Here is a 69,963-nt window from a genome sequence, read left to right on the forward strand (position 1 = left end):
TCAGTGGAGAGAAGAGAAGCCTTTGGGGACACCTGGGGACAGCCTTTCCACACCTACCAGGAGATCACCAGGAAGAGGCAGCCAGGCTCTCCTTCCCTGTTGTGAATGATGGGAGGGTGAGGGCCAATGGACTTACTTGAAACACCTGAGGAAAAGCTCTTTACCCATGAAGAGGGTCAAGCCCTGAGGCAGGTTGCCCAGAGAGGTTGTGCTCTGTCAGGCCTTGGAAGATTTCAAGCCTCACACAAATAAAACTCTGAGCCACCTGGTGTGACTTGATAGCTGACCTTGCTGGGAGCAGCAGGTTGGCTCTTGTGCAGCATGAGGGACTGCCCATTTCCTTCCACCACAGGGCTTCCCTGAACCATGCTAGGGAAAGCACTCAGCTTCCCCATGACCATGGAGGTGAGCAAACCTAAGTTTGGTCAGATTATCTTTTTTGTCTTGCGCATGTCACCACTGCTTACCTGGAGAGCTGCTTGGCAGGTACCTCCAAACAGCCTCGATCATGTCCTTTGCTTCATCTTCTCTTTTCTTTTCCCCTCTTTTCCCCCATCAGAGCTCTGCCCTTTGGTCATCCTTATCTCCTCGCATGCAAACAGCCCACCTGTGTTTGCTCTTCCCACACTGGTCTTGCCTTTGCTTGCTCTGTAGCTCTTTCTGAGATGGGCAGCATGGAAAATTCTACATTGGAAAGTGACTCCATTAAACTAATACCTCATTTTACCATTTGTAGTGCTCTGCAACTCATGCTGTTACCTTGTGAGAGACACCACAATCAGACTAATTCAATTGCACAAACAGCTGACAAAACAGTGACTCAGTCCATGAGGACCTGGAGGATCTCTGGGATTCAGCCAACAGAAACCTCCTGAATTTACAAGGAGAAGCCACCAGTCCTGTACTGGGGGGAGAAGAATAACCCTGTACCTCAGGGCAGGCTGGTACCCGACTGGCTGAGCAGGGACCCAAAGCAGAAGAGCCTGGGCCCAACGAGGGATGCCATATGAGCCAGTAGCACGTGCTCACCAGAAGAAAGATCAGCTGCGTTAGGAATGATGTGGCCACCCAGACAGTGGGAGTTATCGTCCTCATCGAGTGAGCACCGTTGTGGCCACATTTGGAGTAGTGTGTCCCTCTGTGGGGTTTCCTGCTCTAGGCAATTTGGGAGGAACTGGAGAGTGCCCAGAAGAGCTCTGCAGAGATGGGGGTCGGGGTCTAGTGCCCTCCTTAGGGGTGCTGAGGCAGCTGGGTGTTTGTCTGGTGGGTTTAGACTGGACAGGAGAGAAAGAAATGCCACTCCAAGGGCAGTGCTGTGATACAAGAGGGAGCCTGGGCCAGCCCAAGGCTTTGTGTTTCAAGGAACAGCCAGGGATGGCGGAGAGGAATCAGTAAAGGCAGTGAGATACTCAGGTGAGAACAAGAGGATGGAGTGTCCACAGCCTTCAGGGAAACAGGGCCAGGAGTACACACCATAGGACAGCCTTGGGTGGAGGTGGTCGAGGGAGCTGGCAATGCCGAAAGCCCCCAACAGAGCTGACGTCCTCCTCCCCTTGGCTGTGGCTGTTGCCTGTGCCAGCCAGGGCCTTCCAGTAGGAACTTCATCATTACAGCACGAGGGCCTCATGGACTCCTCTTCCCTACCCAGGAGCCTGGCTAGTTTCAAACCGTGTTTTTGCACTTGCTCAGGGATCTTCCTGGGGCAGTGTGATGGAGGGATGTTCCTTGACCACACTGCCCCAGGAAAAGCCCCGAGCAACGTGTCAGGGAAAATCGCATTCTCTGGGAATGCGTTGTGTATGTGACACATTGCCCCAAGCAATGTGTGAGGCACCAAATGGCATTCTCTGTGATGCCGACTGGGGTGTCTGTCAGGCACCCACCCTGAATGGGAATTGCTTTCCTGGTGATCCTGTGATTTTCTTGCCAGCCCTCGCATCTCATGTAGCTCTGTGGGCCTGGATTTGAACCTTACATTGAGCAGCTGCCTTGAATTCTGTACCACAATGTGGGGATGAACACGAGACACCTGCCAATACAGTCAGTGAAGGTCTAGTGAATCCAACACCTGGAGGAGAGGAAGAAAGAGACGGAGCTCTCCCTGTGGCATACGACTCCATTCCATCCTATGAATATCGCTATAGGCTGACCTGAACATAACGAGTAGGGACAGGTTCAGTTGCCCTTAATTTGGGAGCAGCTGTCCTTTCAGTTGGCCAAAGGAAATTCCCAAGAGCCTCCAAGAAGATGCCCCAGATGTTGGCCTGTCTCTACATCAGCCTGCACATATCTTCAGTCTGTCTCTATTACCGGCACACATCTTTGACCACCTCTGGCACCTCAGATGTCACCAGACAACTGCATCTGAACAGCTCACTCCTGGCCTCCAGCTCCATTAATTACCATGGGAGCTGAGAGCAGGAGCTCACATGCAGGTGCCTATTGTGTGTCCACCTGAAGGGGGGCAGGAGGAATCCCACCTGCTGTGGGTCTGTGGTGTGCATGGGAGGGAGCTGAGTGCCCTTCCAGCCCCAGCACTCCAAACCCAGGATGAGATGCCTTGTCGGGCTCAGCTGCATCCCTTCCCTCAGCAGGGGTAAAGGAGATCCCTGCCTGTCCCTGTCTGGCTGTCCTGTCTAAAGATGGGCCAAGAAAAGTTGATATTTAGGCGTGACTCTGTCTCTCAGCAGGGAAATGACAGTGCTGGGAAGAAGTGTCTCTCCCCAGCTGCGGGAGGGAACCTCAGTGATTGCTCCAGCCTGTTTCACAGCAGGTTCCCCTGGAGCCCCAGGGACCCCTGGGGGGAGCCCCGAGGGGCAGAGAAAGTGCCGCCTTGGGCTGCTCCTCTGCTGCTGAGCTGGGCCGGGCTCCTGGGATGGAGGGAGCTCACGGCAAGCGGGCAGCGCTGAGGAGAGACAGCTCTGCCCAGGAGCAGCTCCTCTGCAGAGCGCAGCAGGGCTGAGGGCACTGCCTGCAGGCACCGAGGGGAGAGGATCAAGGCAGAGAGAGGTTAAAGGCAGTCTGGGGTGGGAGGACAGAGGCGAGCTCACTGGAGGAGAAATCTTCACAGCCCTTGACACGGTAAGTCTCTGGGTGTGGGGCAATTTAGGTACAGTTCACGGACAGATCTCCTAATGCTGGTACATCCCACAAACTCTGAGAGCTTTCAGGAAGAACTGCCACAGGTGCTCCAGTGTAGAGAGGGAGGAGGTGCCCCAGAGCAGGGCTTCCCTGCTGCACCATCAGAGGGACAGGGCATGAGGGCTGCCTTCTGCCAGGGACGGCTGCAGGGTGTGAAGGTGGGTGTGCAGCCAGGGGTGCCCAGGGCTGTCCTTCCGAGCAGGGTCCCTGCACCCCCGGGGCTGGGTGCTGGGGCAGGGACTCTGCCGCCTGCCAGGGTCAGCACTCAGCCTGCCCGGGGAGCTCCCCACGGCGCTGTGGGGAGAAGCTGGGGGTGGAAGGAGAGACCAGTGCAATGGCAGGGTGCTTCTGCTGTTGAGAGGGTGCTGTGTGGGTCAGGGCTGCTCACAGCTCCACATCACTGCAGGATCTTCCCAGGAGACTTTTCAGGAAGCACAGCAAGGCAGGGGCTGCCTGAAAGGGAAGGATCCTGGTCTTTCACTCTTCTCCTCTGGGTTGTCTGGGTGGGCGATGGCACATAGAAATTAATCTCTCATTTCCGGAGGAGGCACTGAAATTCCAAGTCTGTTCCTCTTAGAGGTGAATAAAGCGGGGAGTATTGGAAATCACCATGCCGTGGTTACAGACAGCATCAGTGTCACTTTTCCAGCCTCGCCAGGGCTGGTCTGATGTTCCCCTCAGAGCCTGCACACCCAGAGATGCCCCTGGGCAGTGTCCTGCTGCAGGGAGGGCTCTGCAGGGCAGAGCTGAGCAGGCAGCAGGTGGGATGGGCTCTGTGAGCACTGCCAGGGAGGAGACACTGGGGACAGAGAACCAGCTCCTGGCAGGGACAGCTGCAGGCAGCAGAGACAGGGACGGGGTTGGGAGGACACTGCAAACAAGCACAGGGGGAGGGTGCGCTCAGGCAGCTCTCTTTCTGTGTTTCCCTGCAGATGTCTGCTGGGCACTGTCTGCGGGGCAATGAGCTGACTCTCTCTGTAGAACCTCCCATGTGAGGGACCCCCGAGTCTCTGCTTTGCCCGTCCTGCAGGGCTTGCAAGCTGCCCCCCAGAAAGGCGCAGCTCTGCTGTGGGATCCTCGGGAGTGCGGAGCCTTTCCTTGGGGGTCGGCACTCTCCTCGCAGAGGCAGTTGCTTCTCTCTGGGAGGGGTCGTGTCCTGCCCTCTCCATCACACCTCCACCTCTGGGCTGGGCTGGAGAAGAGTTTTCAGAGCTGTCCTTTGAAACAGGACTCCTCTGGTCTCATCAGAGTTCAGGTTTAGCATTTTTTTTTAAAAGAGTTATTTGTTTGTGAAGTCGTCTTCAAGGCAGCACAAGTGAAAGGACAAGGTGGATGGGAAAAGAACTGATAGACACTGCAGCTCTCCTGACTCTGCATTAAGTTACAAATAGCTGAGACCTTTTGCCTGTCCCATCTCAAGACTCTTCACATTTTCAGTCATAAAAAAGAGGATTTCTACCCCTAAAAAAAACACCCGCCAGATGTGATGTTGTAAAAAAAAAAACATAGACAATATTGTCAAAAAGACATGCTAAGCCCCTCTTCCTCAGGCCACGTTCCTCTCAGTCATGAGTGCAGATATTGAACTTTTCCATGAAAGGTGGATTACATCTGACATCCACTGTGATCATCGGAGCTGTCACAAATGAGCTCCCATGTACCCACTGCAGCAGAGCAAAGCTGACTCCTCAGCAGCAGAAGGGCAGAGCTCCTGCTCCTCACAGCACACTCAGCCAGCACAAACTGGAGAATGGAAATGCATTCCAGCTGGGGGGGGTTGCTATGAAAAATGGAGTGGCTTTTCTCAGAGAAATCTGTCCTAATTTTTTCCTGTCTTTTCCTTCTTTGGATAGAGCCCCAGACCAAGAAACAGCAAATGTCCAACAGCAGCTCCATCACCCAGTTCCTCCTCCTGGCATTCGCAGACACGCGGGAGCTGCAGCTCTTGCACTTCTGCCTCTTCCTGGGCATCTACCTGGCTGCCCTCCTGGGTAATGGCCTCATCATCGCTGCCATAGTCTGCAACCACCACCTCCACAGCCCCATGTACTTCTTCCTCCTCAACCTCTCCCTCTTTGACCTGGGCTCCATCTCCACCACTGTCCCCAAAGCCATGGCCAATTCATTCTGGGACACCAGGGCCATTTCCTACTTGGGATGTGCTGCTCAGATGTTTTTCTTTCTGTTCTTGATTGTAGGGGAGTATTGTCTTCTCACTATCATGGCCTACGACCGCTACGTTGCCATCTGCAAACCCCTGCACTATGGGACCCTCCTGGGCAGCAGAGCTTGTGTCCACATGGCAGCAGCTGCCTGGGGCAGTGGGTTGCTCTACGCTGTGCTGCACACAGCCAATACATTTTCACTACCACTCTGCCAAGGCAATGCCTTGGACCAGTTCTTCTGTGAAATCCCACAGATCCTCAAGCTCTCCTGCTCAGACGCCTACCTCAGGGAGGTTGGGCTTATTGTGGTTAGTGCTTGTTTCAGTTTTGGGTGTTTTGTTTTCATTGTGCTGTCCTATGTGCAGATCTTGAGGGCCGTGCTGAGGATCCCCTCTGAGCAGGGACGGCACAAAGCCTTTTCCACGTGCCTCCCTCACCTGGCCGTTGCCTCCCTGTTCCTCAGCACCATCATGTTTTCCTACCTGAAGCCCCCCTCCATCTCCTCCCCATCCCTGGACCTTGTGATGGCAGTTCTGTACTCGGTGATGCCTCCAGCAGTGAACCCCCTCATCTACAGCATGAGGAACCAGGAGCTGAAGGAGGCCCTATGGAAACCGATCCAATGGACATTTCTCCATCAACAATAACCTGCCTCCCCTTCTCTGCGGAGTGCCCAGAGATTCTCTTAGCCCAGGACTGTGCTTTTTGTTTCTCTGATTATCATACCTGGTAGTAATTGCTGGGGTTCATACCACTGCTCTTGCGGCTTGTTCCTGTTGTGTCTGACCCTTTCACCAATGTGTTGAACACTGTGTCACGTCTGGCCTCTCTAATAGCATCTCTGAAATAAAAGGCAGTCTCCTGAGTGCAGTGCCTGACGGCTGAGCTTTCCTTGTAAAGCTCCGGCCAACAACACTCCAAAGGAATTGGACTTTTCAAAGTTTTCTCCTTCTGTTCTCACTGTGTTTGGGGCCATAATCTCAAGTCACACCTGGGACACTAAGAACTTGTCTGAAAACCACCTTCCTGGTGTCCAGAGGCAGTGGAGATGGTGCGTGAGCTCCCAGTCCCCTTCCTCCGGCTGCCAGAGGTATGACAGGGCTGATAGCAGCTGTCAGTGCCTCTGGAAAGGAATGTGGAGGGCTCAGGAGAGGACAGGCACTCTCCATGTGCCCTGGGGTGGGCTGTGAATGGGGACTCAGAAGGTGAAACCCCCTCAGAGGTGCTGGGGAGCAGGGCTGGCAGGGAGCAGAGCGGGGCACTTTTCCATGTCTGCCCACACACCCCAGCCCTGGGGAGGGGCCTTTCTTGCGTGGCCAGCTCCGTCCTCATGCTGGGCTCAGGGTACTGGGGCATGGCCAGCTCTGCCCAGCCTCTCACCTGGGCCAGACCCCCGGATCCCACAGCAGGGCTGTCTGCTGATGGCCCCATGGGACACAACGGAGGTTGTGCAGGGGAGGCAGTGGTGGGGGGCTGCACATAGGGGGCTGCTGGGGGAGCAGGCACAGAGGGCTGCTGTGTGGACTGTGTCGGGGGAGTGTTTCCCTGTCCTTTGATGCTCTCTGGTCCATGCAGCGCCTGCACTGTGGGGCTCTGGGACCATGTGGGGACCACTCAGCTGCAAAGGTCTCATCTTCTTGTCCCACAGTCCCCAGCTCGGTGTCAGCCGACGGGCACTGCCACGGGGCCTCTGTGCTGGGTGTAGGGTGTCTCCTCGTGCCCTGCTCTGAGCCCATGCAGGCACCTGCAGTGCATGTCTTTGCTTGTAGCTGACCACCATGGCCCGCCTGCATGCTCCCAGGACATCCTGACCAGGCTGTCCTTGGAGATGGGTTGTGATGGTGGCTGAGGTGAGCAGCTCTGGTGCAGGCATGATCTGCAGAGCAGCACTCTAGCACCATGTACAGGGGCTTTCCTGAACCAGGGACACCTCAGGGGAGTGGAGAGACCCATCAGGAGCCAGCAGCTAACGTGACAGCAGCCAACGAGTCCTGGGTAGGGCCAGGAGCAAAGGTGGCCAAGCCCCCACACGTATAAAATAAAACCCTAGGGAGTGCCACGAGCAGGGCGGACAAATGGGGTGTGGTGCATCAGAAAGGGCATGGCACGGCACTTTGCGGGGCAGTTCACGTGGAAGGGCGTGCAGGAAGGGCGCTGTAACTCCACTGGCTTGACCAGGGAGATATGGTATCTACCCAGCAGAATGCCATGGCCTCTCTAAACTCTGCATCCACTGTGACTGTCGAGTCTTTGCAGACAGAGCTCCACTGGGAACATGCTGGAAACACACCCTACCTTTCCTGGAACAAGCCTGTCAGGCAGACCGGACACATCATATGGAGGATTCCCTATCCTCTCTCCACCTGACTGAACGCGGTCACTCAAGGGATAGGGGGAAACGGTGACAGGTTCCTGCCTGGCACAACAGACGCATCTCCTCCATCACTACCCCACCTTCCCAGGTGTCCTTGCACAACAGGTACGAGAATCTGCAAGTGGAACCCAACAATGATGAGGATGATGGTTCATCTAGGTTGGAGGTGTCCCCAAGGTTAAGTCAGACTACTCCCTGCGTCAAAACCACTTCCATAAAGAGAAAAAGATGGGCCACTGTCATAGGAGACTCTCTCCTGAGGGGAACAGAAGGCCCAACAGGCAGACTGGACCCACTTCTTAGGGAAGTCTGCTGCCTCCCTAGGGTCTGCGTTAAAGATGTGATGAGAAAACTTCCTACCCTGGTACAGCCCTCACATTATTATCCATTCTTGCTTTTTCATGTCAGCAGCGATGAATCACAGAATCACAGAATCATTAAGGTTGGAAAAGACCTGTAAGATCACCAGGTCCAACCACCACCCCAACACCACCATGCCCACTAAACCATGTCCCGCAGTGCCACGTCCACAGGTTCCTTGAACCCCTCCAGTGCTGGTGACTCCACCACGTCCCTGGGCAGCCTGTTCCAATAAGTTGCAATAAGAAGTCCAAGGGCAATCAAGAGAGAATTCAGGGCCTTGGGACGACTGGTTAAGGGATCAGGAGCACAAGTAGTGCTCTCCTCTGTCCTTCCAGTTGCAGGAAATGATGAAGGAAGAAACAGGAAGAGCCAGCGGATCAATACCTGGCTCTGAGCCTGGTGTCACCAGCAGGATTTGGGGATTTTTGATCATCCGTCGGTCTACACAACACCAGGCCTGCTGTCAACAGATGGGGTACACCTGTCCCAGAAGAGGAAAAGAATCTTTGCCGAGGAGCTAGCAGGGCTCCTTGAAAGAGCCTTAAATTGGATTTGAAGGGGGAAAGGGATAAAACCAGGCTCACTAGAGATAAACCTGGGGGTGGCACACCAATGTTGGAGGGACGCTGTGCTAGCGAGGTCCTTCAGTCTGCTCCACGATGTGCTGAGTACAATGGAGCACATTTGAAGTGTGTTTATACTAATGCGTGCAGCATGCAGAATAAACAAGAGGAACTAGAAGCTTTGGCCCAGTACAGCCAAGGCTGCCCCCAGCCTCCATGTCCCTCACCAGTCCCTCTTTGTTTGTCAGTACTAGGTCCAGTAGAACACCTCTCCTTGTTGGCTCCTCCACCACCTGAGCCAAAAAGTTATCATCAATACACTGGGGGAACCTCCTGGACTGTACATGCCTGGCTGTGAAGCATTCCCAGCAGGTATCAGGGTGAGTGAAATCCCCCATGAGAACAGAGACCTGTGATGGTGAGATGACTCTCAGCTCTCTGTAGAAGGCCTCATCATTTTCCCCACCCTGATCAGGTGGCCTGTAATCAACACCCACAACAGCATCTCTCATGTCAGCCTGCCCCTTAATCCTTACCCACAAGCTCTCAACTCGCTCTTCATCCACCCCCAGGGAGAGCTCGATACATTCCAGTTGCTCTCTCACATAAAGAGCAACTCCACCACCTCCCCTTGCTGGCCTATCTTTCCTAAAAAGAACACAGCCATCCATGACAGCGTTCCAGTCATGTGAGCTATCCCACCATGTCTCAGTCATTGCAATGAGATCATGGCCCTGCGACCGCACACAGATCTCCAATTCTTCCTGTTTATTCCCCGTGCTGCTCGTTCTGGGCGTCACCTCAAAGCACATGGAGGAAAAGAAGGTTATCAGAAGTAGTCAACATGGATTCACCAAGCAAAGTCATGTCTGACCAATCTGATAGCCTCCTACGATGACATGTCTGGATGGATAGATGCAGGGAGGGCAGCGGACATTGTCTGCCTTGGCTTCAGCAAGGCTTTCGACACCGTCTCCCACATCATCCTCAGAGGCAAGCGTAGGAAGTGTGATGGAATGTACAGTGGGGTGGATTTGAAACTGGCTGATAGATAGAGCTCTGAGGGTTGTGATTAGTGGCCCAGAGTCTAGTTAGAGTTCTGTCACAAGTGGTGTTCCTCAGGGGTCAGTACTGGGTCCAGTCCTGTTCAATATATTCAGCAATGACCTGGATGAAGGGATAGAGTGTGCCCTCAGCAAGTTTGCTGATGACACAAAACTGGGAGGAGTGGCGGACACAGAGGAAGGTTGAGCTGCCATTCAGCGTGACCTGGACAGGCTGGAGAGTTGGGCAGAGAGGAACAAGATGAAATTCAGCAAAGGCAAGTGTAGGGCACTGCACCGGGGGCGGAATAACCCCCTGCATCAGCACAGGTTGGGGGCTGAGCTGCTGGAGAGCAGCTCTGTGGAAAGGGACCTGGGAGTCCTGGGGGACAACAGGATGACCACGAGCCACCAATGTGCCCTTGTAGCCAAGAAGGCCAATGGTATCCTGGGCTGCATCCAGAAAAGTGTGGCTAGGAGGCCGAGGGAGGTTATCCTCCCCCTCTACTCTGCCCTGCTGAGGCGCATCTGGAGTGCTGTGTCCAGTTCTGGGCTCCCCGGTTCAAGAAGGACAGGGAGCTGCTGGAGAGAGGACAGCAAAGGGCTACGAAGATGATTAGGGGAGTGGAACAGCTTTCTTAGGAGGAAAGGCTGAGGGACTTGGGTCTTTCTAGACTGGAGAAGAGAAGACTGAGGGGCGATCATATTAATGCTTAGAAATAGTTAAGGGGTGGGTGCCAGGAGGATGGGGCCAGTCTTTTTTCAGTGGTGCCCAGTGACAGGACAAGAGGTAATGGGCACAAACATGGTCATAGGAAGTTCCATCTTAACATGAGGAGGAACTTCTTTCCTTTGAGGGTGTCAGAGCACTGGAACAAGCTGCCCAGAGAGGTTTTGGAGTCTCCTTCTCTGGAGATATTCAAAACTCACATGGAAGCATTCCTGTGCAACCTGCTGTAGGTGAACCTCCTCTCGTGGGGGGGGTTGGACTAGATGATCTCCAGAGGTCCCTTGCAACCCCTCTCATTCTGTGATTCTGTGATTTTCTTGGTGGCTCCTTATCCCCTTCTGCAAGAGGGTGGGGAAAACTCTAGTCAGGTCCATGTTGAAGCTGTTTCCCTGTTGGAGGCAGTGAATGGATTTCTTTTGTCCCTGTCCACCAAATGCAGTATTGGCTGTGAGTGAGGCTGTTGCAGTGGTCAGGAGGGTATTTTTGCCCTCACAGAGATGGCCGTGCCTCCTTTCCATGCAGGACTCAACTTGCTTATCCCCAGCAGAAGGTTTCTTTAGCAGCACTGTGCCCGCTTTCTCCCAGCTCTGAGCTCCTGGGCCCCTTGGGGAGGCAGGAGGAGGGCAGGGCCTGTGGGAACCGGAGTCAGAGGCCAGTAGAGGACAGAGGCCAGCAAGAGGTCACTTCTTCCTGAGACCCCGTACGCAGTGTGGTGTTGTGTATATGTGTTCTGAGCGGTGCTGAGGAGGGGGGATAATGCCCGCTGTGCTGTGTGTGCATCTGTAATGGTGTTGGTATCTGCATGGGGGTGTGTAATGCTATGGATAGCTGCAACGGGATCAGTATCTGCAATGGCCTCTGCATCTGCAGTGGGAAAGAATCTGCCAGGGCATCTGCAAAGGTATCTGCATCTGGAATGCTGTGTGTGCAACTGTCCTGTCAGCTACAGCTCTCCAATGCAGCCATCACTGCGGATGGAGATACCATTATGGATAACATTGCCAATGCTGGTGCAGATGCCACTGCAGATGGAAATACACTTTCAGATGCAATTGCTGATGGAGATGCTATTGAGGATGCAGGTGCCATTGCAGATACCATGGCAGATGCAGACACCATTGGAGATGCAGGTGCCTTTGAAGATTCCTTTGAAGGTACTGGCATCGATGCCACTGGAGATGCCATGGCAGATGCAGATACCATTACAGACACCACCGGAGACGCAGGTGCTGTGTCAGACACCATTGCAGCTGCAGATACCACAGCAGATGGCATTGAAGATGCAAGTCCAGTTTCCGATGCAACTACCGATGGAGACGCCCTTGAAGATGCTGATGCCATTGCAGATACTACATGGCCAGAAATTTAGCGAGCTTCCGCTTATGAGGCAAAGACACTTGCTAAAGTGGACACACATCTTGTTGACTCCACACAGCTATAGAAGATATCACAGTTCAGGGTGTGCACGTACAGCCTACCCTCCCTGCTTCCTAGGAAAAAACCCTTTGAGATCGACCCCTTGCTGAAGCCTTGACCATGGGCAGACACTCGGCTGTGCCTGGTAATCCCCTGCTGCTCCCCTGCCAGGTCCCGGGGCTTCCCCTTACTGGAGGGGTCATGAGTAGATTCAGCTACTGCAATTGAATGGTCATGATTTTACTGATACTTTTTGTCTGTGTCTTCTTGAAAGTGGATCTGCAAATCCGGTTCCTATTTCACGTAATGAAGACTTCCGATGGGATTTTGAGGAAAGGACCGATGGCAGGGAAAGGGAGGACTCAAGTGTGTTTGGGGATGAAATAGGGCTAAAAATAGCTAGTCATGATGAAGGAGGTTGCTGGTAAGTACACTTGTCCAGCCATACCCTGGAACTGATGGCCCCAGCCTGTCCTGCCTTCGTATAAAACTCCATTTCACTACTTCCTGGGGTGAGGGGGATCTCTGCTCGTTGTGTGGAGGTATGAGTCCTCCCACACCAGAGGGGGGACCACAAGTCATAGGAGCTCATGTGCCTGGGGGGCAGCCAAAAGGAGAGACCCAACTGCATGCATATCATGTGGATGTGCGTGTCAGTGTGTGTAACTGCTAGCCCACATCAGGCTGGAGTAGCCAGTGAGTAGGATAAGGGGCCTGGGAGCCAGGTACCAGAGAGACGTTAAGTCTGGACCGCATGCCAGAGAGCGCCGAGGCTCTGGGAGTTGACTCCTGGAGGGAGCAGGTGGTCCAAAGCATCGCCTGGAGAAACTGTGGGGTCTTGGGGCTATGGTACTGGTAAGGCCATAGGTCTGGACCAGGAGGGGAAGTGGTCCTTTACATGCCCCGGCAAGTACCTCAGATACAGCTCTCGAGGGGGCACTGGCTGCTTATGGTCAGACCCCGGAGCTCTGCCTGAAAACCTGGGAACTGCTCTCAATACTTTAAAAAAAGAAAGAAAAAAAACCCAGCACCTTTTTACCAGCTGCAATGTTTCAGTACTTTCAATAAAATGTCACTGTATTTTCTATCCTGCCAAAATGGGACTTTTGAGACTGTGTATTAATTGCAGGAGAAGAAATCCTGATCTTGCCCTGTGCTTGCATTGCCAGTACTCTGTCTGTCATGCTGCGTATTTAATCTCCCTAACCTTCCAGGTGTTTCTGCCTGTCCTGATCAAACTCCCCACGTCGGAAGTCATCTCTTCAGAAAACGATCTGGACATACGCACTTTCCACTGTTCTCCAGGGTTTTCCGCCTCTTACTCTTTGATCATTCAGATCCCTCTCACATATCACCCTGCTTTGAGCTCCAGGGAGGTAAAGCGTCATTGTCTTTCAGTCCTCTCTTGTCTTTCAGTACTCTCCCTCATAGTCCCTATAGGCAACTCTTCAACTGGGGTGGTGAACCTCGTTGGAAGCTGCTAAAAATAACCATACAGCTGAGAAGTGTGTTTATTGTGGATTAAGTTCTCTTCTGTTTTACTTTTTCTTCTTTTTTCTTTCCCCCAATTAAAGAACCCTGTTTCCATGCAGTTCTCCACGGAGAGCAGGCAGGAATTGCTGCAAAGCAGCTGTAATATTCAGCTGCAGACTTTGGTGGAGAAGTCTGATGTAAAGAAAAGTGATGCAAGTCCCTGGTGGCCAACGAGATCAATGGCAGGGTTGGAGAGGTGAGGAGCAAGGTTGTCCATACCGTGTCTGGCCTCAAGGGACTGCTTTTCCTACCTGTCCACACCTCTTTAGGAGACACTCTGCATCCATATCAACTGGAGAATTCTCCTATCACATCTTCAGATTGCTCATTGAAAAGGATGAGCTAGCTATGCTACTTCAGGGTAGGTGCCTACCTCTCTAATTGGCTATACAAATGTTGAAGACCTGAAGAAAACTATAGAAGAGGCATAGCTCGTTAGCGCTTTCTGCATTTTAATGAGCCCCATGGTGTATGTAGTGCTGAGTCCAGGAGCCTCAGGTACTGAGAAGAGACTGAACAATCCCCTCAAGGAGACAAAGGCAGAAGACAAACCTAAAATACTCTGAAGCATTACTGGGCCCCACTGAGGGCCATTACTGACAAAGCCTCCCCAGGGACTCGTTAGAGCCGATAACTGGAGGCTGTGATTGCAGGTAGGCAAAGGCACTGTGCAGGTGGCTCTGATGCTGACAAAGCCCTTGGATTGTTACATGGAGCACAAAGGCCAAGCCCTGACCCCCGGCCCATGGGAAGGGGGATCCTGTCCCTCACACGTGGGTCAGGGCCCTTCCTGGGCCAGTGGATGTGGGGTCTGCAATGCCCAGTGCAGGAAAATGGAACAACACTCCCAGCTTCCCCATGGGGTTGCAAGGAGGAAATGAGGCTCCAGTGCCATGAGGACAACATGTCTTCTCACAGCCCTTGGTGGCACAGACAACTGCCATAGCCCAGAGGACAAAGACCTGGGTTCTGTTCATGCCTTCCAGCCTGGCCAGCGCCCTTGGCAGTTTCCATCGCAGGCTGTCCCACACCTGCCCCTGTTTTCCTGCAGCCTGTAGACATCCATCTTGCTTCTCCACCTTGCTCTCCCCTGGACATTTCTCTGCCTTCACTGACGTCTCCCCACCCTCACTGGCCGTTCGTTGAAACACAAAGCCACGGTCTAATCACCAACTCTCACTGGGTGACCTCTTGCACCACAGCTCTACCCTTCGAGTGACATTTCTTCTTCCTCATGTCCAGGCTCCACTTTCCAAGCTGCACTTTGTAGCAGCTTTTCTCTCTCCTGCTTTTTCCCACCTCCAAGGAAAGCTCAAAATTCTCAGAAAGCACCCTTCAAGCAGGCGACCTAACTCATCAGCCTTCTTGTGGCCTTTCACCTGAGCTGACAAAAGTAACCTCACCGTGATCTTCTAAACCACGTGCCTTTTCCCTGGCCTTTCAGCTTCTTGGATACACACAAACGAGCCCTATGCCTGCTGCTGTCCCGTCAGGTACTCAGGCAGAAGGCACATGCCAACCCATATCCATGCCCTCTTCCTGGATGGGGCTCCACCATGTGGGGGGATAATAAGGACATTCAAGAGTCTTGGCCCAAATGCTAATCACTGAGGGATTCTGGGTATGACTGGCTTCTAAAAAGACTTTGTACTGCTGATGACATTTGGGCCTCACCATCCAGCCAACTTCCCACCCACCCTACCATCCACTTCTTCATCCTGGAGAGCATCAATCCGGCTCTAAGGAGACTCTGGGAGATGATGTCAAAGGCCTTGCAAAAGGCCAGGTACACAACGTGCCCTCGTTTCCCCTAACCATTCTGCTTCAGCAATGCCTTTCTTGTCCTTCAAGGGCCTGGAGATGGCTGCAGGACAACTTTCCCCATGTCCTCCTAGAGTCTGAGGTAGGCAGGCCACTTGCAATTCTGTCAATCCTCATCCCTGCCCTTCTTGAAGAGGGGTTTGACGTCTGCTTTTTCCAAGGACCACAGAACCTCCATGATTGCTCCGGCACTTTTGAGGTCACAATCCGGAATCACAGGCAAGGGTGACGTAGCAGACAGGAGCACTTGCAATGAGCCTGTCCAAGGCAGCTGAGATGAATGTCGCTGGGAAAATGGAAATTTGTTCTTGGAGTCACACACAGAAATGTCAGAGCTCTGCCAGGTGCCCATGTCTCAGCTGGGCTCTTGCACTCCTCGTACACACACGGGTGATCAGAGAGAGGAGTCCTTGCCTTGCACGTGCAGAGGCAGTGCACTGCAGCAGTCACAGTGTCAATCTGACCTCCTGCTGCTGCTCCCAGAGGCTGGGAGGCACCTCAGCCCTGCGGTGTATCGCCCTGCTCTGCACTCGTCTGAGATGCTCCACGGCATGAGGAATGGACACGGGGACGTCCGTTCAATGAAGCACATCCCAGTGCTGCATCCAGGTGCTTTCCCAGGGGATGTTACTCTCAAAGTGAGAAGTGACCTCGAGAGACTGTCTGTCCCACAGGCCTTCATGGCACCCCCAGGAAGAGCTGATGGCATTTGTGCTCACTCGGGTTCATCTCCCCACACGCACACCATGTGCATGCTTACGTCTCGTCTGTACAATGCAAACCTGGACTTCTGACCTGGTCATTCGGTGTCCCTCTGTGGAGGGACAAGCAACCTCTCCGAGCTGGGCTGAGAGGCCATTGTGGAAATGGTGGTGGTTATTGGCTGGTGTGTGACCACTGCCCTGGGGCAGCTGCCCGGGGTGTCCAGCGAACACGGGCACAGGTCAGACCCTGCTCTGCTGGTCCTCCATGTCTCTGACTGGTCCCACAGCAGGAAATGGAGGCCAGTGAGAATGTCCATCCAGCCGGCACGCTGAGGAGATCTCCGCTCCAGGCAACTTGCAGCCCCAGGTGCCAAACTTGGTCCCCAGGATGGCATGAGAGAATTGGCCCAGGGGATCCTCAGGAAGGGCCTTTTGCCCCAGGGACAGGGCAGCCTGCCCCCAGCTGCCACCCTCAGCAAAGGGTTTCTCTTTCCATGTCTCCCCCGCACACACACAGTGCCCTGCTCTTCTCCTCGCACTGGCCAGTCACCCCTGCACCCCCTCCCCAGGCTCCCCACAGCCTCCGAGCTGGCGGCGTTGCTCTGAAGAGCAAGCAGGCTGTAGTTCCCAGGGCCATGGGGTGAGTCCACAGGGTCATGCTGGTCATGCTGGGAGGCAGACCCAGCTCCCGGTGACTACTGCCCCCTTCACCTCAGCACACAGACACTGCCCCACGTCTCCAGAGAAGATCTCAAAGAAAGGATCTCAGGCAAACCACCTGGAGCAGGGTCCTTTATTTTGTTTAAACACACAGCTCCCAATTTACACAAAGTCTCTGGGTCACAGAGGACAGGCAGATACTGAAATAGAAATAGGATGAAGAATGACTTCCTTTTTGTGGACAGCATTAATACAACCAAGAAAAGCTAAAAACCAAAGAAACCAAACCAAACAACCTACCAAAGAGAGTCTGGGCATGTAATGAGTTATGTGACAAGTGATATGCAGAAGATGGGCGGTTCATTGCTGCTTCTGAAAAGCAACCAGTCATGAGTTTCCTTAGGGCATCCTTGAGCTCCTGGTTCCTCATGCTGTAGATGAGGGGGTTCACTGCTGGAGGCACCACCGAGTACAGAACTGCCATCACCAGGTCCAGGGATGGGGAGGAGATGGAGGGGGGCTTTAGGTGGGCAAACATGATAGTGCTGATGAACAGGGAGACCACAGCCAGGTGAGGGAGGCACGTGGAAATGGCTTTGTGCCGTCCCTGCTCTGAGGGGATCCTCAGCACGGTCCTCAAGATCTGCACATAGGACAGCACAATGAAAACAAAACACCCAAAACTAAAACAAGCACTAACCACAATAAACCCAACCTCCCTGAGGTACAAGTCTGAGCAGGAGAGCTTGAGGATCTGTGGAATTTCACAGAAGAACTGGTCCAAGGCATTACCTTGGCAGAGAGGTAGTGAAAATGTATTGGCTGTGTGCAGCACAGCATAGAAAAAAATACTGCCCCAGGCAGCTGCTGCCATGTGGACACAAGCTCTGCTGCCCAGGAGGGTCCCATAGTGCAGGGGTTTGCAGATGGCAATGTAGCGGTCGTAGGCCATGATGGTGAGAAGATAAAACTCTGCTGACATGAAAAGGACAAACAGAAAGACTTGAGCAGCACATCCTGCAAAGGAGATGGCCCTGGTGTCCCAGAGGGAATTGGCCATGGCTTTGGGGACAGTGGTGGAGATGGAGCCCAGGTCGATGACAGAAAGGTTGAGAAGGAAGAAGTACATGGGGGTGTGGAGGTGGTGGTCGCAGACTATGGCGGTGATGATGAGGCCATTGCCCAGGAGGGCAGCCAGGTAGATGCCCAGGAAGAGGCAGAAGTGCAAGAGCTGCAGCTCCCGCGTATCTGCGAATGCCAGGAGGAGGAACTGGGTGATGGAGCTGCTGTTGGACATTTTCTGTCTCTTGGTCTGGGGGCTCTGTCCAAAAAAGGAAAAAACAGGAAAAATTAGGACAGATTTCTCTGAGAAAACCCACTCCATTTTTCATCGCAACCCCACGCAGTTGGAATACATTTCCATTCTCTAGTTTGTGCTGGCTGAGTGTGCTGTGAGGAGCAGGAGCTCTGCCCTTCTGCTGCTGAGGAGTCAGCTTTGCTCTGCTGCAGTGGGTACATGGGAGCTGACTTGTGACATCTCTGATGTTCACAGGGCATGTCAGATGTAATCCATCTTTCATGGAAAAGTTCAATATCTGCACTCATGACATGGAAGAATGTGGGCTGTGAAAGAGAGGCTCAGCATGACTTTCTTATAACTTTGTCTGTGTTTTTTCACAGGGCTGCAGTGTCCATCAGTCCTTTTCCCATCTGCCCTGTGTTTTCATTTTGCCGCCTTGAAGACGACTTCACACACAAATTACTCTTTTAAAAAAACCCTAAACCTGGACTCTGATGAGACCAGAGGAGTCCTGTTTCAAAGAACAGCTCTGCAAACTCTTCTCCAGCCCAGCCCAGAGGTGGAGGTGTGATGGAGAGGGCAGGACACGACCCCTCCCAGAGAGAAGCAACTGACTCTGCGAGGAGAGTGCCGACCCCCAAGGAAAGGCTCCGCACTCCCGAGGATCCCACAGCAGAGCTGCGCCTTTCTGGGGGGCAGCTTGCAAGCCCTGCAGGACAGGCAAAGCAGAGACTCGGGGGTCCCTCACATGGGAGGTTCTACAGAGAGAGTCAGCTCATTGCCCCGCAGACAGTGCCCAGCAGACATCTGCAGGGAAACACAGAAAGAGAGCTGCCTGAGCGCACCCTCCCCCTGTGCTCGTTTGCAGTGTCCTCCCAACCCCGTCCCTGTCTCTGCTGCCTGCAGCTGTCCCTGCCAGGAGCTGGTTCTCTGTCCCCTGTGTCTCCTCCCTGGCAGTGCTCACAGAGCCCATCCCACCTGCTGCCTGCTCAGCTCTGCCCTGCAGAGCCCTCCCTGCAGCAGGACACTGCCCAGGGGCATCTCTGGGTGTGCAGGCTCTGAGGGGAACATCAGACCAGCCCTGGCGAGGCTGGAAAAGTGACACTGATGCTGTCTGTGACCACGGCATGGTGATTTCCAATACTCCCCGCTTTATTCACCTCTAAGAGGAACAGACTTGGAATTTCAGTGCCTCCTCCAGAAATGAGAGATTAATTTCTATGTGCCATTGCCCACCCAGACAACCCAGAGGAGAAGAGTGAAAGACCAGGATCCTTCCCTTTCAGGCAGCCCCTGCCTTGTTGTGCTTCCTGAAAAGTCTCCTGGGAAGATCCTGCAGTGATGTGGAGCTGTGAGCAGCTCTGACCCACACAGCACCCTCTCAACAGCAGAAGCACCCTGCCATTGCACTGGTCTCTCCTTCCACCCCCAGCTTCTCCCCACAGCGCCGTGGGGAGCTCCCCGGGCAGGCTGAGTGCTGACCCTGGCAGGCGGCAGAGTCCCTGCCCCAGCACCCAGCCCCGGGGGTGCAGGGACCCTGCTCGGAAGGACAGCCCTGGGCACCCCTGGCTGCACACCCACCTTCACACCCTGCAGCCGTCCCTGGCAGAAGGCAGCCCTCATGCCCTGTCCCTCTCATGGTGCAGCAGGGAAGCCCTGCTCTGGGGCACCTCCTCCTCCTCTATACAGGAGTGAGATTCCTGGGTACCATGCCAGCTTTACGAGAGCCCTCCATGAACTGCAACTGCATTGCCCTGCAGCCAGAGACTTACCGTGTCAAGGGCTGTGAAGATTTCTCCTCCAGTGAGCTCGCCTCTGTCCTCCCACCCCAGACTGCCTTTAACCTCTCTCTGCCTTGATCCTCTCCCCTCGGTGCCTGCAGGCAGTGCCCTCAGCCCTGCTGCGCTCTGCAGAGGAGCTGCTCCTGGGCAGAGCTGTCTCTCCGCAGTGCTGCCCGCTTGCCATGAGCTCCCTCCATCCCAGGAGCCCGGCCCAGCTCAGCAGCAGAGGAGCAGCCCAAGGCGGCACTTTCTCTGCCCCTCGGGGCTCCCCCCAGGGGTCCCTGGGGCTCCAGGGGAACCTGCTGTGAAACAGGCTGAAGCAATCACTGAGGTTCCCTCCCGCAGCTGGGGAGAGACACTTCTTCCCAGCACTGACATTTCCCTGCTGAGAGACAGACTCATGCCTAAATATCACCTTTTCTTGGCCCATCTTTAGACAGGACAGCCAGACAGGGACAGGCAGGGATCTCCTTTACCCCTGCTGAGGGAAGGGATGCAGCTGAGCCCGACAAGGCATCTCATCCTGGGTTTGGAGTGCTGGGGCTGGAAGGGCACTCAGCTCCCTCCCATGCACACCACAGACCCACAGCAGGTGGGATTCCTCCTGCCCCCCTTCAGGTGGACACACAATAGGCACCTGCATGTGAGCTCCTGCTCTCAGCTCCCATGGTAATTAACGGAGCTGGAGGCCAGGAGTGAGCTGTTCAGATGCAGTTGTCTGGTGACATCTGAGGTGCCAGAGGTGGTCAAAGATGTGTGCCAGTAATAGAGACAGATTGAAGGTACGTGCAGGCTGATGTAGAGACAGGCCAACATCTGGGGCATCTTCTTGGAGGCTCTTGGGAATTTCCTTTGGCCAACTGAAAGGACAGCTGCTGCCCAAATTAAGGGCAACTGAACCTGTCCCTACTCGTTATGTTCAGCTCAGCCTATAGCGATATTCATAGGATGGAATGGAGTCGTATGCGATAGGGAGAGCTCCATCTCTTTCTTCCTCTCCTCCAGGTGTTGGGTTTACTAGATCTTCACTGACTGTATTGGCAGCTGTCTCGTGTTCATCCCCACATTGTGGTACAGAATTCAAGGCAGCTGCTCAATGTAATGTTCAAATCCAGGCCCACAGAGCTACATGAGATGCCAGGGCTGGCAAGAAGATCACAGGACCAACAGGAAAGCAATTCCCATTCAGGGTGGGTGCGTGACAATACACCCCAGTTAGCATCGCAGAGAATGCGATTTGGTGCCTGTGTGCCATTTACTGTTGCCATCACTCAGAGGCATCAGTCATCAGATATCATCAGAGAGGCAAAGTCTGTCCCTTCTCTGCCCAATAGCTGCAGGTATTGCGTGAACACAAAGCACATCACACAGGGATCTTTATTCACTCCCTTGATGATACAGACCAGGAACAGAACAATCCTTTTCTCAGTGTGCCTGCACACATCTTGTCTTCATGGGCCGCATCCTCCAAGAACAGCAATGGTCCATATCAAAACTCAATTGACACTCAAAAGGGAATTCAAGGGCACTAAGATGACCTGTTGCTGCTTCAGGAAGAGTTAAGGAAGAGACAGAGAGACTGTGGAACCACTGCTAAGTTTAGTAAGAGTAGGTGTAGATGGATCTGAGATGCTCTGTGTCCCCTTTGCCTCAGTTTCCACCAGCAAGGTCTCCCAGGCCTTTGTGCTTTGAGGCAGGGCTCTGGAGGAGAACAACCAGCTGTGAATGGGGATGAAGCCGGGGGTTACCTGAGCAAACTGCACACCTACCAGTCCATTGGAGTGTGCTGGAGAGCTCTTCACCAGTAGATCCATTATGATCCCAGTAAGGAAGGTACTTAAAATGCAGTTAGGTCGAGGATTAGAAGGAGAGAATAGTATAGGTAATCTTTTACCCAGTTAGGTGGTGGGATGCCTAGGTGGTGTAGCATCAGATGGGACTCCCAGCATGTGCAGCACGCCATGCAGACCCCATCCAGAGAAGACAGTCTCCCGTTTCGGTCCTTCAAACTCTTACCGTATTCCCTTACGAGGAAACTACTCTATTCCTCTTCCCCACAGTCAGTCAGAAATGATGTTCTCATGAGACCTTCCTGCTGCATTGTCAGACAGAGACAAGGCCATGCAGGTGCCATGATGGCCGGTACCGAGTGGGAGCTGCTCGATGCACAATGGTCTTCTGGTCAGGATCAGTGATCAGGTTTCCCTGTGAGAAGTCTACGCTCCACCCCGGTGCCACGGCTGAGGTGCTGCAGCCCAAATGTGCATGGCCAGGAGGAGCTGGAGCACAGGCAGGAGGAGCTGAAGCCCCAGGACTTGCCACTCTACTGTGATGGTTTGGGATTAAATGAGATGTGGTGGCACAGCTTCCTGAGCTGGGGTGCTGCAGTGGAGGGATACATGCTCTGATGGAGAAGGTGACAGATGGACGAGAATCGGGGGGAAGCACCCTCTGTGAAGGAGCAGCTAGGATATATGGAGCTCCTCTATGAGATGGGCAACAGGTTGGGACAGTTTCTGTGAGTGAGGATGAGAAGAGAAGTCATTAAGGGTGACATGGTATCGGCACTCATAGCCTACTTTGTCAGGGAGAGGAAACAGCAGAAGTCGTCTCTCAGCAAGCCGAGGAAGTCTCCAGGTTAAGGAGCAGGTTCCTGTGGGGGACTGTAAGTGCCCTGGCATTCCCTGGCCAGGCAAAGCGACAGGATGGCGGCAGCCTGGAGGCTCCTGGGACAAGTTCCTAACAGAGCTGCCAGGTGGGCCAACAAGGGGGATGCTCACCTGGAGGTGGTACTGGCAAACAAGGAAATAGTGGGGTCCCAGGTGTCAAAGGAAGGCCAGCAGCAGAGCACAGGCTGGTGGACTCCAGAGGTGAAGACTTTGATGTATGGGGAGACTGATCCAGGTGGTGCCGTGGGAAGCAGCTCTGAAGGGGGAAGGAGCTCAGGAAATGTGATAGGCCTTGCAGGACAGCCTCTTCCGAGCACAAGAAGGATCTCTCTGAATACCTATGGAAAAGAAACATTCATCTGTTGGCCAACATTGCTATGACGGCCAACAGCATCCTGGTTTGTATCAGAAACAGTGTGGCCGGCAGGACTAGGGAAGTGATTGTCCCCCTGTAGAGAGGTGGGTGCTGGTCTCTTCTCCCAAGTGACAAGTGATAGGAGAAGAGGAAACAGCCACAAGTTGTGCCAGGGGAAGTTTAGACTGAATATTAGGAAAAATTTCTTCACTGAAAAGGTTGTCAGACAGTGGAACAGGCTGCCATGGGACGTGGTTGAGTCACCATCGCTGGAGGTTTTTAAAAGACCTGTGGATGAGGCGCTTAGGGACATGGTTTAGTGGTGGACTTAGCAGGGTTAAGTTTATGGTTGGACTTGATGATCTTAAACGTCGTTTCCAACCTAAACCATTCTATGAATCAATGATTCTATGATCCTTGTACAGAGTCCGCACATAACTGCCATGCATCGATGCCACCATTACAGAAATGTAGACAAGGCATTTGACCAGGTTGTTGAACCCTGGAATCGGTATGCCATGCCTCCTGTGCTTGCCGCAAGCACCTAAGCTTTTTTGCAGAGAAGTGTGAGTCCTCTTTAGGTGTCCTGCCTGTCTCCCGCCCCATGCTGTGCTTTAGGCTGTGAAGAGAATCAAAACCAACTTTATGACTAGGTTAGCTTAATTTTACATGCTGAAATGCAGGGCAGATGAAGGGAGCTCTGAGATTCCAGGCTCTCTGCCGCCCAGTTAGGGCTTCAGAGAATGGAAATGCAGGAAATCTTCTTGTGCCAGTGTACACCACATCATAATTTTGCCTTCCTTTATACATTTAACTGACCTGGGATCCGCCCATTGGCTGCCTTTGGTTAAAAAAGAAACTATATTTCTCTTCCACCTCCCCCTTCTCAAAAAAGCAGAGAAAAAAGATATGGAGCATGGATTACTTAAAGGCAATACAGTAATCTTTAAATTATAAGAGAGAGGAAAGATAGTACAACGAATCCCAAAACATCCTTGAGAGCTTCCTTATTTTCACTTGTCTCCAAAGCTCAGCTTGCTTAGGTCTTGAAAGGACGACCTCAAATCTCTGCAACCCAAATCCCTCCAAAGTCCTCTTAGCAAAGGTCTTTTAGCCGAGGACACTTCTGCCTGTCACTTCAGCACACTGTCCAATCTCTCTTTTTCAGTTCGGTGACGTCAAGGTACTCCATTGCAACGCCTTCCCTACAAAAGTCTTCTCTCCATGCTGATCCCACTTGGATCATGCCATGTTATGTACAGCTCCATCCTCCGCTTGCAGAGCTCCATTGGATGGGCAATTTTCCATTTCTTTCATGCCCATTCACCTTCACAACATTTTCTCTTGCATGCATACCACATATTGTCTGAAGCAGCACATTTACCCCCCACAGCTTCATTCATTTCCAGATGCAGGCTGAGATATTTCTCCTCTTGGAGCAGACTTTGTGCAAAACTGCTCCATATATGGAAACCCACTTCAATGCTGCATATTCATTTGGGCTAAAAAAAAGATAATGAAAATATCCCGAGCTAGTTTCTCAAAGACACATTTTCAAAGTGGCAAAGCAGATTCAATACAGAAATGCTGAGAGCCAAGTTACAAAGAGAGAGGGAAAAATAGGTGAAGACTCACAAATTTGTCCAGACTCACAAATTCTCTGTCAGTCAAGAGCAAGTCCCACAGCCTGGGGGACATTTTCATGAGCTGACCCTCTGGGAAGTTTTGTTTCTTGGGCCTCTTGGCTCGAGCCTGTGGCATTGACATTTCCAGGAAGAGGAAGAGTTCCCGTTCAGGTATCAAACTTTTGCCCATCCTGCCTGGAGATCCAGGACAGTTGTGTCACACAACACCCAGTGTCATAGTGAAGACGGAGGCAGTGTGAATTGTAGTGGTTTGGACTCCAACGGAAACACAAATCCTGAGCTGTGAGGACCGCATTGGCTGCAGTTAGACAGAAGTTCCCTGACACGGCTGTGCATTCCGACCTAGTTGGCAGAGTTTTTCACAGACCTCACTGAAAAGGGCAGGGTGTCAAGGAGCGGAGAACTCATTTTCGTTTCCCAAATCCCAGGGCAGTGCCCAAACCATCCTTCCCTTGTCCCCTGGCACCCCATTGCTTGAGATGCTAATCTGCTGGGGCTTCTCTCAGTAAATCTTCAATATTCCTTCAGGTGCTTGTGTGATTTCCCTAAGAGTATCAGTAGCTAAAAAAAAGTAGAAACCACACCAAACCAAACCCCCAGCATTAATCTGCCTAAATATAATTATCTGCAGCATAGCAGTTTGCATCTCTGGTGGCCACTCTGGGCAATGCCAGTTAAATCACTATTTGCATTGTCAGCCATTAGACCTCATCCTCAAGGACAAATCTACAGCAGTTCAGAGGAAAGGTGCCCTTGAAAAGTCATCTTTTGTGTCCCCCAGGAGGCACGAGCACTGCTCATTCCCCACTCCAGAGTGGGGTAGAGGCTGGATGCCCTTCTCTGGACAGACTCCTTGCCAGGAAGCCACAGGCATGGGGGGAGCTCACCTGGTTCTTACGGGCACTTCACTCGCATCCCTTTTGGTGTATTTCTTCCTTCTCTGTGTCTACTCTTTCCACACACAGGAATGACAGAAAAACAAACATTTCATAAAAACTTGTCATAAAGTCCTTGTTAGAGACAAGAATTCCCCCCATGAAATCTGGAGGGAGCCCGGAAGATTGCCTTAAGCACCAAGAAGAGCCAAGAAGCTCAAGGCCTCTTCTGAAGTGCAGCAAATTCTTGCAACCAAGACCTGAGCCTGGAAGTGGGAAGGAATTTCTGTCTGTGGGTGGAGGAGGAACAAGTGTGTTGTGGGAGTATGTCAGGGCTGAAGGCCCTTGCGCAAATCAGAGATGATGGAGACATTCCCACCTTGTGCGCTTGCCTCAGCCTAGGAAATGGGGAGATCCTGCTGCTGGGGGTGTGTGTGCTCAGTCATGCCCCATGAGCTGACCTTGCTCTCTTTTGCAAGAAAGAAGAAAACAGGAGGACTCGGTTTGCAGTATCTAAGTCAGAGAGTGGGAAACAAATAAGTAATTACATTGTTGGAGGGGAGTCAGAATATGAGAAGGAAAGAAGGGGGAAGTAATGATTTCTGTGTTAAAAAATGGGGAAACTGAGACCCAACTTGTGCATCTTTCCTCTGCGCAAGGATCTACTTTTTTTTTTTTCCAGAGGGGCTGAACCTATCAGAGTAGCTTTCACAGTTGTCCTCTGCTAGGAAGCCCAGAGAAGAAGAGGGATGTGATTCACTGAGTTGGATTTAGACATGTCCAGTGGAAGGGCTTGATCCAGCTGCCCACTTCTCCCTGCCAATAGGGAGATGCCCTGAGGAATCCCAGACATGCAGGAATGCCACGCCTCAGCCTGGCTGGGTGACAGAAGAGAAAACAGCATGCTTAGAGTCAGTTTCCTCCCACTCCTGGGCAGGTGTGGCATTTCAACAGCTCCCACTTGCAGGATCACAACTGGCTTTACTTTAAAGAAGGAAGAAAGCCAGGCAAGTTTTTTACACTCTTCAAGACCAGACCTATATTTCTTTAAGACACAAATTCCCTTCTCCCGCTTCTCATTCCACAACCAGTCCCAAGATTCTGCACTTCTAAAGATATACCTGGTACACAAAAGAGGCACTTACGAGTGGTCCCCACTTGATCAAAAGAGATCCACCACCTGTTTATTCCTGGTGGATCACAACATGTATGAGCTCTCAATGCAGGCCACAGTTTTTCTGAGTGCATTTCCAAGAGCCCCCTCGTCCTCCCTGTTCCGCAGGCTGCAGAGGAGTGGATTGACCAGGGGCGTGAGGATGGTGTAGAAAAAGGAGAGGACTTTATGGAGCTGCCTCAGGGAGGCTGTCCTGGGTGTCATATAGACAAGGACGAGGGTGCCATAGAAAACAGTCACCACGATGAGGTGAGAGGAGCAGGTGGAGAAGGCCTTCTGCCTCCCCATGGTGGTTGGGATCCTCAGGACTGCAGCTCTGATGCAGATGTAGGATACAAGTGTGAGTCCAAATGGGAAGGCTCCACACACATGGGTGTGTCCCAGTGGGTGGCTCCCCAATTTGGCACAAGTCCCTGATGATTCCCTGTCTCAAACTTCATATCTTTACAGCGAGTTAGAGATGGCCGAGGCAGTCACCTGGACAGCCCAGAGAGCTCCTGGAATGGAGGAGCCCTTTTACTCAGTCATTCACCCCACCTACACTGGGGTGCGTTGTTCCTGAAGGTGCTTCCATGGGGAGGGTGCCTCAGATTCACTGCTCGCTCTAAATCACATCCCATGTAGATGGCTGAGAGACAACTGTGAGAGAGCTGAGGGATTGAGATGGATCCCTAAGATACGAGCAAGATGGAGAAAGAGACAGCGAGAGATTAAGAGAGTTGAGAACATAAGGGACATGTCTTGGCACCCTGGCCCCATACACTCTGCCCCAACCTCTGCCTGTCCACTGAGGTGTGTGAGTGCCCATTAGCTTATGCCCCACAGCTCTGACTGCACTGACCACCACGCTGCCTGTATCTGGGTTCAGCAGTGTCAAGGACACAGAGAGGGTATCTAAGGAAAGAGGAGCTGGAATGAGAAGACAGGCAGGACAGGACTGTACCAAGACACGTGGTCTCCCTTCATAGCTGCCACTGTGCAAAGAGCCACTGGCACTAAATGGCAACACTGTGACAGGGATTAGAGAAGAGGAGAGGTTTCCCTTTAATTTTGGAGAGACTTTAAGCTACAATTGTAACCCTCATGTCTTCAAAGGATGGCCCCGCTGAGCAAGAGTCCCTCCCTTCTGCAAATGACCACACGATGCCCGGTATGTGGCTCAGGGCACTTGGCATTACCTATGGGAAAACTAAGCTGCCAAGTCTAGGCTAAGTACAGTTCTCCTGAAGACCACTGTAGGAGGAGATGATATCACCCTCTAGAGTGCTGACCCTTCCCTGCTATCAAAGGAGGCCAGAGAATGAACTCATCTTTTTAGACATTAAAGTTATAAAAGTCTATGTCTGAACAAGCTAATTCCACTGAATGTGCTGGATTAGCTGAAGTATTGGCTCTGGGAGCATTGTGTCAAGGACTGGACATTTACTTCAACAAACATGAGTGATCTGGAGACAGGTGCACTCTTCGTCAAACCTACATTCCTGACCAATGTTCTAGATTCTGGACCAAATTAGAAGAGAGGTCATTCTCAACAGTTCAACTGGACTGAGTTTCAGGCATGCTTTTGTTCTGATCAGGACGTTAACGGACATGTAAGTGCCACTTCGTCCAGAAAGCAATCTGTTATTATTCTCTTTATTGTGTTCCACCTATTTTCTGTCATTTCCTAAAGACTAAGAGGTTCAGCAAAGATCTGCCACCAAAATAATCAGGAAACCAGATTTAGGAGGAAGGCAAAGTTGCATGAGAACTGGAGGAGGGTGAAGCTTGTTGAGAACTGGGTGTGCCATGGAGGGATGAAGTCCTCTGCTTGTTGCTTTCTGTCTTGGTTTGCACGCTTAGAAAATGCCACTGTGGTATTCATCAGGGTTTGTAAAGTGCTTGTAGGTCATTTGAAAGGCATTGCTATGTAGGGTCGTCTTATGATGACCTGTTGCAGAAGAGAGTCTGGTATGATATTCGATTAAGGAGATCTTACACTGCTAAGAAATAAAGGTCTCATTTCTGCAGATGCATCATAATCATGTGTTTACCCTCCCCACCTCTCTCCCCTTTCAAAATCCACTTACGACACCTCTCCTCAGGTGGAAAAGCAGTTTCTGAAGATTATCCCACTTCTTTTGAAACCTGCCTTGAGAGCATCTTTCATCAGCTGGTTCCTGAGGCTGAAAACAAAGGGACTCATCAAAGGAGTTGGCACTGTGTTGAGAAGGGCCACTGCCTTGTTTCAGGAAATGTGGTGACTTGAAGGCTGGACATACATGAAGATGCAGCCCAGAAGGGAGTAGAAGTAACACTGAGTTAAGCAGCCTGGGCAGGATATGGCTTTGCTGGCCATGCACAATTTTCCTACGGCTTTGGGTATGATGGATATGGTGATGAAAACCTCCAAACAGGAGAGGTTACAGAGGAAAAAGTACATGGGTCTGTAGAGGTCTCTTTCAGCAAGAACGAGGGGATGATGGGCAGGTTTGCCCCTAAGATCACCAGGTACGAAGCCAGGAGAGCTATTGCCATGAGGGACTCCTGATGGTGGAGGGAGGGGAAGCCCAAGAGAAGGAACTCTGTGACAGTCGTATGGTTCAACGTCTCTGCATCCGAGCTGCAGTGGTGGGGGGTATGTGGAGAATAACCCCATACATTAGGACAGGCTGGGATGTGAGCAGCTGAGGAGAAGGACCGGGGCACTACGAGGGATACCCTACAACCAGTAGCGTATGGTCCCTATGAACAAGGGCAGCTGCACGTGGGGCTGTGTTAGGAGGACTGTGGGCCACCCAGACAACTTGAGTGATCATCCCCCTTGACTCAGCACTGGTGTGGCTCCACACACATGGGTGTGTCCCAGTGGGCGGCTCCCCAATTTGGAGAAGTCAGGAGGAACTAGAGAGTGTCAAGTGCAGGTCTGCCAGGATGGGGTTCGGGACCAGGTACACATGACATGTGTGGGGCGGCTGAGGGACCTGGGCAGCATTGACCCAGTGGCAGAGAGGCTCAGAGCAGTATAGGATTAGCCTGAGACTGCTGGAAAGGTGGTTTCAGGGATGATGGAATCTTTTTTTCGTAGTGGGAAATGGCATGAGAAAGAACTTATAGCACAAAGTGCAGCTAGAGAGGTCCAGACTGGACACAAGGAAAGAGAAATGTCACTCGAAGGGCGGTGCTGTGGTGTAAGAAGTCACCCAGAGGGAGACTGGAACAACCCAAGGCTTTGTGTTGCAAGGGACAACGAGGAAGGATGGAGAGATATCAGTAAAGGAAGATGCTCAGGTGAGAGCCAGGTGGGGTAGCAGGGTGGATGTCTACAGCCTGCAGAGAAGAGGTGCAGGTGTGGGAGACCGTAGGACAGCCAATGGTGGAGATGAGAGAGGGATGGAGAAAGTCAGAAAAGCCCCCAAGAGAGATCAGCTCTTCCCTCCTCGCCTGTGGCTGTTGTCTCTGCCACTGACACCCATGAGGAAGCACCTTGTCCTTACAGCACTCGGGGCTCATTGCCTCCCCTTCCCCACCTGGGAGCCTGGGAGGTATCCTACCGTAGTCCTGCCCTGGGCATTGCCCATCCCCACATCACACCGCCCCAGGAAGAGCCCTGAGCAATGTGTGAGGGACTGGATCTCCTTCCCAGGGGCTGGGGGTCAGAGCTTGGCCCTTTGCCTTTAGGTAACACATCCAGGGTTCCTCAGAATCTCTTCCTTCACATTGCCTTTGCCTACCTGTCATCACTGCCTGGAGTTTTCTGCTCTAAGCAGCCCCTGGGGAGGCTTTGTCAGCAATGTCCCTCCGTGGGACCCATTAACACTCCAAGAAACAGTGGAGATTGCATCAGACACTGACTTCTTGAGAGGTTTCTTCAACTTCCTCTCACTGTCTGAGGTTCATGGACTGGGCACCAAACCCACCTGAGGGGTCATTAATACACCTGGAGCTGGTCCTCTGCTGCGAGGCTGTGCCGGGCTCCTGGGAGAGAGGGAGCTCATGGCAAGCGGGCATCACTGTCGAGAGACAGCTCTGCCCAGGAGCAGCTCCTCTGCAGAGCGCAGCAGGGCTGAGGGCACTGCCTGCAGGCACCGAGGGGAGAGGATCAAGGCAGAGAGAGGTTAAAGGCAGTCTGGGGTGGGAGGACAGAGGTGAGCTCACTGGAGGAGAAATCTTCACAGCCCTTGACAGGGTAAGTCTCTGGGTGCAGGGCAATGCAGCTGCAGTTCATGGAGGGCTCTCATAAAGCTGGCATGGTACCCAGGAATGTCACTCCTGTATAGAGGAGAAGGAGGTGCCCCAGAGCAGGGCTTCCCTGCTGCACCATCAGCGGGACAGGGCATGAGGGCTGCCTTCTGCCAGGGACGGCTGCAGGGTGTGAAGGTGGGTGTGCAGCCAGGGGTGCCCAGGGCTGTCCTTCCGAGCAGGGTCCCTGCACCCCCGGGGCTGGGTGCTGGGGCAGGGACTCTGCCGCCTGCCAGGGTCAGCACTCAGCCTGCCCGGGGAGCTCCCCACGGCGCTGTGGGGAGAAGCTGCGGGTGGAAGGAGAGACCAGTGCAATGGCAGGGTGCTTCTGCTGTTGAGAGGGTGCTGTGTGGGTCAGGGCTGCCCTCAGCTCCAGATCACTCTGAGGACATTTGCAGAGGGTTGTTCACCTCCTCAGCAGCTGGACCTCCAGCGTAGGACCAGTGCATGTGTCCTACAGTCGATACACAACAAATATGCTAAAAACAAGTGCCCTGCAGTGTTGCTATCTGTGAGGTGGAGAGCACGGCTGGGTAAGGGGAAGGCTTCACTGCCTGCCCATCAGCCTTTCTCTCCTTGCTTCAGTTTTTCAGACCACAGACATATTACGTATTTCTACACCTGCCTGTGGTGCTCTCAAATCTCAGGAGTTGGTGTGGAGGGTGAAGGTCAGCTTCTGTTTTGACTTCAAGTCTGGGGACACTGCGCCAGGTATGTCTTCATGGCAGGTAGGTGCCTCAGTTTTTTTTAAACTGTGAGGCACCATGTCGCTCAGTTGGTGGGGTTGGGGAATGAGCTGACTCAGTCCTCATTCAGCTGAGGGAGGGGGATTTCTATAGGAAATGGCATAGGTTTTTCATCAGAGAAGTCCTTCTCAACTTGTCACTGCCTTTTTCTCCTTGCACAGGTCCCCATGCCTGGAGGAAGAAAATGTCCAACAGCAGCTCTATCACCCAGTTCCTCCTCCTGGCATTCACAGACACGTGGGAGCTGCAGCTCTTGCACTTCTGCCTCTTCCTGGGCATCTACCTGGCTGCCCTCCTGGGCAATGGCCTCATCATCACCACCATAGTCTGCGACCACCACCTCCACAGCCCCATGTACTTCTTCCTCCTCAACCTTTCTTTCATCGACCTGGGCTCCATCTCCACCACTCTCCCCAAAGCCATGGCCAATTCCCTCTGGGATACCAGGGCCATCTCCTACTCAGGATGTGCTGCCCAGGTCTTTCTGTTTCTCTTTTTCATTGCAGCAGAGTTTTACCTTCTCACCATCATGTCCTATGACCGCTACACTGCCATCTGCAAACCCCTGCACTACGGGACCCTCCTGGGCAGCAGAGCTTGTGTCCACATGGCAGCAGCTGCCTGGGGCAGTGGGTTGCTCAATGCTGTGCTGCACACAGCCAATACATTTTCACTACCACTCTGCCAAGGCAATGCCTTGGACCAGTTCTTCTGTGAAATCCCACAGATCCTCAAGCTCTCCTGCTCAGACTCCTACCTCAGGGAAGTTGGGCTTATTGTGGTTACTGCTTGTTTCAGTTTTGGGTGTTTTGTTTTCATTGTGCTGTCCTATGTGCAGATCTTGAGGGCCGTGCTGAGGATCCCTTCCGAGCAGGGATGGCACAAAGCCTTTTCCACGTGCCTCCCTCACCTGGCCGTGGTCTCCCTGTTTATCAGCACTGGAGTGTTTGCCAATCTGAAGCCCCCCTCCATCTCTTCCCCATCCCTGGACCTGGTGGTGTCATTTCTGTACTCGGTGGTGCCTCCAGCAGTGAACCCCCTCATCTACAGCATGAGGAACCAGGAGCTCAAGGATGCCATGAAGAAATGGTTTTCACGGACACTTTTCAACAGCTGAGACCTGCCATCTCTCTTCACACATGATTCCCAGTGCATCCTGTAATGTGTTAGAGCTTTGTTTATTCACTCTGTTGCTGGTTTTGTTGTTGTTATTTCTCCCTATCATTTTCCTGCATGACTCTTTGGATTTGTCCCGCTACACCTGAGGCAGGAATGTGCTCTCTCTCATCTGGACACCTCAGAGAAATTTGTGTAACACTGGCTCATATCTGACTCTCTCACACTAGCTCTGTAATAAAATGGGATCTCCCCTGCACGCTGCCTGCACGGTTGGCTCTTCTTCCAAAGCTGGTGTTAAGAAGAACAAAAGCCCAAAAGGGCTCATTGATCCACGGATTTGGGAGCAAAAACCTCCTTGTCACATCATGCCCTTTTAGAGACCAAGGGATGGATTTTGAACTGATCTCTGTGTGTGTCTAGTGACAGTGGGGATGGTGAGTGTCACTGAGGGACATACCCAGGGCAAAGCCATCAGGGTGAGCATCTCCTGCCTCGAGCAGGAGGGACGGACAAGACAATGGTCAAGTCTCTTCCAACCTGAGTTATTCTGTCATGCAGTGAGTCTTTTCCATGAAGATAGGATAGGCAGAGGAAGGAGAAAAGAGAGAGAGGCAGAAGTAGAGAGATGAAATGTGCCAATATAAAGACAGTAGTTCTTCTGAGCAATGCTTCTCCAATTGAACAAAAGGTAAGAGAATTTATTTTGCTAAGGGGCTGCATAAAACAATTAACAGAGAGCAAGGGCGTGTAATCAGCTTGCCAGTACATGCTCTTGCTGCTGTTAATAAAAAACTATGAAAAAAAATCATGAAATTTCATGAAAAGCCAGCCATGCTGGAAAGGAAGACTTTTCCAGCTATTACATTGAGGTCTTTTCTGCAGAGCTGTCAAGTTTCTCCTAAAAATCTACATGCAGGGCTGGATTCAGTTACCCACACAGAGGTGGTCGCTGTCCTTTGGAGCTGAAGCACCCACGTGGGAAATGCGTCCCAGGACGTCTGGGAGCCCTTCTGGAGCCTGAGCTGGCAGGCAGGCAGAGTACCTAGGGGTGGTGGAAGGCATCACCTGCCTTCAACACTGCTGGGCAGACTGTGACGAGGCCTCTCCAGCACAGCAGCACGTTGTGTCCCCTTGGGTGCTGGCTGTGAGGTCAGGTCTGAGCAGCCAGCAGTGGGGAGACAGATACTCTGAGGTCTCGAAAGCCATTGCAATGCTGCCCCCAACAAGATGACAGATTTGGGGAGGTCAGGGGGAGCTGGGACAAGATTTGGAGGAGGGAAGAGAGGTTTGGCCAACAAAGATGAAAGGTTTTGAAGAGGAAAGATGCGTTTGGGTAATCCTGATGCCACTGTGATACTGACTGAGAAAACATTCACGTGAGGCCTTTACCCTCTTTCTAAGCAGTAACCTGAAGCCCTAACCCTACCCTGATATGGCACCCTTCACCCTGACAGGAATCCACTGCTCTAATCCCTAACCTCAAACCTTACCTCTAAACCAAAGCCCCAAACCAGAAACTCTTCCTCCTACCCTGTTACTCACTCCAATTCCCAGCCTTTATCCCTGCCATTAAATGCTAGCCTTGACCCTCACCCTCCCCACAGCCCTACACAAACCCTAATCCACAAAGCGAGCCCCTCCCCTGGCACTAACTGGACACCCTCAGCAGAACACCAAACCCTCCCCAAAGCCCAACAGGGCCAAGGTCTTTGTCCTCTGGGCTATGGCAGTTGCCTCTGCTACTGACGCCTACCAGGAGAAACCCGGAGGCTCTGGACTTTGGTTCTTCCTCGCCCCTTCTGGGGAGGTTGGGAAGTGTTGCGCTGTTTTTCTGCACTTGGCATTGCTCATCCTCACATCCCCCTGTCCCCAGGAAGAGCCCTGAGCCACACGTGAGGGACCAGCTCTGCCTGCCCAGGGCCTGGGGCTCAGGGTTTGGCCTTTCTGCTTCATCTAACAATCCAAGGGCTTTCTCAGCATTACAGCCACCTGCACAGTGCCTTTGCCTCCCTGCAATCACAGCCTCCAGTTATCGGCTCTAACGAGTCCCTGGGGAGGCTCTGTCACTAATGGCCCTCATTTTATATATATATATATATATTAATGCTTCAAGGTTCTTTAGCTTTTGCTTCTGCCTTTGACTTCTTGAGAGGTTTGATCCCTCTCATCATCAGATTTTCATGGATTACAGGCCCAAATACACCGTGGGGCTCATTAAAGTACAGAAAGCCCTAATGAGCTATTTCCCTGCGTGTCACTTTCTTCAAGTCTTCAAGACTTGTGCAGCTAATTGGAATCATTTCATAGTGCAGTTAAAGAGGAAGATTTCAAAGTGCCCCTAATAAAAAATACATTTTTTAAAATGTTACATTTTATTCCTTTCAGTTTAAAGAAGAGGTGACAGCAGCATTCTCCAGTTGATATTGACCCAGAGTGTCGGGGAGGAAAAGCAGTCCCTTGAGGCCTGACACTGCATGGACACCCTTGCTCCTCACCTCCCCAGCCCCACCATTTCTGTCCTTGGCCACCTGGGACTTGCCTCACTTTGCCTTCCGTCAGACTTCTCGGGACTCTGGGAGCTGAATGTTACAGCGCCATTGCACCACCTCCCACCTGCTTTCCTTAGAGAACTGCCTGCACACCGGCACAGAGGGAATGTTCCTCTTTGCAAGCAAAGAGAAGGAAAGCAAGGAAAAGTTTCATAAACATTAAAACGCACTCCTCAGCCACACGTAAAGTACAAGCTAGGTCTCATGAGGCTGACTTTCGACAAGGGATAATCTCATGAGAAATGCTTTAGATAGGGAGATACAAAAAAGTAAATATCAACATAATTAAAGAGTTGGCTCTTAAAGAGAGACAATAAGACTACTGAAGGACAGGCCGGCTTTTAGTCCCTGAAGCTCAAAGCAGCAGCATAGGTGAGAGGTACCAGAACGAACAAAGAGAAAGGGAAGGAGAAAACTGGAGAATAATGGAAAGGGCCTTTGCCCAGGCAGTCTGCATCTGAAACGACGACTTTAGAAATGGTCTTTGTATCAGGGCAGGGGAAAGTCTATGAAAGATCAGAGAAATGAAAGACAGCGTAGGACAGGCAGAAGAGTGGTATTGAAGTTACAGGGGAAGGTCAGCATTTCCTTGGAATATGACTTTTGAGAGGTCATGGGATTGGTAGAGGTCTCTTGTGAGTGAGGACAAAGCAATGGTGCACCCCTCTTGGAAAGAAGGCCAAAAGTGCACCCCAGGGAACCCCAGGCTGTACAAGCTCACTTTACAGAATCACAGAATCACAGAATCACTAAGGTTGGAAAAGACCTGTAAGATCATCAAGTCCAACCATCAACCTACAAACCCCACCATGCCCATTAAACCATGTCTCACAATGCCTCGTCCACACGTTCCTTGAAAACCTCCAAGGATGGTGACTCCAGCACTTCCCTGGGCAGCTTATTCCATTGCCTTACCACTCTCTCAGTAAAGAAATTTTTTCTAATATCTAGTCTAAACCTCCCCTGGTGCAACTTGAGGCCATTTCCTCTTGTCCTGTCACTAGTCACTTGGGAGAAGAGGCCAACACCCACCTCTCTGAAACCCCCTTTCAGGTAATTGTAGAGAGCGATGAGGTCTCCCCTCAGCCTCCTCTTCTGCAGACTGAACAACCCCAGTTCCCTCAGCCGCTCCTCATAAGACTTGTGCTCCAGACACCTCAGGAGCTTTCTCGCCCTTCTCTGGACACACTCCAGCACCTCAATGTCCTTCTTGTATTGAGGGGCCCAAAACTGAACACAGTATTCAAGGTACGGCCTCACCAGCGCCGAGTACAGGTGTACTCGTTTGGTGAGGAGTGTGCCATCAGTTAGAGGCCTCTTGGGTGACATTTCTGGCACCTTGAAAGAGAAGAATTTGTCCAAAAGCAGTCAGCATGGACTCACCAAGGGTGAATCATGCCTCACCGACTTGATTGCCTTCATGATGAAGTAGCTGCATTTGTGCATGAGGGGAGAACAGTGGATGTTGTTTACCTCAGCTTAAGCAAGACTTGTGGCATGGTCTCCCTCAATATTCTTCTACCCAAGTTAGGTTCTTACAGTCTGGATGGGTTGACAAACAGATGGGTGAAGCACCAGTTGGATGATCAGGCTGGGAGAGCAGGGGTCATAGTCTACCTGGAGGCTAATGGGACATACTGGGGCATGTGGGGCAGCACAGGGGACTCTGCTGAGACCTGGGCAGTTTAATACGTGTAGCTATGACTTGGAGGAGGCAACTCTCACCTTGTTTGTCGATGACCCTAAATTGGGAGGACCATTGCTGTGCCCTAGGGATGCCATAGAGGGGAAACTGGAGAGGTGGGAGGACCGTCCTGTCAGAACCTTCATGGGATAGAAGGCGGCCAAATGGCAGGTCCTGCACCTGGGACAGACTAACGCCCTGCAGTGGTAGGGGCTGAGGACTGCCTGGCTGGGGATCAGCTCTGCGTAAATGGCCCTGGTGGTGCTGGAGGACAGAAAGCAAATTAGAACATCTGTACACTACCATGTAAATTTCTGGGCCTCATGTGTGGCAGGGGAGGAGGGAGTGAGCGGCTGTCTGGCTGCTGGGCTATTGGCCAGAAATAACCCATTACAGCAAGGAACATGTTGATAGCCGGGAGCGAGTTCAGAGGAAGACCGCCAAGATGCTCAGGGGCTTGAGGACTTACATTGGAGGAGGAACTGAGGGACAAGTCCTTGTTCAGCCTGGAGAAGGGAAGGCCTCAGGAATATCAGCCTGCCAGTCACTGTGGGTATGTTTTCAGGGAGATGGAACCAGTCTTGTCACCGTGACCTTTGGCAGGAGGATAATCAACAATAGTCAAGTGTTGAAATAAGGACTAGTCAGGCTGGAGATAAGGAAAAACATTTTCTCCATGAGGGCATCCAAGCATCAGAGCAGGTTTCCCAGAGACATTGTGCCATCTCTGTCCTTGGATGCTTTCAGCCTCCACTGGATAAAGCCTTAAGCAACGTGGTCTGACTCCATAGCTGCTTCTGCCATGAGAAGGAGGTCAGAGCAGAGACCCCCTGGAGTCCCATTCAGAAGAGTGGAAAACTAAATGATGCTGCAGTTCCTTCCCCTCTGGGTCTTTCCTTGATGAGAGTCAGGAAAGTTTTCACTTCCCCATTACCACCATGGAAGTAAGTCAGATGTTAGTATGGTCAGAGCAGCTGGAGCTTGCTTATCCGCTTCCAGGCAGTGTTGCTCAGATGCAGGGCTGCTTGACAGGTATCTCTCAAGCAGCCCTGATCATTCCCTTTCTTCACCTTTCATTCCCCTTTCACTCTTTTCCCACCTCTCAAGCCCTACTCTTCAATCATCCTTATCCCCTCCCATGTAAAAAGCCAACTCGTTTTCACCATTTCCCCACTGGCCCTGCCTTGGCTCACTTTGGACCCTCCTTTGGTGGTTCTGAGATGGTTACCACCGTACTTTCTACCTTGGTTAGCAGCTCCATTACACTAGCAGTCTTCTTGTCATCTGTAGTGTTCTGATCTTGTTGGAGGCACCACGACTCAGGATGACCATTGGCACACGTGCTTTAACAGCTGGACTGTTGGAGCTTCAGTCCAGAGAGACCTTGACACACCTGGAGATTTGGCCATGTCCTGGACCAAGCTGGGGTGGAGTTAACTTTCCCCATAGCAGCCCTCATGGTGCTCAGCTTTGTATTTGTAGCCGGAGTGCTGTTGCTACCACACCGCTGTTTTGGCTCTTGCTTAGCAGTGCTGGTACAGCGTCAAGGCTACCTCTCCAACCTCCCTCCCCTGCAAAGGCCTGGGGAGGTGGGCAAGGGCTTGGGAGGGGACAGAAAGTGTTTTGGGTGCTCTTGGGATGTGTCCTTCACACAATGATGTGTTTTGCATCGGTCTAAGGCTATCCACTGTGGAAAGTGGACTTATGAGGAGGTAAGACGGCCTTAATATACAGGTGAGGAATGTCTTCTATGTTGTATTGAACTATGTCTACCTTTGGTTTTGTTTGTTGGCAAGTAAGAAACTTCCTTCTGTGCCTGTGTGCAGCTCGTTCTCCAGGTGAAACAGTGGGAATTGGTGCCAAGGGGCTGAAACATGCAGCTGCAGGCTTTAGTTGAGAAGACTCTGTTTGTACAGCACTGCTGTAAGGCGCACGTGGTTGAAGATAGAAATGGTGGAGTTGGTGGAAGGTACCAAGACTGCCCATATAGTTTCTGCCATAAAGGGTAGTGACTTCCATATATATTCCTCCTCAGTTAGGATATGCTCTCTTTCAGTATCAGTTGCAGATTGCTGCTGTCACTTAAGGTTTATGCAGAAAAATAAAGGGAAGTGCGAAAAGAATAAATTCTTTCTTCCTGTTGGTGAATGATGAACTCTTTTCACTTTGAATACACTCCTGAAACCTCTCAAATGAACCACATAAAACCAGAAAATCAGGAAAATTGGCTTGTTAGGGTGTTTTTCATGTTCGAGTGCCCTCTGGAGCCAAGTTCCTGAACTGCATATCCTGAAAGATTGAACAGGCCTCTGGAGAAGGAAAAGCAGAAGCAAACCTCCAGGTTTCTGAGGGGGTTAGTGAGCCCCGCCAAGGGCCATCACTGCAGAGACCACAGAGGGAACGCTGGACAAGGTGACCATCCCTGAGGGCTGGTGAAAGAGGAAGTCAGAGGTGATGGATAAGAGGTGGCAAATGAAATGTGGGGGTGGCTCTGATGCCAAGCAGGCCCTTGATGTCTTTCTCTAAGGAGGATGACCTAGTCCTGACCCCCATCACCTTGCAAAAGGCATCCTGTCCCTCACTGGATGCTCAGGGCTCTTCCTATGAGCAGTGGGATGTGGGGTGCGCAATGACAAGTGCAGGACAGCGGTCGCACAGCTCCCAGCCTCTATGAAGGATGAGGAGGCAAGAAAGCACTGGGGCTGTAAGGAAATGGTGACCTCCTTGGAAGAGGCAGAAGTGACAGCGAAGAGGACAAGGACCCCACTTGTGTTATTGAGAGGTCCCAGACCCACCAAGACTCTCAGCTGTCCCCACCGCAGGCTTTCCTACACTGTCCTATGCCTGTGCCTGTTTCCCAGCAGATTTAACCACCTACCATGACTTCCTGAATACAGTAATACAATAAATTCAGTAAGTTTGCAGATGATGGTGAAATAGGAGGAGGTCTGGATTTGATTGAGGGTGGAGAGGCCTTATAGAGAGAACTGGATAGACTGGAGAGCTGGGCAATCGCCAACCACATCAAATTTAACAGGAGCAAGAGCTGGATTCTCCACCTGGGATGCAGTAATCCGAGTTATACATACAAACTGGGGGAGGAGAGGCTGAAGAGCAGCCCTGCAGAAAGAGATCTGGGGTTTTTGGGTTCAGGGCAAATTGAATAGGAGTCAATAGTGTGCCATGGCAGCCAAAAGGGCCACCCGTGTCCTGGGGTGCATCAAGCACAGCAACGCTAGCTGGTCGAGGGAGGTGATTGTCCCACTCCGCACTGCACTGGTACGGCCCCACCTCAAGTGCTGTGTGCCGTTTGGGGCACCTCAGTAGAAGAAGGACACCAAAGTGTTGGAGTGTCCAGGGAGGGGCAACAAAGGTGGTGAAAGGTCTCGAGGGCAAGACTTGGGAGCAGTGGCTGAGGTCACTTGATTTGTTCAGCTTGGAGAAGAGAAGGCTGAGGGGTGACCTCATCGCAGTCTACAACTTCCTCAAGGAGGCAGCGGAGAGGGAGATGCTGATCTCCCCTCTCTGGTGACCAGCGATAGGACCCGAGGAAATGGAATGGAGCTGTGTCAGGGGACGTTCAGATTGGACATGAGTAAAAGGTTCTTCACTGAGAGGGCTGTTAGTCATGGGAACAGGCTCCCGAGGGAAGTGCTCACGGTACCAAGCCTGTCAGAGTTCAAGGAGCGTCTTGAAAACATATGTCATGTGCTTTAGTTTTAAGTAGTCCTGGTGAGGATTAGGGAGTTGGACTCAATGATCCTTATGGGTCCCTTCCAACATTAGATATTCAATGATTCCTTGACTTCATCAGGTCAGTTCTGTCTTTTACATGCAGTTGTTGATCTTCAGAATGAGACTCATTCTATAGAAACGCTGTTGCTGGTACCAGTTGCAAAACCGATTGTCTGACTGCAGGATCTGCCCAATTCTTTTCAAACCTTTTCCCCTCAATAGCAGGATGGAGAAGAATACCATCTGCACCCTCCTGCCCTTGACCATCACACCCAGAGCAGCGTAGTCATGCTTGCTACTTTCCAGGTCTCCTAGGACAACATCAGTGGTTCTCGTGTGGAAGAGCAGAAGGGGTTAACATTCCAAGATCAGGACAAGCTTCCGCAGCCTCCCAGCAATGCACCCCTTGATCAAGGACAGCTGACAGAGCTCCTTAGAAGCTGCTAGAGCTTGCCAGCAGCTTGTCAGAAGTCTACGTCTCCTCTGACTCTTCTTACTTGGCAGCCAAAGGCCCCTTGAATGTCCTCAGAGGGCTCCATGGATCTTCAAGACCCAGGTTCACTAAGGCTCTCAAAAAAGTCCCCAGGAGACATTGTCAGGACTCCATTCGGCCAAGAGCTGAGGAACTCGGGGTGATTCCAGTATTGATCCTGAAGTGAGCCCGAGGTTGGTCTAGAGGCATCCGAAGGTGCTTTCCAGCATGAATGGGTTTGTGATTCTGTCATCTCTCATAATAGCTACTGCAATTCTTGCAGTCATCAATTCCTCCTCTGCATCTGGATTAGCACCAAGCATGGTAACCCTAGAGCCACACCCTCTCAATGGTGTCAGGATGCCACTTAGGACTGAAACATTTTATGTTCAAAGTTTCATTGTGGATGACTCTTTGTTTTCAGACAGAACAGGCCCTTCTCACAGCCTGAAACACCTGTGCATTGCAACATGATGCCAAATGAGAGGGATGCAATCAGAAATTCATGACACGAGGGTAATGATGTTATAACATCTGAGGGGTCCTTGGGAAAGCCAGTAAAAACTCAAAATGCCCTAAAAATCTCAGACATGATTTGTAAGGTTGGCTTTGCCACTATGGCAGTCTGAGGGAGCTGGGTTTGTTCAGTGGGGAGAAGAGAAGGCTTTGGGGACACCTGGGGACAGCCTTTCCACACCTACCAGGAGATCACCAGGAAGAGGCAGCCAGGCTCTCCTTCCCTGTTGTGAATGATGGGAGGGTGAGGGCCAATGGACTTCACTTGAAACACCTGAGGAAAAGCTCTTTACCCATGAAGAGGGTCAAGCCCTGAGGCAGGTTGCCCAGAGAGGTTGTGCTCTGTCAATCCTTGGATGTTTTCAAGTCTCACACAAATAAAACTCTGAGCCACCTGGTGTGACTTGATAGCTGACCTTGCTGGGAGCAGCAGGTTGGCTCTCGTGCAGCATGAGGGACTGCCCATTTCCTTCCACCACAGGGCTTCCCTGAACCATGCTAGGGAAAGCACTCAGCTTCCCCATGACCATGGAGGTGAGCAAACCTAAGTTTGGTCAGATCATCTTTCTTGTCTCGTGCAAGTCACCACTGCTTACCTGGAGAGCTACTTGGCAGGTACCTCCAAACAGCCTCGATCATGTCCTTTGCTTCATCTTCTCTTTTCTTTTCCCCTCTTTTCCCCCATCAGAGCTCTGCCCTTTGGTCATCCTTACCTCCTCGCATACAAACAGCCCACCTGTGTTTGCTCTTCCCACACTGGTCTTGCCTTTGCTTGCTCTGTAGCTCTTTCTGAGATGGGCAGCATGGAGAATTCTATATTGGAAAGCAATTCCATTAAACTAATACCTCATTTTACCATTTGTAGTGCCCTGCAATGCATGCTGTTGTCTCTTGAGAGACACCACAATCAGGGTGAGCCATTTGCACAAACAGCTGACAAAACAGTGACTCAGTCCATGAGGACCTGGAGGACCTCTGGGATTCAGCCAACAGAAACCTCCTGAATTTACAAGGAGAAGCCACTAGTCCTGTATCGGAGGGGGAAGAATAACCCTGTACCTCAGGGCAGGCTGGTACCCAACTGGCTGAGCAGGGACCCAAAGCAGAAGGGCCTGGGCCCAACAAGGGATGCCGTATGACCCAGTAGCACGTGCTCACAAGAAGAAAGATCAGCTGTGTTAGGAATGATGTGTTCACCCAGACAGTGGGAGTTATCGTCCTCGTCGAGTGAGCACCGTTGTGGCCACATTTGGAGTAGTGTGTCCCTCTGTGGGGTTTCCTGCTCTAGGCAATTCGGGAGGAACTGGAGAGTGCCCAGAAGAGCTCTGCAGAGATGGGGGTCGGGGTCTAGTGCCCTCCTTGGGGGTGCTGAGGCACCTGGGTGTTTGTCTGGTGGGTTTAGACTGGACATGAGAGAAAGAAATGCCACCCCAAGGGCAGTGCTGTGATACAAGAGGCCACCCAGAGGGAGCCTGGGCCAGCCCAAGGCTTTGTGTTTCAAGGAACAGCCAGGGATGGCGGAGAGAAATCAGTAAAGGCAGTGAGATACTCAGGTGAGAACAAGAGGATGGAGTGTCCACAGCCTTCAAGGAAACAGGGCCAGGCGTACACACCATAGGACAGCCTTGGGTGGAGACGGTCGAGGGAGCTGGCAATGCCGAAAGCCCCCAACAGAGCTGACGTCCTCCTCCCCTTGGCTGTGGCTGTTGTCTGTGCCAGCCAGGGCCTTCCAGTAGGAACTTCATCATTACAGCACGAGGGCCTCATGGACTCCTCTTCCCTACCCAGGAGCCTGGCTAGTTTCAAACCGTGTTTTTGCACTTGCTCAGGGATCTTCCTGGGGATGTGTGATGGAGGGATGTTCCTTGACCACACTGCCCCAGGAAAAGCCCCGAGCAACGTGTCAGGGAAAATCGCATTCTCTGGGAATGTGTTGTGTATGTGACACATTGCCCCAAGCAATGTGTGAGGCACCAAATCGCATTCTCTGTGATGCCGACTGGGGTGTCTGTCATGCACCCACCCTGAATGGGAATTGCTTTCCTGTTGGTCCTGTGATCTTCTTGCCAGCCCTGGCATCTCATGTAGCTCTGTGGGCCTGGATTTGAACCTTACATTGAGCAGCTGCCTTGAATTCTGTACCACAATGTGGGGATGAACACGAGACAGCTGCCAATACAGTCAGTGAAGATCAAATAAACCCAACACGTGGAGGAGAGGAAGAAAGAGACGGAGCTCTCCCTGTGGCATACGACTCCATTCCATCCTATGAATGTCTCTATAGGCTGACCTGAACATAATGAGTAGGGACAGGTTCAGTTGCCCTTAATTTGGGCAGCAGCTGTCCTTTCAGTTGGCCAAAGGAAATTCCCAAGAGCCTCCAAGAAGATGCCCCAGATGTTGGCCTGTCTCTACATCAGCCTGCACGTACCTTCAATCTGTCTGTATTACCGGCACATATCTTTGACCACCTCTGGCACCTCAGATGTCACCAGACAACTGCATCTGAACAGCTCACTCCTGGCCTCCAGCTCCATTAATTACCATGGGAGCTGAGAGCAGGAGCTCACATGCAGGTGCCTATTGTGTGTCCACCTGAAGGGGGGCAGGAGGAATCCCACCTGCTGTGGGTCTGTGGTGTGCATGGGAGGGAGCTGAGTGCCCTTCCAGCCCCAGCACTCCAAACCCAGGATGAGATGCCTTGTCGGGCTCAGCTGCATCCCTTCCCTCAGCAGGGGTAAAGGAGATCCCTGCCTGTCCCTGTCTGGCTGTCCTGTCTAAAGATGGGCCAAGAAAAGTTGATATTTAGGCGTGACTCTGTCTCTCAGCAGGGAAATGACAGTGCTGGGAAGAAGTGTCTCTCCCCAGCTGCGGGAGGGAACCTCAGTGATTGCTCCAGCCTGTTTCACAGCAGGTTCCCCTGGAGCCCCAGGGACCCCTGGGGGGAGCCCCGAGGGGCAGAGAAAGTGCCGCCTTGGGCTGCTCCTCTGCTGCTGAGCTGGGCCGGGCTCCTGGGATGGAGGGAGCTCACGGCAAGCGGGCAGCGCTGAGGAGAGACAGCTCTGCCCAGGAGCAGCTCCTCTGCAGAGCGCAGCAGGGCTGAGGGCACTGCCTGCAGGCACCGAGGGGAGAGGATCAAGGCAGAGAGAGGTTAAAGGCAGTCTGGGGTGGGAGGACAGAGGCGAGCTCACTGGAGGAGAAATCTTCACAGCCCTTGACACGGTAAGTCTCTGGGTGCAGGGCGATTTAGGTACAGTTCACAAGAAGATCTCCTAATGTTGGCACATCCCACAAACTGTGAGACCTTTCAGGAAGAACTGCCACAGGTTCTCCAGTGTAGAGGAGGAGGAGGTGCCCCAGAGCAGGGCTTCCCTGCTGCACCATCAGCGGGACAGGGCATGAGGGCTGCCTTCTGCCAGGGACGGCTGCAGGGTGTGAAGGTGGGTGTGCAGCCAGGGGTGCCCAGGGCTGTCCTTCCGAGCAGGGTCCCTGCACCCCCGGGGCTGGGTGCTGGGGCAGGGACTCTGCCGCCTGCCAGGGTCAGCACTCAGCCTGCCCGGGGAGCTCCCCACGGCGCTGTGGGGAGAAGCTGGGGGTGCAAGGAGAGACCAGTGCAATGGCAGGGTGCTTCTGCTGTTGAGAGGGTGCTGTGTGGGTCAGGGCTGCTCACAGCTCCACATCACTGCAGGATCTTCCCAGGAGACTTTTCAGGAAGCACAGCAAGGCAGGGGCTGCCTGAAAGGGAAGGATCCTGGTCTTTCACTCTTCTCCTCTGGGTTGTCTGGGTGGGCAATGGCACATAGAAATTAATCTCTCATTTCCGGAGGAGGCACTGAAATTCCAAGTCTGTTCCTCTTAGAGGTGAATAAAGCGGGGAGTATTGGAAATCACCATGCCGTGGTTACAGACAGCATCAGTGTCACTTTTCCAGCCTCGCCAGGGCTGGTCTGATGTTCCCCTCAGAGCCTGCACACCCAGAGATGCCCCTGGGCAGTGTCCTGCTGCAGGGAGGGCTCTGCAGGGCAGAGCTGAGCAGGCAGCGGGTGGGATGGGCTCTGTGAGCACTGCCAGGGAGGAGACACAGGGGACAGAGAACCAGCTCCTGGCAGGGACAGCTGCAGGCAGCAGAGACAGGGACGGGGTTGGGAGGACACTGCAAACGAGCACAGGGGGAGGGTGCGCTCAGGCAGCTCTCTTTCTGTGTTTCCCTGCAGATGTCTGCTGGGCACTGTCTGCGGGGCAATGAGCTGACTCTCTCTGTAGAACCTCCCATCGGAGGGACCCCCGAGTCTCTGCTTTGCCTGTCCTGCAGGGCTTGCAAGCTGCCCCCCAGAAAGGCGCAGCTCTGCTGTGGGATCCTCGGGAGTGCGGAGCCTTTCCTTGGGGGTCGGCACTCTCCTCGCAGAGTCAGTTGCTTCTCTCTGGGAGGGGTCGTGTCCTGCCCTCTCCATCACACCTCCACCTCTGGGCTGGGCTAGAGAAGAGTTTTCAGAGCTGTCCTTTGAAACAGGACTCCTCTGGTCTCATCAGAGTCCATGTTTAGCATTTTTTTTTAAAAGAGTAATTTGTGTGTGAAGTCCTCTTCAAGGCAGCACAAGTGAAAGCACAGGGCAGATGGGAAAAGTACTGATGGACACTGCAGCTCTCCTGACTCTGCATTAAATTACAAAGAGCTGAGCCATTTTGCCTGTCCCATCTCAAGACACTTCACATTTTCAGTCATAAAAATGAGGATTTCTACCCCTAAAAATAACACCCACCAGATGTGATTGTGGAAAAGAAAAAACACAGACAAAATTATTAAAAAGAGATGCTGAGCCTCTCTTCCGCAGTCCATGTTCTTCCGAGTCATGAGTGCAGATATTGAACTTTTCAATGACAGGTACATTATATCTGACATCTGAAATCTGTGAACATCGGAGCTGTCCCATCCAGTTCCCATGTACCCCCTGCAGCAGAGCAAAGCTGTCTCCTCAGCAGCACCCGGGCAGAGGTCCTGGTCCTCACAGCACACTCAGCCAGCAAAAACTAGAGAAGGGAAATGCATTCCAACTGGGGGGGATTGCTATGAAAATTTGAGTGGCTTTTCTGTCCTAATTTTTTCCTGTCTTTTCCTTCTTTGGACAGAGCCCCAGACCAAGAAGCAGCAAATGTCCAACAGCAGCTCCATCACCCAGTTCCTCCTCCTGGCATTTGCAGACACGCGTCAGCTGCAGCTCTTGCACTTCTGCCTCTTCCTGGGCATCTACCTGGCTGCCCTCCTGGGAAATGGCCTCATCATCACTGCCATAGCCTGCGACCACCACCTCCACAGCCCCATGTACTTCTTCCTCCTCAACCTCTCCCTCCTCGACCTGGGCTCCATCTCCACCACTGTTCCCAAAGCCATGGCCAATTCCCTCTGGGACACCAGGGCCATCTCCTACTCAGGATGTGCTGCCCAGGTCTTTCTGTTTACCTTCTTGCTTGGAACAGAATGTGCCATTCTCACTGTCATGGCCTATGACCGCTACATTGCCATCTGCAAACCCCTGCACTACGGGTCCCTCCTGGGCAGCAGAGCTTGTGTCCACATGGCAGCAGCTGCCTGGGGCAGTGGGTTGCTCAATGCTGTGCTGCACACAGCCAATACATTTTCACTACCACTCTGCAAAGGCAATGTCTTTGACCAGTTCTTCTGTGAAGTTCCCCAGATCCTCAAGTGCTCCTGCTCACATTCCTACCTCAGGGAACTCGGGCTTCTCATGGTTAGTGTCATTTTTGCTTTTGGCTGCTTTGTTTTCATTGTGCTGTCCTATGTGCAGATCTTGAGGGCTGTGCCGCGGATTCCCTCTGAGCAGGGACCACACAAAGCCTTTTCCACGTGCATCCCTCACCTGGCTGTGGTCTCCCTGTATATCAGCACTGGCATATTTGCTTACCTGAAGCCACTCTCCATCTCCTCCCCATTCCTAGATCTGGTGGTGGCAGTGCTCTACTCGGTCGTGCCTCCAGTAGTCAACCCCCTTATCTATAGCATGAGGAACAAGGAAATCAAGGAGGCCCTGTGGAAAGTATTTGAATATGATCTACTTCAGATTAATAAGGTGCCCATATTCCCACTTGAGCTCCCACTGTACCTCAGGGAAAACCAGGACTAACTTTTCCTCATATGTGTCTTTATTTTTCTGTTGTGGTTTTTTTCTTTTTTTATTATTTCTGGTTTTGCTTTATTCATGTGATAATATTATTCTTGGCCTCCTACCTGTTTTTTTCTTGACCCAAAGACCTCATGTAGATATGGATCCAGGCTCTCTCTTTAGATAAACTCAATAAAGAAACCAGCAAAAACTGTCTCAGCTGCCATCTCTTCACATCTCCTCTGGAGCTGGGGAGCAGCCCCAGCATGCTGGAGGGGTTCAGGAGGCAAATGCCCAGCTGTCCCATGGAGGAGCATCCCCGGTTGCCCTTGGGGCTGCCCCTCGCTGCCTCGGTGGGCAATCCCTCTGCTGCCTGCAAGTCGGGGCTGTTGCTTCCCTGGAGCCATGACCAAGGACAGCAGCAGGACATGGCCTTTTCCGTGCTGGTCTCTCCTCACTGTCCTGCTGTGCCCTTGCATTTGTGTTACCCTTAAGGTCTCGGGTAACTTGTGACAGTCCTGTTGTCTCTACAGTGGCATTCCTGTGTCTGCAGGCAGGAGCAGGCAAGTGAACCACTGTATCAGAGCTGGCCTCCATGCAAGTACCCCCATGACAAAGGGGCTCTTCAGGGCAGGGCCAGAAGGCTGGATGCCTCTTCCAAAGCTGGAATACACTGCAGGAGCTGCTCCCTCAGAAGGACTTTTCCTCTCCTGGGGTTCTTGGTGGATTCAGGGGGACAAGCTCAGAGTCCCAGGGTGATGTGTTAGGGACCAAGGGCTGTAAGAAGAGTTCCCTTCCTGGTTGCATGTGTCCACTCAGACAGCAACTGGTCTTTGACTTATCTGCCTGTTGCTGTCCCACCTGCAGTGGGGCTGGTGGCAGATGCCATCCTGGAGAGGAATGGGGAGCTGCCAGGAGAAGTCAGGGGATCTCCAGGGACAGTGTGTGAGTCTGACTTGGCAGTGAGTGGCATCTCATAAAATGAGTGACAATCTAAGGTGGAATCTCCAAGAGGAAAAGGTGAACCCGAGGAGCCCAAGGGCTACCGAGGACCATGCAATGCCAGGAGAGGCTTAGAGGAGCCAGAAGGCAAAGGGACATAAGACTGGGGAGTGGTTCAGGACACCCTCTTGGGAAACCCACGGTCTGGATCTAGTGCAGCCCTCCCTTGCCTTTTGTGCCATTGGAGACACCCCATGGTCCTGCCCGCCCTGTCCTTGGCTATTGAGCAAGGGAGCACTTCTGTGCCTGCAGGGAGGAACCACTGAGAAAGAGAAACCTCATTCTGTGGGTACCAGGTCAGGGCAGCTGCTCAGTTGCTGGGCCAGGACTCTTCTTCTGGCCTGGGAAGAAGGGCTGGAACTGAGGGGGTACAGCCAGTCTGTGGGGGACACCTCCTGGAGCTGAGACCAGGGCTCCTGTAGTTCCACTGACCTCCATTTCCTCCTTCCATGGTGAGCCTCCAGCCCTGGGGCTAACGGGGAGGCTGAGACCCCTCTCTGCCCCCCAGGAGCTGCTGTGCCCGTCAGAGCTGCTGGGGCAGTGGGGAGAGCTCCCAGAGCTCTGCAGCAGCCTGCAATGGGCACTGGCGTGGGGCCAGCCCAGACTGGGCTGCTCTGCTGGGCTGGGGAGATGGGAATAGCTGGGGAGGAGCTGGGCTGGGCTGGAAAGTGCCCGTGAGAGGACACCACCAATGTTAGATGAGCTGTGTGACCATGCAGGGTGAGGACATGCTCCAATGGGTGTGTGGTGCAGAGCCAGAGCTCATGGGAGGGAGCCAAGACATGCAGGAGCAGGAGGCAGAAGGCCGGTCTGTGCCCTTGGTGGCCTGGACAGAGCAAGAAGGTGCCCCAGGACTTTCATCACCCCCCCGCAGCCTTTCCCATCAGCCATTTTCAGCACTGGCCACCTACTCCAGTTTGTGGGGGAGGTTTGCTCTCTCGCCATTTTCTTTCTCCTGCTGGTCTTGGTGCCTGTGTCGGGGGAAGAGCCAGCTCTGCCCCAGCCTCTCTTCTTACCCAGACCTTGGCAGAGCCCAGAGCAGGGCTGTCTGCAAACCATTGTGTGGGACATGGCTGGGGCTGGGCTCTTGGGGGCTGCCAAAGCAGGACAGCTGGTGGGAATGGACACTGCGATCTGGCATGAGGAATCTGGTGGGCTATGTTTCCCCACCCCACACATATCCTGTTCTGTGCAGTGTCTGATGAGGGGGGCTGTGGTGGCATGTGTTGGGCAGTGGGGCTGTGCTGGTGCAGGGACGGGTCACAGATGGGAGCCACAACACAACGATCAGGAAGTGGAAACAAGGACAGGCGATGAAGGAGGAATTTAGAAATATGGCCTGAGCGTGCAGGCATGTGTTTAGGAAAGCCCAAGCTCCCCTGGAGCTGAAGGGGGCTGCAGGCAATGTCAAGAGCAAAATGAAGAGCTTCCGTCACTGTGTTTGCAGTAAAAGGCTGAACAAGGAACATGCTGCTGAATGGTGGGGGGGTGGATGGGTTCATAACAGCAGAGATGAGGCTGAGGCACTCCGTCTGTGCTTTAGTCTGTGCTAAAAATGTCTCCCAGGGCTCTGCTCAGTGAAGGGGCTCAAGGAGGAGGAGAGCATGTATTGACAGGAACCTCATGAAATCCCACGAGGACAAGTGCCAGTTTCTGTCCCTGCAGGGGACTAACCCTGGCAATGGCACAGGCTGGGGGCTGCCTGGCTGGGAGCAGCTCTGTGGGAAAGGTCTTGGTGGGCAGGGAGCTGGACAGAAGGCAGCCGTGAGCCATGGCAAGCAAGGTTCAATTATCTCTGCAGTACTCCAGCGCTGTCCCAGAAGGCTCTGCACCGTTGTACACACCCCACCCACTAAGGCTGTACCTTAGTGCACACACTATGAACTCTTCTGCAGCACGCTATGAAAAACCTTCTGGCTGGTTAGAATACATCACACGCCACGTTTGGGAAGGTTGAGCTGCCAAAGCAAGCCTGCAGATGATCCCCTTTGAGTCCAGGCCACAAGGGCAGCACATGGGACTCAAAGGAGGCCTAGGCAAGGAGCCACGTGCTGCTGGGTGTCAGGTCTGCTCGGAGGGGCTAGTGCGGATCAAGGTGTCCGTGAGCCCGGCCTGCTCTCCGGCCTGCCACAGCCCGTCAAGTGGCTGTAGGAGAGGAGCCCTCACAGTCAGCACCCAGACATGTCCCATTCACCTGCCTCACCCCTCCCTTTCTTTGGGCACAAACAGCTGATGACTGATGAGGGCTGGGCTCTGTTACTCACAAACAAGGCAGAACTGGATGAAAATGTCAATGCTGAGGGCAGCCATGGCTGCAACGATCAAGCAAGAGAAGACAGACAAACAGCAGAACGACAGCCTTGCACTGAAGGAGAGCGGACTTCAGCCTGTTCAAGATGTGCTTGTCAGGCTCCTGGAGAGCCAAGATCCATGGAGCCCTCCCTGAAGATGAACAGGAACCGTCTGGCTGAAGAGTTCAAAGACCAGGAGGCAGTGCACAGAGGGTGGAAGGGGAAACAGACTGGCAATGAGGCAGATGGAGACATGACCTGTGTGGGCAAAGGTGGAGCCAGAAAAGCCAGCCTCAGCGGGGGCTGGAACTAGTGAGGGATAAGGAGGGCAACGCCAAGGGCTGTTGTAAGTTCACTGGCAGCACAAGGAGTCAGCTGAGGAAAATGTGGGCTCAGGGCTCCGTGGAGCAGGACACGTAGTGACAAAGACATGGAAATGGCTGTGGAGTTCAAGCTTCCTTTACCTTGCCTTCTTCCAGTAAAATCTCACCCCAGGTCTCCCTCATCCCCAAATGGATCGCTTAAGCTGGCTGAGACACACACAAGTCCATGGAAAAAGATGGGATACACCCAAGGGTGCTGGGGAAGCTGGACAGTGTCCTTGCAAGATTGTGCTTGTCTGTCCTTGAAATTTCAGGGCCATCTGGGAAGGTTGTTGATGGCTGTGGAAAGGCAGATATCGTACCCATCTTCAAGAGGGCCAGAAGGAGGATTTGGAGAACTACAGCCCAGTCAGCCTCACCTCATTCCCTGGGAAGGTGATGGAGTAAATCCATGCATTTAGCACAGTCCCCCTAGTCTCCATATAGCCAAACCCCTGAGACCTGGAGTGGGTAAATGGATCATAGGTAGGTGGAAACTAGATTGAACCATGCAGCCACAGCGCAGCCAGTCACTCGTGGCCTCCATCAGTGACCAACACTTAGGCAATAGAGTTTGCTATCTTTATCCATGTCCTGAACAAGGGGACAGAGCACACACTCGGCTTGTTTGTGGATGATGCCAGATGGGGAGGGAACCCCTGAGAAACCTCACGTAGATCTATCTGACCTAGGTCATGTCCAGAGGTCTTGTACACTCTAAGTTCCTCAGAAAGTCAATGAGACTGAAGGGAAGGAAGGAAGGAAGGGCTGAGAGGCAGAAGAAGAAATATGAAATATGTCAATAGAGAAATAGTAATTTCTCTGAACAAAGTAACTCCTGAGGAGCTCTGGTCTTCTGCAGGAGACCTCCTGTCCTGACTGGCAGTGGCCAGTCCCAGGCAAACACCTCAGCTGCACTGGGCCTCTGCAAGTGGCACTTATGTCCATGGTCAGGCAGCTGAGCTCTGCCTGGAAAAAGGAAGAACTGCTTGCAACTTGTCAAAAACACACGAGCACCTTTTCACCAGCTGAGAGAATTGAATACTTTTACTAAAATGACTATGTTTTCCCACCGTGCCAAAATGGGAATGTCCAGGAAGCATATTAATTGCAGGAGAAGAAATATTGATCTTCCCCTGCACTTGCCTTGCCGGGACTCTGGCCATTATACTGCGTATTTAATCTCCCAAATCTTTCCATTTATCCTGATAAAATGACCAGGTCTAAAGGCATCTTCTGAGCAGGCTATCTGGACAGATGCCCTTTCCATTGCTCTCCTGTTCCACCCTCCCCTTACTCCTTGCTCAGTCAGACCCCTCTCAACCACCCAGGTGCTGCTTTGAGCTTCAGGGAGTTAGAAGCCTGCCCTTGTCTTTCCACAGTCTAATTATCTCTTCAGCCAACTCCTTCATTGTGTTTATCTCTCCTTTCTTATCGCTCTGTCTACGACATTTCTAGTAAGGTTATCCCTTGTGGATGGTGAACCCCATTGGAGGCAGCTTAAATGGAACATACAGTTGAGGAGAAGGATAAAGTTTATTAAACTTTACCATGCTTTCCTTCTGTTTGCTGGCAATGAAGAGATAGGCAGCTGTGCCTGTGTGCAGCCAGATCTCTAAGGAAAGCAGGTGGGAGTTGGTGCAAGAGAGGCTGTAACCTCCAGCTGCAGACTTGGGTGGAGAAGTCTGATGTAAGGAGCTCTGATGCAAGCCCCAGGTGGCTCAGGAGAGGAAGGCTGGGGCTGGGGAGGTGAGGAGGAATGTTGTCCGTGCAATGCCTGACCTCAGGGAGCCCACTTTTCCGACTTCATTTAAAAACCCTGTGCATCAATATCAATTGCAAGATGTTGTTAAGAGTTTTCCTGTGTCCAGAAAAAAATAAAAAAAGAAAGCCTTAATAGGAGAAATTCTCGTTTGACTAGCTGTTCATACGATTATGTCTGTTAACTGCCCTCCTGAAACCTCTCCAATTAGCTGCCCACGTCTTGAACACTTGTAGAAAATAATGGGAAGAGACATGGCTTCTTTTGTTTTAAGAAGCGCCATGGTGCATTTGGTGCTGAGTCCATGTACCTCAGGCACTGAGAGGGAGTTGAAGAACGCTCTCAAGAAGTCAGTCAGATGCAAGCTCCACAGTTTCTTGGAGTCATAAGGGGTCCCGTTGAGAGACATTGCTGACAAAGCCTCCCCAGGGGCTGGTTAGAGCAGAAAACAAGGCAGTGATGACAGGTCAGCAAAGGCCATGTAAAGGCGGCTCTGCTTTGGAGTAAACCTTCATGTATTACATTCAGCCAAAGGGCCCAGGCCTGGCGCCCAGCCCCTGGGAAGGGAGATCCTTTTCCCTCGCACGTTGCTCGGGGCTCTTCCTGGGGCAGTGTGGTCGAGGGACATCCCTCCATCACACATCCCCAGGAAGAGCCCTGAGCAAGTGCAAAAACACGGTTTGAAACCTGCCAGGCTCCTGGGTAGGGAAGAGGAGTCCATGAGGCCCTCGAGCTGTAATGATGAAGTTCCTCCTGGTAGGCCCTGGCTGGCACAGGCAACAGCCACAGCCAAGGGGAGGAGGACGTCAGCTCTGTTGGGGGCTTTCGGCATTGCCAGCTCCCTCGACCATCTCCACCCAAGGCTGTCCTATGGTGTGTACTCCTGGCCCTGTTTCCTTGAAGGCTGTGGACACTCCATCCTCTTGTTCTCACCTGAGTATCTCACTGCCTTTACTGATTCCTCTCCGCCATCCCTGGCTGTTCCTTGAAACACAAAGCCTTGGGCTGGCCCAGGCTCCCTCTGGGCGGCCTCTTGTATCACAGCACTGCCCTTGGGGTGGCATTTCTTTCTCTCCTGTCCAGTCTAAACCCACCAGGCGAACACCCAGCTGCCTCAGCACCCCCAAGGAGGGCACTAGACCCTGACCCCCATCTCTGCAGAGCTCTTCTGGGCACTCTCCAGTTCCTCCCGAATTGCCTAGAGCAGGAAACCCCACAGAGGGACACACTACTCCAAATGTGGCCACAACGGTGCTCACTCGATGAGGACGATAACTCCCACTGTCTGGGTGAACACATCATTCCTAACGCAGCTGATCTTTCTTCTGGTGAGCACGTGCTACTGGGTCATATGGCATCCCTCATTGGGCCCAGGCCCTTCTGCTTTGGGTCCCTGCTCAGCCAGTCGGGTACCAGCCTGCCCTGAGGTACAGGGTTATTCTTCTCCCCCCGGTACAGGACTGGTGGCTTCTCCTTGTAAATTCAGGAGGTTTCTGTTGGCTGAATCCCAGAGATCCTCAAGGTCCTCATGGACTGAGTCACTGTTTTGTCAGCTGTTCGTGCAATTGAATTAGTCTGATTGTGGTGACTCTCACAAGGTAACAGCATGAGTTGCAGAGCACTACAAATGGTAAAATGAGGTATTAGTTTAATGGAGTCACTTTCCAATATAGAATTTTCCATGCTGCCCATCTCAGAAAGAGCTACAGAGCAAGCAAAGGCAAGACCAGTGTGGGAAGAGCAAACACAGGTGGGCTGTTTGTATGCGAGGAGATAAGGATGACCAAAGGGCAGAGCTCTGATGGGGGAAAAGAGGGGAAAAGAAAAGAGAAGATGAAGCAAAGGACATGATCGAGGCTGTTTGGAGGTACCTGCCAAGCAGCTCTGCAGGTAAGCAGTGGTGACATGCGCAAGACAAAAAAGATAATCTGACCAAACTCAGGTTTGCTCACCTCCATGGTCATGGGGAAGCTGAGTGCTTTCCCTAGCATGGTTCAGGGAAGCCCTGTGGTGGAAGGAAATGTGCAGTCCCTCATGCTGCACAAGAGCCAACCTGCTGCTCCCAGCAAGGTCAGCTATCAAGTCACACCAGGCGGCTCAGAGTTTTATTTGTGTGAGACTTGAAAACATCCAAGGACTGACAGAGCACAACCTCTCTGGGCAACCTGCCTCAGGGCTTGACCCTCTTCATGGGTAAAGAGCTTTTCCTCAGGTGTTTCAAGTAAGTCCATTGGCCCTCACCCTCCCATCATTCACAACAGGGAAGGAGAGCCTGGCTGCCTCTTCCTGGTGATCTCCTGGTAGGTGTGGAAAGGCTGTCCCCAGGTGTCCCCAAAGGCTTCTCTTCTCTCCACTGAACAAACCCAGCTCCCTCAGACTGCCATAGTGGCAAAGCCAACCTTACAAATCATGTCTGAGATTTTTAGGGCATTTTGAGTTTTTACTGGCTTTCCCAAGGACCCCTCAGATGTTATAACATCATTACCCTCGTGTCATGAATTTCTGATTGCATCCCTCTCATTTGGCATCATGTTGCAATGCACAGGTGTTTCAGGCTGTGAGAAGGGCCTGTTCTGTCTGAAAACAAAGAGTCATCCACAATGAAACTTTGAACATAAAATGTTTCAGTCCTAAGTGGCATCCTGACACCATTGAGAGGGTGTGGCTCTAGGGTTACCATGCTTGGTGCTAATCCAGATGCAGAGGAGGAATTGATGACTGCAAGAATTGCAGTAGCTATTATGAGAGATGACAGAATCACAAACCCATTCATGCTGGAAAGCACCTTCGGATGCCTCTAGACCAACCTCGGGCTCACTTCAGGATCAATACTGGAATCACCCCGAGTTCCTCAGCTCTTGGCCGAATGGAGTCCTGACAATGTCTTCTGGGGACTTTTTTGAGAGCCTTAGTGAACCTGGATCTTGAAGATCCATGGAGCCCTCTGAGGACATTCAAGGGGCCTTTGGCTGCCAAGTAAGAAGAGTCAGAGGAGACGTAGACTTCTGACAAGCTGCTGGCAAGCTCTAGCAGCTTCTAAGGAGCTCTGTCAGTTGTCCTTGATCAAGGGGTGCATTGCTGGGAGGCTGCGGAAGCTTGTCCTGATCTTGGAATGTTAACCCCTTCTGCTCTTCCACACGAGAACCACTGATGTTGTCCTAGGAGACCTGGAAAGTAGCAAGCATGACTACGCTGCTCTGGGTGTGATGGTCAAGGGCAGGAGGGTGCAGATGGTATTCTTCTCCATCCTGCTATTGAGGGGAAAAGGTTTGAAAAGAATTGGGCAGATCCTGCAGTCAGACAATCAGTTTTGCAACTGGTACCAGCAACAGCGTTTCTATAGAATGAGTCTCATTCTGAAGATCAACAACTGCATGTAAAAGACAGAATTGACCTGATGAAGTCAAGGAATCATTGAATATCTAATGTTGGAAGGGACCCATAAGGATCATTGAGTCCAACTCCCTAATCCTCACAAGGACTACTTAAAACTAAAGCACATGACATGTTTTCAAGACGCTCCTTGAACTCTGACAGGCTTGGTACCGTGAGCACTTCCCTCGGGAGCCTGTTCCCATGACTAACAGCCCTCTCAGTGAAGAACCTTTTACTCATGTCCAATCTGAACGTCCCCTGAGACAGCTCCATTCCATTTCCTCGGGTCCTATCGCTGGTCACCAGAGAGGGGAGATCAGCATCTCCCTCTCCGCTGCCCTCCTTGAGGAAGTTGTAGACTGCGATGAGGTCACCCCTCAGCCTTCTCTTCTCCAAGCTGAACAAATCAAGTGACCTCAGCCACTGCTCCCAAGTCTTGCCCTCGAGACCTTTCACCACCTTGGTTGCCCTTCCCTGGACACACTTTAATACTTTGGTGTCCTTCTTCTACTGAGGTGCCCCAAACGGCACACAGCACTTGAGGTGGGGCCGTACCAGTGCAGTGCGGAGTGGGACAATCACCTCCCTCCACCAGCTAGCGATGATGTGCTTGATGCACCCCAGGACACGGGTGGCCCTTTTGGCTGCCACGGCACACTATTGACTCCTATTCAATTTGCCCTGAACCCAAAAACCCCAGATCTCTTTCTGCAGGGCTGCTCTTCAGCCTCTCCTCCCCCAGTTTGTATGTATAACTCGGATTACTGCATCCCAGGTGGAGAATCCAGCTCTTGCTCCTGTTAAATTTGATGTGGTTGGCGATTGCCCAGCTCTCCAGTCTATCCAGTTCTCTCTATAAGGCCTCTCCACCCTCAATCAAATCCAGACCTCCTCCTATTTCACCATCATCTGCAAACTTACTGAATTTATTGTATTACTGTATTCAGGAAGTCATGGTAGGTGGTTAAATCTGCTGGGAAACAGGCACAGGCATAGGACAGTGTAGGAAAGCCTGTGGTGGGGACAGCTGAGAGTCTTGGTGGGTCTGGGACCTCTCAACAACACAAGTGGGGTCCTTGTCCTCTTCGCTGTCACTTCTGCCTCTTCCAAGAAGGTCACCATTTCCTTACAGCCCCAGTGCTTTCTTGCCTCCTCATCCTTCATAGAGGCTGGGAGCTGTGCGACCGCTGTCCTGCACTTGTCATTGCGCACCCCACATCCCACTGCTCATAGGAAGAGCCCTGAGCATCCTGTGAGGGACAGGATGCCTTTTGCAAGGTGATGGGGGTCAGGACTAGGTCATCCTCCCTAGAGAAAGACATCAAGGGCCTGCTTGGCATCAGAGCCACCCCCACATTTCATTTGCCACCTCTTATCCATCACCTCTGACTTCCTCTTTCACCAGCCCCCAGGGATGGTCACCTTGTCCAGCGTTCCCTCCGTGGTCTCCAGTGATGGCTCTCGGTTGGGCTCACTAATACCTTCAGAAACCTGGAGGTTTGCTTCTCCTTTTCCTTCTCTAGTGGCCTGATCAATCTTTCAGGATCTGCAGTTCAGGAACTTGGCTCCAGACGGCACTCGAACATTAAAAAAAGCCCTAACAAGCCAATTTTCCTGATTTTCTGTTTTTATGTGGTTCATTTGACAGCTTTCAGGAGTGTATTCAAAGTGAAAAGAGTTCATCATTCACCAACAGGAAGAAAGAATTTATTCTTTTCCCACTTCCCTTTATTTTTCTGCATAAACCTCAAGTGATAGCAGCAATCTGCAACTGATACTGAAAGAGAGCATATCCTAACTGACGAGGAATATATAGGGAAGTCACTACCCTTTATGGCAGAAACTATATGTGCAGTCTTGGTACCTTCCACCAACTCCACCATTTCTATCTTCAACCACGTGCGCCTTACAGCAGTGCTGTAAAAACAGAGTCTTCTCAACTAAAGTCTGCAGCTGCGTGTTTCAGCCCCTTGGCACCAGTTCCCACTGTTTCACCTGGAGAAAGAGCTGCACACAGGCACAGAAGGAAGTTTCTTACTTGCCAACAAACAAAACCAAAGGTAGACATAGTTCAATACAACATAGAAGACATTCCTCACCTGTATATTAAGGTCATGTTACCTCCTCATAAGTCCACTTTCCACAGTGGATAGCCTTAGACTGATGCAAAACACATCATTGTGTGAACCACACATTCCAAGAGCACCCAAAACACTTTCTGTCCCCTCCCAAGCCCTTGCCCACCTCCCCAGGCCTTTGCAGGGGAGGGAGGTTGGAGAGGTAGCCTTGATGCTGTACCAGCACTGCTAAGCAAGAGCCAAAACAGCGGTGTGGTAGCAACAGCACTCCGGCTACAAATACAAAGCTGAGCACCATGAGGGCTGCTATGGGGAAAGTTAACTCCACCCCAGCTTGGTCCAGGACATGGCCAAATCTCCAGGTGTGTCAAGGTCTCTCTGGACTGAAGCTCCAACAGTCCAGCTGTTAAAGCACGTGTGCCAATGGTCATCCTGAGTCGTGGTGCCTCCAACAAGATCAGAACACTACAGATGACAAGAAGACTACTAGTGTAATGGAGCTGCTAACCAAGGTAGAAAGTACTGTGGTAACCATCTCAGAACCACCAAAGGAGGGTCCAAAGTGAAGCCAAGGCAGGGCCAGTGGGGAAACGGTGAAAAGGAGTTGGATTTTACATGGGAGGGGATAAGGATGATTGAAGAGTAGGGCTTGAGAGGTGGGAAAAGAGTGAAAAGGGGAATGAAAGGTGAAGCAAAGGGAATGATCAGGGCTGTTTGGGGATAGCTGTCAAGCAGCCCTGCATCTGAGCAACACTGCCTGGAAACGGACAAGCAAGCTGCAGCTGCTCTGACCATACTAACATCTGACTTACTTCCATGGTGGTCATGTGGAACTGAAAACTTTCCCTACTCTCATCAAGGGAAGACCCAGAGGGGAAGGAACTGCAGCATCATTTAGTTTTCCACTCTTCTGAATGGGACTCCAGGGGGTCTCTGCTCTGACCTCCTGCTCATGGCAGAAGCAGCTATGGAGTCAGACCATGTTGCTTAAGGCTTTATCCAGTGAAGGCTGAAAGCATCCAAGGACAGAGATGGCACAATGTCTCTGGGAAACCTGCTCTGATGCTTGGATGCCCTCATGGAGAAAATGTTTTTCCTTATCTCCAGCCTGACTAGTCCTTATTTCAACACTTGACTATTGTTGATTATCCTCCTGCCAAAGGTCATGGTGACAAGACTGGTTCCATCTCCCTGAAAACATACCCACAGTGACTGGCAGGCTGATATTCCTGAGGCCTTCCCTTCTCCAGGCTGAACAAGGACTTGTCCCTCAGTTCCTCCTCCAATGTAAGTCCTCAAGCCCCTGAGCATCTTGGCGGTCTTCCTCTGAACTCGCTCCCGGCTATCAACATGTTCCTTGCTGTAATGGGTTATTTCTGGCCAATAGCCCAGCAGCCAGACAGCCGCTCACTCCCTCCTCCCCTGCCCCACATGAGGCCCAGAAATTTACATGGTAGTGTACAGATGTTCTAATTTGCTTTCTGTCCTCCAGCACCACCAGGGCCATATACACAGAGCTGATCCCCAGCCAGGCAGACATCAGCCCCTACCACTGCAGGGCGTTAGTCTGTCCCAGGCACAGGACCTGCCATTTGGCCACCTTCTATCCCATGAAGGTTCTGACAGGACGGTCCTCCCACCTCTCCAGTTTCCCCTCTATGGCATCCCTAGGGCACAGCAATGGTCCTCCCAATTTAGGGTCATCGACAAACAAGGTGAGAGTTGCCTCCTCCAAGTCATAGCTACACGTATTAAACTGCACAGGTCTCAGCAGAGTCCCCTGTGCTGCCCCACAATGCCCCAGTATGTCCCAGTGGCCTCCAGGTAGACTATGACCCCGTCACCACTGCTCTCTCAGCCTGATCATCCAACTGATGTTTCACCCATCTGTTTGTCAACCCATCCAGACTGTAAGAACCTAACTTGGGTAGAAGAATATTGAGGGACACTATGCCACAAGTCTTGCTTAAGCTGAGGTAAACAACATCCACTGTTCTCCCCTCATGCACAAATGCAGCTACATCATCATGAAGGCAATCAAGTCGGTGAGGCATGATTCACCCTTGGTGAGTCCATGCTGACTGCTTTTGGACAAATTCTTCTCTTTCAAGGTCCCAGAAATGTCACCCAAGAGGCCTCTAACTGATGGCACACTCCTCACCAAAGGAGTACACCTGTACTCGGCGCTGGTGAGGCCGTACCTTGACTACTGTGCTCAGTTTTGGGCCCCTCAATACAAGAAGGACATTGAGGTGCTGGAGTGTGTCCAGAGAAGGGCGAGAAAGCTCGTGAGGTGTCTGGAGCACAAGTCTTATGAGGAGCGGCTGAGGGAACTGGGGTTGTTCAGTCTGCAGAAGAGGAGGCTGAGGGGAGACCTCATCGCTCTCTACAATTACCTGAAAGGGGGTTTCAGAGAGGTGGGTGTTGGCCTCTTCTCCCAAGTGACTAGTGACAGGACAAGAGGAAATGGCCTCAAGTTGCACCAGGGGAGGTTTAGACTCCATATTAGAAAAAATTTCTTTACTGAGAGAGTGGTAAGACAATGGAATAAGCTGCCCAGGGAAGTGCTGGAGTCACCATCCTTGGAGGTTTTCAAGGAACGTGTGGACGAGGCATTGTGAGACATGGTTTAATGGGCATGGTAGTGTTTGTAGGTTGATGGTTGGACTTGATGATCTTACAGGTCTTTTCCAACCTTAGTGATTCTGTGATTCTGTGATTCTGTGAAGTGAGCTTGTACAGCCTGGGGTTCCCTGGGCTGCACTTTTGGCCTCCTTCCAAGAGGGGTGCACCATTGCTTTGTCCTCACTCACAAGAGACCTCTACCAATCCCATGACCTTTCAAAAGGCATATTCCAAGGAAATGCTGACCTTCCCCTGTAACTTCAGTACCACTCTTCTGCCTGTCCTACGCTGTATTTCATTTCTCTGATCTTTCATTGACTTTCCCCTGCCCTGATACAAAGACCATTTCTAAAGTCGTCGTTTCAGATGCAGACTGCCTGGGCAAAGGCCCTTTCCATTATTCTCCAGTTTTCTCCTTCCCTTTCTCTTTGTTCGTTCTGGTACCTCTCACCTACGCTGCTGCTTTGAGCTTCAGGGACTAAAAGCCGGCCTGTCCTTCAGTAGTCTAATTGTCTCTCTTTAAGAGCCAAGTCTTTAATTATGTTGATATTTACTTTTTTGTATCTCCCTATCTAAAGCATTTCTCATGAGATTATCCCTTGTAGAAAGTCAGCCTCATGAGACCTAGCTTGTACTTTACGTGTGGCTGAGGAGTGCGTTTTAATGTTTATGAAACTTTTCCATGCTTTCCTTCTCTTTGCTTGCAAAGAGGAACATTCCCTCTGTGCCGGTGTGCAGGCAGTTCTCTAAGGAAAGCAGGTGGGAGGTGGTGCAATGGCGCTGTAACATTCAGCTCCCAGAGTCCCGAGAAGTCTGACGGAAGGCAAAGTGAGGCAAGTCCCAGGTGGCCAAGGACAGAAATGGTGGGGCTGGGGAGGTGAGGAGCAAGGGTGTCCATGCAGTGTCAGGCCTCAAGGGACTGCTTTTCCTCCCCGACACTCTGGGTCAATATCAACTGGAGAATGCTGCTGTCACCTCTTCTTTAAACTGAAAGGAATAAAATGTAACATTTAAAAATATATATTTTTTATTAGGGTCACCTTGAAATCTTCCTCTTTAACTAGACAATGAAATGATTCCAATTAGCTGCACAAGTCTTGAAGACTTGAAGAAAGTGACACGCAGGGAAATAGCTCGTTAGGGCTTTCTGTACTTTAATGAGCCCCATGGTGTATTTGGGCCTGTAATCCATGAAAATCTGATGATGAGAGGGATCAAACCTCTCAAGAAGTCAAAGGCAGAAGCAAAAGCTGAAGTACCTTGAAGCATTAATGGGTCCCACTGAGGGCCATTACTGACAGAGCCTCCCCAGGGACTCGTTAGAGCCGATAACTGGAGGCTGTGATTGCAGGGAGGCAAAGGCACTGTGCAGGTGGCTGTAATGCTGAGAAAGCCCTTGGATTGTTAGATGAAGCAGAAAGGCCAAACCCTGAGCCCCAGGCCCTGGGCAGGCAGAGCTGGTCCCTCACGTGTGGCTCAGGGCTCTTCTTGGGGGCAGGGGGATGTGAGGATGAGCAATGCCAAGTGCAGAAAAACAGCGCAACACTTCCCGGCCTCCCCAGAAGGGGCGAGGAAGAACCAAAGTCCTTTTGGGCTCTTGTTCTTCTTGACACCAGGTTTGGAAGAAGAGCCAACCGTGCAGGCAGAGTGCAGGGGAGATCCCATTTTATTACAGAGACAGTGTGAAAGAGTCAGATATGAGCCAGCATTACACAAAGTTTTCTAAGGTGTCCAGGTGAGAGAGAGCACGTTCCTGCCTCAGGCGTAAGGGACAAATCCAAACAGTCATGTAGGAAAATGATAGGGAGAAATAACAACAACAAAACCAGCAACAGAGTGAATAAACAAACCTCTAACACACTATGGGATGCACTGGGAATCATGTGTGAAGAGAGAGGGCAGGTCTCAGCTGTTGAAAAATGTCCGTGAAAACCATTTCTTGATGGCATCCTTGAGCTCCTGGTTCCTCATGCTGTAGATGAGGGGGTTCACTGCTGGAGGCACCACCGAGTACAGAAATGACACCACCAGGTCCAGGGATGGGGAGGAGATGGAGGGGGGCTTCAGGTAGGCAAATATGCCAGTGCTGACATATAGGGAGACCACGGCCAGGTGAGGGAGGCACGTGGAAAAGGCTTTGTGCTGTCCCTGCTCAGAGGGCATCCTCAGCACAGCCCTCAAGATCTGCACATAGGACAGCACAATGAAAACAAAACAGCCAACACTGAAACAAGCACTAACCACAATAAGCCCAACTTCCCTGAGGTACGAGTCTGAGCAGGAGAGCTTGGTGATCTGTGGGATTTCACAGAAGAACTGGTCCACAGCATTGCCTTGGCAGAGTGGTAGTGAAAATGTATTGGCCGTGTGCAGCACAGCATTGAGCAACCCACTGCCCCAGGCAGCTGCTGCCATGTGGACACAAGCTCTGCTGCCCAGGAGGGTCCCGTAGTGCAGGGGTTTGCAGATGGCAATGTAGCGGTCATAGGACATGACAGTGAGAAGATGCAGTTCTGCTGACATGAAAAAGATGAACAGAAAGACTTGGGCAGCACATCCTGCATAGGAAATGGCCCTGGTGTCCCAGAGGGAATTGGCCATGGCTTTGGGAACAGTGGTGGAGATGGAGCCCAGGTCGAGGAGGGAGAGGTTGAGGAGGAAGAAGTACATGGGGCTGTGGAGGTGGTGGTCACAGACTATGGCGGTGATGATGAGGCCATTGCCCAGGAGGGCAGCCAGGTAGATGCCCAGGAAGAGGCAGAAGTGCAAGAGCTTCAGCTGACGTGTGTCTGCAAATGCCAGGAGGAGGAAGTGGGTGATGGAGCTGCTGTTGGACATTTTCTTCCTCGGGGCCTGGGGACCTGTCCAAGGAGGAAAAGTGAGTGTCGAAAAACCCGTGCCATTTCCCATAGAAATCCCCCTCCCTCAGCTGAATGAGGAGGGAGTCAGCTCATTCCCCAACACCGCCAACTGAACGACATGGTGCCTCACCGTTCAAAACACAGCTGAGGCACCTACCTGCCATGAAGACACATATGGGGCAGTGTCCCCCAAGATGGAGTCAGAAGAGAAGCTGATCCGCACCCCTCACACCAAATCCGGAGAGCGAGAGCACCACAGGCAGGTGGAGAAATACAGAATATGTCCATAGTTTCAGAAAATAAAGCAAGGAGAGAAAGGCAGATGGGCATGCAGTGAAGCCTTCCCCTTTCCCAGCCGTTCCTCTGCACCTCACAGACAGCGACACTGCAGGCACTCCTTTTTAGCCTGTTTGTTGTGTGTCAATTGTAGGACACATGCACTGATCCTACACTGGAGGTCCAGCTGCCGAGGAGGTGATTCATGCCCTGGACCCTGTGGCCCTGGGGATGAGGCTGTGCTGGGTGGCAGAGGAGACCAGGGACTTGCTCTGGGGAAGTTCTCTGAACTGCAGGGGATGGCAGGGAGGTGCTCAAATTCTTCGTCATATGGCACTTTGTGTAGCAGCTCCCTGTCTCTTAATGACCATGTCTCTGGTGCCAGGAGCTCTCCCTGCCTGGAGCTCTCCCTTCTGGGAGCTGAGTCTCTCTCCCCTTTTCTCCGCCCTGGCAGTGCTCACAGAGCCCATCCCACCCACTGTGTGCCCAGCTCTGCCCTGCAGACACCTCCTGCATCAAAGCACTGCCCAGGGGCATCTCTGTGTGTGCAGTGAGCAAAAGAGCTGCTCAGAGAAGCGCTAACAAGAACTGGGCTGTTTGTGCCTTCTCCAGAAGAGAGAAATAAATTGTCATCACCCACTGCCCACCCAACAACCAAGAGGAGAAATGTCAAAGCACAGACTCCTGCCCTTGCAGGTAAATGCTGCCTTTACGTCCCTCTTCAGAACAACCCTCTGCAAATATCCTGAGAGTGATGTGGAGCTATGAGCAGCCCTGACCCACACAGCACCCTCTCAACAGCAGAAGCACCCTGCCATCGCACTGGTCTCTCCTTCCACCCCCAGCTTCTCCCCACAGCGCCGTGGGGAGCTCCCCGGGCAGGCTGAGTGCTGACCCTGGCAGGCGGCAGAGTCCCTGCCCCAGCACCCAGCCCCGGGGGTGCAGGGACCCTGCTCGGAAGGACAGCCCTGGGCACCCCTGGCTGCACACCCACCTTCACACCCTGCAGCCGTCCCTGGCAGAAGGCAGCCCTCATGCCCTGTCCCTCTGATGGTGCAGCAGGGAAGCCCTGCTCTGGGGCACCTCCTCCTCCTCTATACAGGAGTGACATTCCTGGGTACCATGCCAGCTTTACGAGAGCCCTCCATGAACTATAGCTGCATTGCCCTGCACCCAGAGACTTACCGTGTCAAGGGCTGTGAAGATTTCTCCTCCAGTGAGCTCGCCTCTGTCCTCCCACCCCAGACTGCCTTTAACCTCTCTCTGCCTTGATCCTCTCCCCTCGGTGCCTGCAGGCAGTGCCCTCAGCCCTGCTGCGCTCTGCAGAGGAGCTGCTCCTGGGCAGAGCTGTCTCTCGGCAGTGATGCCCGCTTGCCCTGAGCTCCCTCTGTCCCAGGAGCCCGGCACAGCCTCGCAGCAGAGGACCAGCTCCAGGTGTATTAATGACCCTCGGGTGGGTTTGGTGCCCAGTCCATGAACCTCAGACAGTGAGAGGAAGTTGAAGAAACCTCTCAAGAAGTCAGTGTCTGATGCAATCTCCACTGTTTCCTGCAGTGTTAATGGGTCCCACGGAGGGACGTTGCTGACAAAGCCTCCCCAGGCGCTGCTTAGAGCAGAAAACTCCAGGCAGTGATGACAGGTAGGCAAAGGCAATGTGAAGGAAGAGATTCTGAGTAACCCTGGATGTGTTACCTAAAGGCAAAGGGCCAAGCTCTGACCCCCAGCCCCTGGGAAGGAGATCCAGTCCCTCACACATTGCTCAGGGCTCTTCCTGGGGCGGTGTGATGTGGGGATGGGCAATGCCCAGGGCAGGACTATGGTACGATACCTCCCAGGCTCCCAGGTGGGGAAGGGGAGGCAATGAGCCCCGAGTGCTGTAAGGACAAGGTGCTTCCTCATGGGTGTCAGTGGCAGAGACAACAGCCACAGCCGAGGAGGGAAAGAGCTGATCTCTGTTGGGGGCTTTTCCGACTTCATCCCTCTCTCGTCTCCACCATTGGCTGTCCTACGGTCTCCCACACCTGCACCTCTTTCTCTGCAGGCTGTAGACATCCACCCTGCTACCCCACCTGGCTCTCACCTGAGCATCTTCCTTTACTGATATCTCTCCATCCTTCCTTGTTGTCCCTTGCAACACAAAGCCTTGGGTTGATCCAGTCTCCTTCTGGGTGACTTCTTACACCACAGCACTGCCCTTCGAGTGACATTTCTCTTTCCTTGTGTCCAGTCTGGACCTCTCCAGCTGCACTTTGTGCTATAAGTTCTTTCTCATGCCATTTCCCACTACGAACAAAAGCTCCATCATCTCTGAAACCACCTTTCCAGCAGTCTCAGGCTACTCCTATACTGCTCTGAGCCTCTCTGCCACTGGGTCAATGCTGCCCAGGTCCCTCAGCCGCCCCACACAGGTCATGTGCACCCGGTCCCGAAACCCATCTTGGCAGACCTGCACTCGACACTCAGTAGTTCCTCCTGACTTCTCCAAATTGGGGAGTCGCCCACTGGGACACACCCATGTGTGTGGAGCCACACCAGTGCTGAGTCAAGGGGGATGATCACTCAAGTTGTCTGGGTGGCCCACACTCCTCCTAACACAGCCCCACGTGCAGCTGCCCTTGTTCATATGTACCATACGCTACTGGTTGTAGGGTACCCCTCGTAGTGCCCAGGCCCTTCTCCTCAGCTGCTCATGTCCCAGCCTGTCCTGATGTATGGGGTTATTCTCCCCACGCCCCCCACCACTGCAGCTCAGATGCAGAAATGTTGAACCATACGACTGTCACAGAGTTCCTTCTCTTGGGCTTCCCCTCCCTCCACCATCAGGAGTCCCTCATGGCAATCGCTCTCCTGGCTTCACACCTGGTGATCTTAGGGACAAACCTGCTGATCATTCCCTCGTTCTTGCTGAAAGAGACCTCCACAGTCCCACAGACTTTTCCCTCTGTAACCTCTCCTGTTTGGAGGTTTTCATCACCATATCCATCATACCCAAAGCCGTAGGAAACTTGTGCATGGCCAGCAAAGCCATATCCTGCCCAGGCTGCTTAACTCAGTGCTACTTCTACTCCCTTCTGGGCTGCATCTTCATGTATGCCCAGCCTTCAAGTCACCACATTTTCTGAAACAAGGCAGTGGCCCTTCTCAACACAGTGCCAACTGCTTTGACGAGTCCCTTTATTTTCAGCCTCAGGAACCAGCTGATGAAAGATGCTCTCAAGGCAGGTTTCAAGAGAAGTGGGATAATCTTCAGAAACCACTTTTCCACTTGAGGAGAGGTGTTGTCAGTGGATTTTGAAAGGGGAGAGGGGTGGGGAGGGCAAACACATGGTTATGATGCATCTGCAGAAATGAGACCTCTTTCTTAGCAGTGTAAGATCTCCTTAATCGAATATCACACCAGACTCTCTTCTGCAACATGTCATCATAAGACGACCCTACATAGCAATGCCTTTCAAATGACCTACAAGCACTTTACAAACCCTGGTGAATACCACAGTGGCATTTTCTAAGCGTGCAAACCAAGACAGAAAGCAACAAGCAGAGGACTTCATCCCTCCATGGCAAACCCGGTTCTCAACAAGCTTCACCCTCCTCCAGTTCTCATGCAACTTCGCCTTGCTCCTAAATGTGTTTTCCCGATTATTTTGGTGGCAGATCTTTGCTGAACCTCTTAGTCTTTAGGAAATGACAGAAAATAGGTGGAACACAATGAAGAGAACCATAACAGCTTGCTTTCTCGACCAAGTGGCACTTACATATCCGTTAACCTCCTGGTCAGAACAAAAGCATGCCTGAAATTCAGTCCAGTTGAACTGTTGAGAATGACCTCTCTTCTAATTTGGTCCAGAATCTAGAACATTGGTCAGGAATGTAGTTTGGAGTAAGAGTGCACCTGTCTCCAGATCACTCATGTTTGGTGAAACAAATGTCCAGTCCTTGACACAATGCTCCCAGAGCCAATACTTCAGCTAATCCAACACTTTCAGTGGAATTAGCTTGTTCAGACATAGACTTTTATAACTTTAATGTCTAAAAAGATGAGTTCATTCTCTGGCCTCCTTTGATAGCGGGGAAGGATCAGCACTCTAGAGGGTGATATCATCTCCTCCTACAGTGGTCTTCAGGAGAACTGTACTTAGCATCGACTTGGCAGCTTAGTTTTCCCATAGGGAATGCCAAGTGCCCTGAGCCACATACTGGGCAACGCGTGCTCATTTGCACAAGGGAGGGACTCTTGCTCAGCGGGGCCATCCTTTGAAGACATGAGGGTTACAATTGTACCTTAAAGTCTCTCCAAAATTAAAAGGAAACCTCTCCTCTTCTCTAATCCCTGCCACAGTGTTGCCATTTTGTGCCAGGGGCTCTTTGCACAGCGGCAGCTATGAAGTGAGACCATGTGTCTTGGTACAGTCCTGTCCTGCCTGTCTTCTCATTCCAGCTCCTCTTTCCTTAGATACCCTCTCTGTGTCCTTGACACTGCTGAACCCAGATACAGGCAGCGTGGTGGTCAGTGCAGTCAGAGCTGTGGGGCATAAGCTAATGGGCACTCACACACCTCAGTGGACAGGCAGAGGTTGGGGCAGAGTGTATGGGGCCAGGGTGCCAAGACATGTCCCTTATGTTCTCAACTCTCTTAATCTCTCGCTGTCTCTTTCTCCATCTTGCTCGTATCTTAGGGATCCATCTCAATCCCTCAGCTCTCTCACAGTTGTCTCTCAGCCATCTACATGGGATGTGATTTAGAGCGAGCAGTGAATCTGAGGCACCCTCCCCATGGAAGCACCTTCAGGAACAACGCACCCCAGTGTAGGTGGGGTGAATCACTGAGTAAAAGGGCTCCTCCATTCCAGGAGCTCTCTGGGCTGTCTAGGTGACTGCCTCGGCCATCTCCAACTCACGGTAAAGATATGAAGTTTGAGACAGGGAATCATCAGGGACCGTGTTTTTTCTGACCCAAGCGTTATGAAAGCCCAAAGAGGAGGCGTGGGCAAAGTGCTCTCTCTTTCAGCCACAGACATTCCCTGGGCAGGCAATCCAACAGGTACCAGGAATTTGCTGGAAACCTGTGCTTGATCATGATCCTGCACGGCCTCAGCCCCCACTCATCCGCGGGACACCCCCCGTCACCATTTCCATGCTGAACAGGGAGTCCTGAGAACTCAGATGGGAATACTGACGTCCAGGTGCTGTGTCGCTGCAGGGAGGCAGCCCAAATGCATTCAGAAAGAGAAGATGAGGAGGAAAAGACGTTCAGCAAATGATCATCACCCCTGTTCCTTTCCCCTCCTCCTCAGGCAACATCACTTTTCCTCATTTGGCTTGGACAGCTCAGGTGCCTTTTCTCTGGAATTCAGTTTTCCCTGCGCTTCTCTCCCTAGTTCACATCTGCTTCTAAGTCTCCTGTCTAACAGACCCTTGGCACTGCCTTTGACTAGCAAGCTAGTAACTCCTGGCCACTCTCGGTCAGTGGAAAGAGATGGACTGTCCCAGGACAGAATTGTCTCATCAGAAAGCAAATGTTTCAGGGAGTTGAGACCACTAATCCTGTGTAGTGTCCATTCTTCCCCAGGGTGAAGATCAGTCCATGGCACGATGCGTTGCCCTGAAAGCTTTTTTGCATGATGGAGCTTTTCTGTCGGGCCCCTCTTCCTGTTGCTTGAAAGCAGGACTTGGCTAACGTCTATGCCGGGTAGTATGGGGAATAACTTCATGCGTCATAATCTAATGTGAGCAAATGGACATTCTCTCTCATTCCACAGAAATAGGCACCTCAGTGCGGCAACTCATCTCTCTCATGAGAGGAGGTTCTTCCAAGAAGAGCAGTTTGGCCCTCTCAAAGAACCTGTTCCTGCCCTTT

At 52.1% G+C, this 69,963-nt stretch overlaps 4 protein-coding genes across 4 annotated transcripts; 2 read left to right on the forward strand and 2 right to left on the reverse strand.

Annotated features, from left to right (window-relative positions):
- The first annotated feature begins 5,017 nt into the window (after window positions 1-5,017).
- On the forward strand, window positions 5,018-5,953 carry LOC132321474 (olfactory receptor 14C36-like). Its single transcript, XM_059834966.1, has one exon. The coding sequence runs from the start codon at window positions 5,018-5,020 to the stop codon at window positions 5,951-5,953; it is 936 nt and encodes a 311-aa protein (XP_059690949.1).
- A 9,302-nt stretch (window positions 5,954-15,255) lies between these two features.
- LOC132321475 (olfactory receptor 14C36-like) lies at window positions 15,256-17,816 on the reverse strand. The gene is made up of 2 exons (XM_059834967.1): window positions 16,814-17,816; window positions 15,256-15,407 (listed from the first exon to the last, which is right to left on the reverse strand). Exons 1-2 carry the CDS (start codon window positions 17,808-17,810, stop codon window positions 15,256-15,258), a joined length of 1,149 nt encoding a protein of 382 aa, XP_059690950.1. The 5' UTR covers window positions 17,811-17,816.
- Window positions 17,817-31,464: 13,648 nt separating this feature from the next.
- LOC132321476 (olfactory receptor 14A16-like) lies at window positions 31,465-32,397 on the forward strand. Its single transcript, XM_059834968.1, has one exon. It carries the CDS (start codon window positions 31,465-31,467, stop codon window positions 32,395-32,397), a length of 933 nt encoding a protein of 310 aa, XP_059690951.1.
- Window positions 32,398-62,874: 30,477 nt separating this feature from the next.
- LOC132321477 (olfactory receptor 14C36-like) lies at window positions 62,875-63,807 on the reverse strand. The gene has a single exon (XM_059834969.1). It carries the CDS (start codon window positions 63,805-63,807, stop codon window positions 62,875-62,877), a length of 933 nt encoding a protein of 310 aa, XP_059690952.1.
- Between the last annotated feature and the right edge of the window lie 6,156 nt (window positions 63,808-69,963).

Source organism: Gavia stellata, unplaced genomic scaffold (genome assembly GCF_030936135.1).
Source record: "Gavia stellata isolate bGavSte3 unplaced genomic scaffold, bGavSte3.hap2 HAP2_SCAFFOLD_42, whole genome shotgun sequence".
Lineage (NCBI taxonomy): Eukaryota > Metazoa > Chordata > Aves > Gaviiformes > Gaviidae > Gavia > Gavia stellata.

Excerpts from the sequence above, each read along its gene's own strand:
- LOC132321474 (XM_059834966.1), top strand. The coding sequence starts at position 5,018 with ATGTCCAACAGCAGCTCCATCACCCAGTTCCTCCTCCTGGCATTCGCA.
- LOC132321475 (XM_059834967.1), bottom strand. The coding sequence starts at position 17,810 with ATGTCCAACAGCAGCTCCATCACCCAGTTCCTCCTCCTGGCATTCGCA. Across the intron at positions 15,408-16,813 it reads ACATGCCCAGACTCTCTTTG|GCTCATTGCAAGTGCTCCTG; the intron begins GTAGGTTGTTTG and ends TGCCTTGGACAG.
- LOC132321476 (XM_059834968.1), top strand. The coding sequence starts at position 31,465 with ATGTCCAACAGCAGCTCTATCACCCAGTTCCTCCTCCTGGCATTCACA.
- LOC132321477 (XM_059834969.1), bottom strand. The coding sequence starts at position 63,807 with ATGTCCAACAGCAGCTCCATCACCCACTTCCTCCTCCTGGCATTTGCA.